Source organism: Corvus hawaiiensis, chromosome 2 (assembly GCF_020740725.1).
Source record: "Corvus hawaiiensis isolate bCorHaw1 chromosome 2, bCorHaw1.pri.cur, whole genome shotgun sequence".
NCBI lineage: Eukaryota > Metazoa > Chordata > Aves > Passeriformes > Corvidae > Corvus > Corvus hawaiiensis.
Genome location: NC_063214.1, coordinates 26422068 through 26494156, shown reverse-complemented (window position 1 = coordinate 26494156; position 72089 = coordinate 26422068). Strand labels below are relative to the sequence as shown.

The 72089-nt window shown below is 44.4% G+C and overlaps 1 long non-coding RNA gene across 2 annotated transcripts; it reads right to left on the bottom strand.

The window, feature by feature from the left end:
* Positions 1-13939: 13939 nt before the first annotated feature.
* On the bottom strand, positions 13940-69688 carry LOC125322142. Of its 2 annotated transcripts, none has more exons than XR_007201865.1 (6): positions 69502-69688; positions 69139-69242; positions 67296-67392; positions 54770-55012; positions 54307-54397; positions 13940-15003 (listed from the first exon to the last, which is right to left on the bottom strand). It is a non-coding gene; the product is annotated as an uncharacterized LOC125322142 (long non-coding RNA). The 2 variants fall into 2 exon arrangements; XR_007201866.1 differs by lacking the exon at positions 13940-15003 and adding an exon at positions 52621-53249.
* Between the last annotated feature and the right edge of the window lie 2401 nt (positions 69689-72089).

Sequence of the window (72089 nt, the reverse complement as noted above, 5' to 3'; positions counted from 1 at the left end):
GAAAGGGAGAAAGAACTTCTAGGTAAAAGCCCTTGAAGAAAGACAAATTCTTAATGACAGGGGATCACTTTACAAAACACTGCTTTCCTCTGAAGGCCCAGTGCATCAGGTGCACTGGGAAAATGTTCCTGCTGAGGTAGTGGAGACTCCTGAAACACACAGGACCCAGAGGGAGAGAAAGGAGAGACTAGTTCTGTGTAAAGAAACATGACTCCCTTAATAACACTCTTTTACATCCTCCTACTTTCCTCCACCCATTCACACAGCCTTCTGTTTCTTCATGGAAAATGTATTTCAGCGTCATTTCTCGACCGCTCAAATTCTATATCCTTTGTGGTACCCTAACGCACTTCCAATTCCACTTGCCTGACTTTGCTCACTTTGGCAGGAATATCATTTTACCCATGCTTACTTTCACACAACAAACACCATTTTCTTACCATATTTCCTCCCCACCCTCTGTGGCACTCTCTGTAGAGATGCAGCAGCCTAGAACTGCCCGAGGCCCTGCACCTCCCAGACATCAGGACTCCATTGTGTTGTGCTGCTGCCCAGTTCCCAGTGGAAGAGTTTTCAAGCCCAGACCTTATCTGTATCACCTTCTTTGTTTTAAGACATGGTTTTGAGAGTCCTTCAAGTATGAGCTTCCAGTGCCAGTAAGGATGATGTCCACCCTGCCACACAGATTTTTCTAGTGAGAAAAATACTGATGTCAGGTCCTGGAAGTGGTGGTGTGCTGGAAACAGCGCTCTAGGGATGAACACTGGTGTGCGCAGACCCCCTGTAGCACTGAGAGCAAAACAGGTGCCAAGCTATGCAAGGAAATAGAAAACTTCCCCATTTTATAGCTACCCACATTATTCCTGAGATACCAGAGGCAGTATAAAAGAGAAATTTATATATCAAGAGCTGAAAGAAAGATATGATTTTGCCTGATTTCCTAGCCCTGACTGTTGAAATTCAACTAAAGATTTCAGTATCAAAATGCCTGTGTTTGAGCTAGAATCTCTCCTTTAAACAGCAGACCAGTCTTGATTTGAAAAACTGATTCATTTCCCCAGTTATCATTTCTCCAGGTATTTCATCCCAGTGGAAAGTTATCCTCATCATTAAAAATGCCTTACTTCCTCTCCCTGTCTTTTCTGTAATTCAGGATGCAACTACTGGGTCTTGTCAGAATTTTCTTTGCCAAAATTGCTGCAATCTTCTTCCTAAGTAGGTAAACAGGGCCTATGGTGATGCTTCTCAGTCTTCTCTAAATAGATTGAGTTTCCTAGGTAATCTGAGGCATATTTCCAAATTTTGCATCATTCCAGTGGGCTCTTCTCTGAATCCTCTCCATTTATCAACAGGCCCTTGATACATTTTTGCAACAGAGTTAAGTCAATGTTGGAAGAAAAATCACTTTTTTTTTACTTTCTAGGCTTTTGTGTGCTTGATTTCTCACCCGTAACATTATGCATAACTACATACCATATGCAGTACAAAAAAAAAAGAACAAACCACCAAAAAAAAACCCACAGAGGAGGCTCTTAAAGGTCAAAAACTAAACTAGCACATTTATACCAGATAAACCAATCAAAGCCTATTAATTTATTTTTTCCCTGTTTCCACCTCTGTGTGCCAGATGCTACAGAACTTAAAGAACCTTAGCCAATGACTTTTTAAGTTCAGAGAGAAATAGCCTGGTCCTATTATCATTTCTTCCTTTGGAAAACCATGCTGCAATACTTAAGGGAAATTTTTCCTAACACCTAAATTTTTCATGTGGTTAATTTAATCCTATTTCTTTTACAGCCTTAAACCATGCCATGTAAATCTTCTTTCTTCTACATCCTTAAGCAAAATAAATTACATCCTATTATTCCTACATCCCTAAGCCAATCTAACTAACATCCCTTTGTTACTCCTACACTCTAAAGCAAGCCTGCATGTCTCTCTAATATGTCCAATCCTTTAAAAGCTTGTACAGAATCCTAAAACCCTAGGTGGGCTAGTCATGTACGTGTTTACTTCTAGTTTCTGTACATCCACCATCAGTGAAAATTCGAAGTTGATTCTCTGCATTTCTTTCATCTCGGGGACTCATCTCACATCAAGATGTTCCAGATCCATCTGAACTGAGGTATCATTACTGCCAATCACAATAGCTCCCATCTTGCCAGTTCAGGAATTGCTACCGCTACTCATGAAGCTCACAATCTCAAGTGGTATCTATTTCTATTATACATATATGTAAATTGATTTTGTCCTGCAAATGCAATCACTGTCAAATTTCACCCAAACGAGACATGAACTACTCTTTAAAGGAACTGTGGCAAATAGGAGATGGAAAACAGAAATAACCAAAGTTCTCAATGAGGAGTGGGGAGTGTTGGCTGCAGGGGAAGCAAACACACAGCAGAACAAATGGTTTCTTCAGCAACAGAACACAAGTAGCTCATCAACTGAGTTTTTGGGTTGAGATTTTTATTTTTAATCTAGGTCACAATCGATGAGCCAGCTGTACATCAAGCAGCACCATATACAAAGATACAACACCAACCTACCTGGTACTGTAGATGGCATTTTAGACATGGCAAAGCTTTGGACACATGAAAGACCCTTGCCTAGTCTAGAGATAGGATTTTCTGATCTCAGCTTTCTCTGATAGGAGAATAAAAGAGGCTATAAATTACTGTGTTATTCTGGTGTCATCCATATTACAGACAGAATTGTAGCTATTTTCAGACAACAGGAAAACGAGAAAGTATGTCCCAGCTTTGCACTCAGTCGTTTGGGCTCTTTTAACCCACCAAAGGCAGGTTTTAACCCACTGTCTCTGGAGGTGAAAAGAGTCTGTTTGAAAGATGCCAAACTGGTCACTCAGTTTGAGCTGCCATCAATAGTGTCTTAATTACAGAATCAAGGGATATTTGGAATTGGAAGAGGTCTCCTGAGATTGTCTAGTATAATAAGATGCTTTCAAGAACATAAGTCATCTTTGGGGCATCAGCTGTGACTGATCTCCTGCCAAGCAAAGGAATAGCAGAGCTTGTATTTGATTTAAAAACCACCTTGCCATACACAGATCCTCTTTGGGAAAACTCAGCAGATATTTAGGTCCCACTTCCCTTAAATAAGGATCTTTGTGTTCTAGTGCTATAAAAATGCCTGATGGCCTACATAAAAAAACCACTTTAATAGCAGTTATCCTGAAAATGCAGATGACACTTTGAGAGGGATTAAAGAAAGCATTTTGGATTTGACCAAGACGATACCGAAGGGGAAGGCATAGATGCTTTGCTTTGGCAACACTACTACAAAAAATTAAGTTCTGGGTAAAATTCAAGTGTTTCCCCTAACCTTTTGGCCCAGTCACAACTCTAAATAATTAATTACTCTACCAGGTCTGTTTGGAGCCCAAAGTGAATTACTTGGGTTTTGGCTCAAACTTGCATCAGAAGATCTTCAGCTCAAGATAACTAGCATTTCACAATATAGAAAGGACTCCCCTTTGAGACACGAACATTTTGTTTCATTGACTGATCTTTTTCTAGATATATAGGAGACACCTTTCCTGGAGCTCAGGTCACTTTTGCATAGTTGAATAAAAGGGCCATAAATCTTCTCCTTTTCAGTGGTAGAAAGCAATGGAGAATTAATTCCTCTCAGAGCCTTCTTAAGCAACTACTTATCTCATTGCTGGACCTTTGCTCTTCCTTTTGGGGTTAGTACAGTCCTCTGACTTGCCAGGGTTGTTCACCAGTCCACACTGAAGACTCTACCTTTGAGAACAATTTGCTCCTGCAAGCCAAATCAAATCAATAAAGACTCACAATCACTTGGACATAGCATTAAACATTGCTGAGGATTTGTGCATCAGATCAGCTCCACAGATTTGGTCTTTATAGTTCTGTCAGTTCACAAAAGAATCAAGACTGAGGAAAGAGATTTGTTATTGTTATTATTATAGAGAGATGATCCAGGAAAGAGGTTTTAACTCCTGAGTTAGGTGAAAAACAGTGGGTTAAGAATGGAGACTTTATATTAGACATCACTTTAGACTTTTATAGACAGTATTAGCATCCCATTATGGTAGACTGGAAATTGCTGTGAATACTCCTTCCAGTGGTTAGTTGGTGGACAAGACCAATTTCCTATCTATGGTCTTAAAAGAGCAACAAAGTTTGTATTAGTTGGCTTCAAACCCTTCAACATGTTGACCTCTTAGCCCATTTGACCACCTGAGAAGTCAGAGAAACGTGACAAAAGTTTTTAGCTCTTGAACAGCCCAAATGCTGATCCTCATCATACTGTACTGTCCTTATGGACTTCATCATCAGTGGTTCCATTATACAAAGAGACATTTGGACTACTGTATCAAAAAGAAAAAAGTTTCTACATGTTTGTGTGACACAATCCTGTATCCTTCCATGCTCAGATAATAATCTGAATTTTATATACTTGCTGCTATTTGAATCCAATGTCTGAGTCCTGTCTGGCTGCTGAGCAGACTTCTCCCAGACGAGTTTGAAACACACTTGGCAGCTCTTTGCCCATATGGGCTCCCTCAGACATGCCTCCTGAAAAATCCCACAACTAGACAGTTGCTCAGAAATTGACACGTGTTTCCTTTAGACATGAAAGGTACTGTTAGCCTGTGACATCAGCGATTTTAACGTAGTCAGATGCCACAAACATGAGTCTAGTATAAAACAGCATTCAATTAGCTAGCAACCCTCTCCCAGTAATGAGATGGCACTTTATCACACTTGACAGCAAACTAAGCAGACTATTTCCTAATGGAAAACTGTTGCCTCTGTACTGAGTAAAAGGAGAGCAGTGAAAATAATAGGGACATAGTAGCCCATGGAACTGTATTTTCATCATGTTAAGCAAACTTCCCCGTCCAGCCATCCAGGAGCCACTCTGGCAATCACACTCACAGCACCTGAGCTGGGGACTGAGGCCTCTTCTCAGCTACACCCCCCACACTCACAATCAGACCAGATGATCCATAGCAGAGTCTCACGCATCTCGATCCTTAAAATAATTTAATCTTGGTGCAATACCTAAATAGCAAAATACCTGCTCGAGCTGGTGCATCCGAGGAGGGATCCTGAACAAAGGAAACCCTGCGCTTTTATATCTTCACAGTCTAAGGGCAGGAAAGTCCGAGTCCTCTGCTCCTGCCTGCCTGAGTGTCCCGTCCCCTTTGTTATGCAAAGGGTCGGCAGTTCATGCCTCGGGCCAACCCAGAGCGCAACCTGCGGCTCCCACTGCACCCCGACATAGCTGCCCTGAATGTATCCTTCAACAATCATTTTTTCTCCTTCTCCTGCCCCTGCCTTTCACTCTTCTCCCTCCTCCTATTCTCCTTCCGGTAGAGATGCATTTCCACAACATGCAGTCTCTTCCCTCTAATAAAATTTGTCTTCTGTCAGCAAGATTAAATGCTTGAAGGGGATGGTATCTGTGAAAAACACTCTACCCTTCACTTCATACTCCTCAGGAACTGGTGCTCTCCAGGACCAACAGGCCTTCTGAGTGAGGCCATGAGGCCACGTGCTGAAGTGTCTGCAGCAGAAGTCTGGGAGGGCTGGAGCCGCATCTTCCAGTCAACCAACCATGACTATGTCTGAATTCCCTCTCAACAACTGTAATGGTCCTAAGCCAGAGTCCTAGGGAATCAAAAAAAAAAAAGCCCCAGAAGTGAAAACAGTGCTGGTATGAAGTAAGAGAAGGAAAGGGAGCAATGCAAAGATGGGAGTAAAGGATTGAGAGAGAAGGCAAGAGATTTATTCAGCATTTCCTTGTCTGTCTCCTCCACAAACTGAATCACAGGAGCATGAAAGTAGATGTATTGAATCTCAAAGGAAATAAAAGAAGTGGAAAATTAACTACTGATGAAAAAAATAGCTGTGTCCAGGGATTCCTGCATATCAACTCTGAGCTCCTTCTTATCAGCTTAGAATAGCAAAGGCCAGGGGACTGGGGAGGAAAGGTCAAACACTGACAGAAAACACAAGCAAGGGAAAAATGAGAGCTAACATGGAAATCAAAGCAGAAGAACAGGGTGGAAAAGAGTTGATCCTGTTTCAGGCGGTTTGTATGCACTGCCCTGAGTGCCATTTCCCCATTTCAGCATCATGAATGAATGAAGTTGGTTTAAAGCTGAAGCTTAGAATAGCCACACCACTTTCTGACTTTCTTGCCCCCACCTCTATTTGGCAACAGGTAAAAACAGTGGCCTGGGATAACCTCATAGAGCAGCTGCCACAATATGCACCAGCACACAGCTGAGCCAACTGTGAGCTGCTGCATGCCAGGTCCCAGCTGACCTCAGGAGCTCTTCCTCCTGGTTGCTAACAGCTTGGACAATGTGCATGAAGTTGGCCTGCATAATTCTGTCTGGATTCTGGGCCTTGTGTTTTCCTGGATCTTATGCCATTGTTTTCCTTTACTTTTGAATTAATTTTGACCTTATTCTCTCCTGGGCCTCCCTATGCAGTGTGACTTGAGTGGCCACCTTGGATTTCCAGATGATGAAGGACAAAGGGCTGCCTCCACATCTTTCTGATCATAAACAGGTCCACTGTCACAGTATAATTGGAAATCACTAAAAAAACAATTAGAATAAGTGTATATAGTTATTACTGCACACAGGTAGTCATTTACATAGAACCTTGAGGAGTTACTTCCAGTGGAAGTAAAACTGGTTGTCCAAGCATATTCCAAAGAAATGGCTCCCCACAAAAATGCCACCAGTACATGCCCTGCCAATCCACATCAGTGACCAACAATGTGCAAAGCTGTTTCCTTTTTAGAAATTTCCACTGAACCTCAACGCGTGGCTCCCAAATAGCAAAAGTGACCCCAAAATTACCTTCATGAGGACAGCAATCCAGCTATTCAGATTGCTCCCTCAAATCAGTATAAGCATAATGTCAGCAACATTCTGTCTTTTAAAGACTGAATGTTTGCTCACAGTCAGGGCCAAAAAGGACATGCAGAAAGGTAGGACATGCCTGGGGACTCACTGGTAACATGATTCAGCAGAGTAAATTACAACCTCTTACAGAAATAGCTAATAGCTTTAAAGACAAGAACAAGACAAAAGTATGTGGGGGGTAAGCAGGACAGATGGGTTAACAAACATAATAGGATATGCATAATTCTCAGCTACTCAGGAACAGTAATCACAAATCACCACCTGCCCAGTTACTATCAGATGGCAGGTTTGCCTCTTCACAACAAATCTGTTTCCTGTGTATGCATCACAATCGTGGTGCATTCACTTACCATAGTAACTTTTCTTTTCCTACACAGACAATTCAGCTTTGTGAGAAGGAACAGGAGTTTACACCTTCCTATAAAAGACATTACTTACTATATTTGACTTAGTCAAATACGAGTAAAGCAGGCTAAATGAGGGAGCTTCCAGCATATCAGTGCACCTTCTTTTAGCTTGCAAAAACTTACTTTGTGCAAGGCTCAACTTTGCAACTATAGAGCACTGCAGACCATGTTTTAAATTGTGTTACACTCAGGTGGAGACTACTTATAGTTCCAGGAGAAAATAAATATGGAACCCTACAAACTCATTGGAACTGCCGTATCACAAAACTTAGCTCATCAAGAGATGCTGCACAGAATATTTTCGATAAAAGCAAAAATTCCACTTGTGAAGATCCAAGTGAATTTGGGTCAATTTTGACACATGCGTTTCTGGATAAGAGAAAAAAAGTGAGATGTGGAGACAGATGAGTGAAAGAAATCTCAGAATAAGTCAAATTTCTTTAACTGCTGAAATGATGGTGCTATTTTTTAAAACTGTCCAGGCTTAAAAGAAGAAGAATTTTACAAGAAATGAATTAACATCCTCCCTACAATTAAAATAAACTTTGCAGTTTTGGATTGAATGAGGCACCACTGGGCAATGGGACCCACCATTCTCTATTTCCTTCATCTTACTTTATTTTTTTGTCCAGTCATTGAATTGAAAACTCCATTATTCACACAACTCAATCTGAAATAAAGAAAAGAGCAAGCCAGCTATAGACTCCTTATATTCTGAATTAAAATGTCAGGCAATGGCAGACATGGTAGAATATTCTGTTGTCAGAGAATCACACACTATGTAATCCCCTAATTATAACCAAACCTTTAGCAGTAGTTTCATGCACTCATAATATCACTGGATTTCAGGTATTCTCATTCTGAGCTAAACTTCCCACAGAGCATTAAGGGCACATGCTGTGAGCAGTAGGTCTATGAGATGATGGTTATCTAATTCCTCTGATGAAAAAGAGGAAAACATCTGTCAGCTAGAGGGAAACTTGCAACCTTGGGAGTTTTCATCACGGGACAGTGACATTGCTGGCTTGTCTCTAAAGAAAACCTTGAGAGGGAATTCTCAGGAAATAAAAAAAGCACAATAATAGTCGGAGACTGTTTATTTGTTAAGTAAGGATAACACTATGGAGGAAATGGAACCTGGGCTTCAGAAACGCAGCCAGGTAGCCAGGAAGGAGCCCAGTCAAGTGAAGAATCTGCACAGCTAAGCAGAGCTGACCTAATTTGCTTCTCCCTTCTCAGGCATCCTGCATTCACAACAGCTGAGTGATGAGCAAAATAGTGGGCACCAACCTAGGGCCTTCATCCAACATGGAGGTGTAGGGTCCTCCCAGCTTTTCGACGGCTTATTGCGAGCTATCTTCCCTCCCTCCTTCCCTCAGTCTCATCAGGGTTTCTTTTGGCACAGATTTAGCCTGTCCAAGCAGCCAGGTGATCAGCACTGATTTTTAAACCTGTGCTGGCCAGAAGGATAAGGGAGACATCCTTCAGGCTTGCCCGCTCACCGCTCGGCCTTAGCAATTTCCGTTATCGTTGTCTGCGAGCCCAAGCCCACAGAAATGAAGAAAGTGGAAGTTATTTTCTGCTGTTGTTTTGAATGTGAAGTGGAGCGGAGCCTGGATTTCACTCTCAGGGCACTACAGGGTCACAGGCGGTGCATAGACAGCACAATTGCTTATCTCTCCCCAAGGCACTACACACAAGAAAGAAAAGAAACACACAGCACTGGCCAGGGTTCATTGCTCTTGGCAAACTGCAGCAGCATCCCAGGGGTGATCAGCTTCCCAAGCCAGCCCAGTCAAAAATACCAACCCAGAGGTAAAGCATCGTGCCACTTTGGCACATGAGCAAGACAGCCGCAGCTCGGCAGATTCGGACTAACAGTGCTTAATTGCAAGGGTAATAACCTTCTGGAACAGGGTGCCAAGGCCTCTGGGAGGCTCCATTGCAGGAATGCTGTCATTTGTTGTAGAACTGAACACCACCATACACTGGAAACTGTTCTGCTACAGAGTAAGGGTTTGGGCCATGCTCCTGAATGCTTCAGTTGTTTTGTACTAATCTTATTCTACATCCCCAAAGCTGCTAGAGAGAGAAAGAACAGACCAAGACCTGCTAACCCCTGCAGTGCCTTCTAGCCTGGTGCTCCAGTGTTGCCGGATCATCGCCTCACAGTAGGGTAAAAAGGAAAAATGAGACTTGCAAACATTCTCATTGAATTCCACCTGCTCCCTGCCAATAGGCAGGAGAGGAAAATCTGCACGATAAAGAAGTCAAAGATAGGATGCGAAGCCTGATATGTACAAGGGCTCTGTAGCACACCGCATCATCCCCTGATGCAGGAGTAAGCATGCAATTTGGCACAATCAGACACCTTGTTTGGACAGCTTCCTTGAACTCTGAGCACCATCTTTAGGTAAGGGAGGCAGGTAAATTCTTACCTTACAAAATCCCCACAGACTGCAATTCTAACCTGTGATGACCAAACTAACCTGCCCCAGAATAGGTCATCAGAGTAGCTGGTGAGAATAAAAATGACCTGGACATTTATGTCTGCATTCCCCATGAACTGCCCACAAAAGTCATCGACTTAATAAAACACTGACCCTCTGAAAGACAATCATAGATCACTGAAAGTGACTTTACTCACTGTTTCCCCATGGATTTTGCCTTAGCCCTGCACTCAGGTGAATCTCCTCTGAAGAAGCCCTATAGAGCTGCTGCTATCACCATTGTGCTCCTCAGGCAAGGGCTCAGCTGACTCCTGTGTGCTCTCAGAAAGCAAACCTCCTTCCCTTTACCTTTTCCTGCAGCCAAGCACTACATCTCACCCCCACCCCCCCATCACTGCCAGTGGGCTTGACGGGAGGGCTACATCTTCCTGCCCTCAGATGGCTGCTCTTGGGAGGGAAGGAAGCTCACCCAGATGGATTTCAGCAGTTCCATGAGTATTTTATGGTCTTTTACTGATTTACAGCCAGTTCAGCATTCTTGTAAATGGCTATAAATTGGATTGAAGTCATAAATCATAACCAGAGAAAGAGAGACACAGTCTCTGAGTCCCAGCTCAGGCTAAACCAGCCTCTATGAATATATGGAAGAAACCTGCTCCCTCAATCAATACACACAGCTCAGGCTACAGCAATGGTCCACAGGGTCCAACCCTATCCCTCTTCCACAGGGCTCTAACAGGAGTTACACACTGCACGTGTGTGAGGCACTGAGAACCCCTCCCAACGCCTGCCAAAGCCAGCTGTAGCACAGGGGCTGCCCCCACCACCTCCGGCTCTGCACACTTCCTGACCTTTGCTGTGCTTGTAAGTGCACACATACACATCCCCTGTGAGCAGGGGGCAAACCAGCACCGTTCACAACAGACTCAAAATTTCTTCACACAGATCAGCAAGGGGAGATTCCCACCTCACACACTACCTTTCCAAGGTGAGTGTCTTCTTTCTCCACTGAGACTAGCAGAAAGTTGCAGGTTGTTATTCTTCTGAAACACCTGATTTGTTCCACATGGAATACTGAGAACTGAAACGCCTTAATTCCACTCCACAAGCCTGGTACCTAAAACCTAGGGATTTGTATCTTTCTCTTTTGTTTCCCTAGGTCATTTTTAGAATCTAGGCTGTAAGCATTTCTGAAAGCATCTGACAGAGCCGTCCAGCTGCAAGCCAGACCCTTCTTATTTCTGTAGATGACTGCAACCCAGGGGCTGGCACTTTGCCCCTCCTTAACAGTCACCTTCTACCCCTAAAGGCAGGAGGCAGCAGCTCACTCCCCTACTCACCCTTGCAGCTCACCACAACCCTTCCTACAGACACCAAAATTCAAGAAACCCAAGTGTCTACCATTATCAAGCTTTTTGAAGTCCTAAGGGCTGCCAGGTGAATTTTTTTGGCCCTGACTTTCTAGGCAGAGCACCTGATAAAAATAAGCCTAAATGTCTCCCCTTTCAAGCTTAAAGGGCTCCTGCTAGCGTAGTAGGAAGAAGTTCTACCACACCTAGAATCAAAGAGGAGTTTTTCTTGCTTAAAGGAACTTGAAAAGATACAACAAAAGGTCTGCCCAGTACTACCTGCATATGTATCACAGCCTCAGCATTATTATCCTGCAAAGAGTTGTGTCATTGCCTACCTGGTGACCTAGGGTAAAAACCCTATTCATACAAGCAGTGACCCCTTCTCATGTCTATTTGATTCAGACTTGCTTATGTTTATTTATTATTTAGTAACATGGTTTGGTTTAGTCTTCTACATGCATCTGTTGAAATGAAATTTATGTGCCTTGCTCTCTCTATAGTCTGTTTTTATAAATACAAGTCACTGCTTAATTGCCAGCATGAAGGGAGAATAACCTCAGTAGAGTTCCCTAAAAAAATGTACCACTGATGATGATGTCATTTTCTAACAGCCTGAAAGAGGAGGTGAACTGCTTGCTTATTCAGCTTTTCATTAATTAATCATTTTGCTGTTACTCTGTGCTTCCCCTTGTATGTGCCTCTTTTCCCTCCTTGTCTTATTTTACTTGTTTGTGCATCACTGTGATAACACCTCAAAGCCCTAGACAGGGACCAGCTTCCTACTGCACTGAGCACAACACAAAACACAAAGATATCCATGTTTGCACATGGGCAAGGGTGACTGTTTCTGTAGTTGTCTTGAGTTTTATTCCAGTAGCTGTCAGTGGATAATCCAGGCACTACTTTTAGGGGTTCTGTCAAAAATATCTAAAAATGAGCCCCAAACTGATAGGTCAGAGTCTCTTTAGGAGGACTTGAATCTCTTTGGGAGCAAAATTTAAAATAATTTTTTAAAAGAAAGGCTGAGAAACAAAAATCATAAACCTTTGCTTTTGAGAGAAAAAACACAATTGTTTCAGTGTAGTAAATAATACCATGATTAATAGCAAAATTAATAATAGTAATTGACCTGTAGTTGCTTGCCAAGACTTTAAAAAAGTCATAGTAACTTGACCATTTGTATCAGCATTCTGATTCTTGGAAAAACATGTTCTTTTAAGCTGTATCTAGTTGGTAATGCTAATACTGAGGTAAAATATTGCCAGCAAATTGATGGTTGAGAGCATTTCAGGAAATTATGAAAGGAACTAAATTATTCTTACCCTTCCTGATTACTATTAGTTTCCATAAGACACTTTCATGTCATGATTTTTTTTTGTTTGGGTCTTGTTTTTATTCTTTTCATTCATTTTCATTCTACACTGAAGGTCTGGCCACCTAATCACATAACTGTACGCTGCACTGTGAAGGGGGCAGATAGAAAACAACCAACCCAGAACCAACGGCACCAGCAGAGTACAGACTCAGTGTTCCACTGGCCCTGTCATGCAGCAGGGATCTGTGACTTGCACATGCATACCATGGACACACAAAAGCAGCTTGGAATGAGTTCAGAGCCTCAATATCAAGGAGCATGGGAAACAACATGTATTCTGTGGTTCAGGACCTGGGTACAATCAAAACAGCTTGCTTGACTGCCTGGAGCAGCAGTGTTCAACTTATCCTAATTTCTCCCATCACAGCCCAGATTTAGCTTTTCAGATGTCTGTCTCCACATGGCTCTCAGCCTTTTCTTGATAGGACAATAACAAAATTGGGTTTGCCTAATGGCTGGAGACCCTTCTGGCATCGACACAGCCTGGCACAGAGCCATCAGCTTGAGCTGCCATCAGCACTGGTTCTCCTTTCAGGACTGGGGGGCAGGAGGCACATCACCAGCACACACACACACCCAAGCATGCACTGCCCACATGGTGATGTAATTTGCAGGAATGAGGCAACGGATCTCAAAGGTGCAATCCAGCTTCAGTGGCTCTGAAGGCTAAGCCATGCGTTGTTTGCCCAAATGATGAGAGCAGATAAATCCTAAACATTACAGAACAAGAAACTTGTATTTTTCTTATGTGGTTTTTTTCAGTGAAGTTCTAGTCCAGGAACTTCTAAGGGGCTGCTGTTTTAACGGCACTACTACTACTATTAATAATTATCGCTGGGGGTTCGATGCTGGTCAGCACTGGTATGCTGCAACCTTCCTAGAGAGAGCATCCTGCAAGGAACAACTCTTCCAGGGGTGGTGGCAGCAGGCCTCCCTGGACAGCAGGTGATTCCAGCAAGTGTAGCGATTTCTCAGCTACAGGTGATTCCAGCTCTTGTGATTCAGCTCTTTTTGAAATCACCCAAGGCAAACTCGGGGACAGAGAGACAGGAGCCTCATTTGGCTATTCCACAGAGCAGCTTTTACTGTCCAGCAGCCCCTGTGAAGAGAAGGCCAGGGACAAAGACTCCCTGGTTAGAGGCAGAAACAGGGGGCTTTTTATGGGAAAGGCAGGGGGTGGGGTAGAAACTAATTTGCCAACTGGGTACAGGCTATTACCGTACAGAAACAAGGCTTGCTGAGGGTGGTTCACTTTCTCACCATGACCCGAGGAAGGTTGCTTATCTCTGGGGAGAGTCTTTTTGCCCTCAGGCCTCTGTCCTCCAAGGGAGTGCAGAGGGCTCTTGTGCCAAGGGCTCACAGCCCTCCACAAATAATATTAATAACAACTATAATAGCAAAAGTTAGTAGACAAAGGAACAGCAAAAGCAGAGGCAGAGGTGTTTCAGGTTCTTTTGGACTTCATTTGCTGAGCCAGAGAAGATAGGATTAGCAAAATCCACAAGGTGACACCAAATCATTAGGGTCAACCAAAGTAAAGGGACTCAAAAAATTCAGATGTGATAGTAGTTTCTCCATAAATCTCCCAGCTAGGATGTCACCCTCAGGCTGAATAGACTCTTGCAATGAAATAGTTGCCCTTCACTGGGTACTGCTGATTCTTTCCTGTCAAAGAAGATTTATTCATGGGAAATAATTAAAAAACAATTCAGAACTTTCTTCCCGTTTGAATGGATTATATTGCATTAATTAGTGGAGGGTGGGTTTTAGATTTTTTTTCTTTGTCCCCAAGGACAAGAGACATTTGTGCTTACCACAAGGTCTTCCTTTGCCCCAGACCTCTTCTTGCTACTTTAAATGATATACATTGTCCACCATGCTGTAATAGTGCTAAGCGTGGCATAATTTTTGGAAACAAAATGTCTCCCTCCCTCTTATTCTCTCGCACATATGGCATCTCAAAACGCAACGACAGACTATAAATTCCCACCAAGGTTATGGAGACTTTCATCTGAGACGAAGGAAAAGTTGGCTATTTTTTGATGGCCATTCTGTGTGAACTGTGAAGAAAACAACCACTGCCATCATCAGATTCAGTCATAAAAAGAGTGATATTAGAAAAGTGTTTTCTAGTATGACAGGTTGCTCCCAGCAAAGCACAGTCTTGCACTTTTGTGTTTGCATTGTGTGGTAGCCTTCCTTTGGCCAAGGTTTGTTTAAACCAGCAGATAATCTGACTCTGTTTTTCTTGAGATGTCCAAGGAATAATGTCTTGTGTCTTTTGGATCCAGCCACAATGTTATGTGTCAAGTTGAACTCTGGTCTTGGTTCTCTGTTTCTCACTGCTCACTGACACCTGCAGAGCTGGCTGGAAGGAGACACTGCTGCCTGGAAAGAGGCACCAGATTCCTCTGACTCCAATGCCTCAAAGGCCATGTTTCCAGCTTCTGGCCTTCAACCCCTCTGTTCCCCTCTGTTGTGGTGCCTGAAAAGGAGAGAGAAGAGCTGTAGTTATTTAACAGCATTAAAAATATCGATATAAATGGTGTACAGCAGAAAGTTAGGACCAGACACTGCGAACATGTAAAAGTGCTATTGCCCTGGCACTTGCATGATCTTTATAGCAATTTGGTAAGAGAGAGGGGTTTCAGAGCAGCATTAGTGCCTTTAAACATCCTCTTCACTGCAAAACTCAGGCAGTTGTGCAGAGCACAATGCAAGAGCAGTCAGGGTTTCCCTGGGTGGGCAGGGAGTCTGAAGAACAGCACCCGTTCAGCCTTGTGGTCCTGCTGGACATGAGGCAGGGTCTGGTGGGGGACCTGAGTGGGTATCTCTGCTGGCATGCAGCTCCCTGTACTGGGAAAGGGGTAGGCAATGAGGGTCGCTACCCTGCCCAGCACTTCCCAAGGAATCGGGCTCTGGTTTTCCGATGAAAACCTTCTTCGTGTGGCAAGCGTAGGGAGGGAACGGAGCTGAGGAGATTCATGTCTGCTAGCCCTGTGCTTTGCAGTCCTTTTTCTAATTGGGGTAAATAGAATCAGAATGACAAGTGCAGAGTGATGGCTTCGATGTGCTATATGTCTAGTGAGGAATTTGTGAAATATGTGTTTTTCTGTAGAGAGAGCACGGCTGTAAAGAAGGGCCAGAGTCAGCACAACCTCAGAGCGATGGAGAATAAAGCATTCTAGTTTTGTGGCCATTGATCTGATGACACTGTCGGTAATGGATGGACAAGGTTAGTCTCAGAATGTCTGATTTTTCTAAAATCGTTGCTGGAGTCAGACTTAAGGTTGCTTCACCGTGCAATTCTGTATTTACTGTTATTAGAGATTCTCATATCTTCACACTCGCTTTGAATTTCCTATGCTTTTAGTGACTGATGGGTTTGGAAGTTTTTTTAGAGAAGCATATAATTCTGCATAGATATTTTTATGTGATCATTTTTTGTTTACCTGAATTCTATTAATCTTCCCCTGCAGTCTGAGATCCATGTTTTTATATGGAATTTCATTTTGCAGTTAATTTTTTGCAGGATAAATCTTCTGGTTTTTCTTTCTTTTTCTTTTTCTTTGGGAGAAGGCTTAAATTCAGGTAAGAAGAGAGTCCTGTTTAATTAATCAAACCTAAATAGCACAGACAGGTTGCAGACCTGTTTGGGGCTATACTACAAGAGCAGCTATTCTTGGGGAAGTGCCTCCACAGAGAGGGAATTGTGTATATTTAATGACGTGCTGCACACTTTCCTCCATTAAAGGAACTTCTGAAGAAAGAGCTGCAGCAGAAGAAAGCAGGAACACGGCAACAAAACTGATGCTTGCAAAAAGAAATGAAGCACTCATGTATTCCCATAGCACTGCCTGCCACTGAGGGGCGTCAGCCCAGACTGTTAAATCCACATGTAGCTTTGAAGTCCCTCTGGATGCCCTACTGCTATGTAATTCCCAGATAACCATATTGTTAAAACACTCCCAGTTGCAACCTGCCAGAAGATGGTGTCCTATCCTATCAGACACAGGTCTCAGCACAGCAATCCAGGCATTCATGACTGATTATTGCAGCTAATATTTAGTGAAGAAGGCAGGCATCCTGGAAAAGCTCCAGTTGAGAAAACACAGCCTCTGGTCTCCCTAGCAACACCGATTACTGTGAGAACATCACCCGACTGCTCCCTCATTTGTACTGGCCACCAGTGAAGACAGAGTCACCTTCAAGGTCTCTGCCCCAATACTCCATGTCTGCCACGGGTTTTGTCTGAGCTGCAGAAGAAATTCACCTTTCTGCATAACCCCACGGTTACTTTGGCATGCAGGAACAAGCGGATCGTTGACTTCTGATTGAGGATAGAGTCTGTGCTGGAGACAGGATTTCACAGGGCTTTGGATCGTCGTATTACTTTCAGGAACAGTGAGAACCCTTGTGGTAATTCCTGCCCTCTCCACAGAGAACACTTCCCCAGGATGATCTTCCATCAATAAGCACACGCACAGAAGTCTAAACAAAAAAATCACCCTATAAACTACTGCATCTCTTGCTTTTACAGGGCAGAGGAGGGAAAAAGACATAAAACTTGTTACTTTAGTTTCTATTTTCCAGTGCTTGGATCTCTCTCAGACGGTGTGTCTCTGGAACTGCCCAAACTAACAAGAAAGCTGTTGTGGTTAGAAGTGTTATGTAGTATCTGGCCCATTAACTCACCCAGGGAGATTCCTATAAGCCCTGTGAGAGATTCCCATGCAAGCAAGGATACCTTTTCACAGCACTGCCTGGGGTTGTGAAACAATACCCCCAAATCAGCTCTTTGCCTTAAATCCGTATGCAGGTCCTGAGGAATGACCCACAAATCTTCTTTCAAATTTTTAATTCATTCCTTTCTGCTGAGTTCACTCCCCTTTTTTTGCTGTGTTTCCATGAACAATCTCACAAATCAGTTTACTGGCAAGGATGTTTGTAGAAATGGCAAATTTTAAGTCAGTATTGCATACTATTTGCAGAAAGTGCATTTCAAATTTGCTATTACAGGTCTCTTCACTGTCTCCATTAAAAAGCATTTCCACTAGAATAGAATTCAAAACACAGGCTCGTGTTTGCACCCCAAATCCCTCAGTAGCTGAAAGGAGAAAACTGATAGTAAGCAAAACTGTTCCATGTCCTTTCTTAAGCATAGTTCTGGTTATAAGAGCAGCTGTACTAGTTCAGAGCACAGGTCCGTGTACCATGGAATACTGTCTCCTGCAGCAACCATGAGAAGAAACTCAAGGAAATGTGTGAATGGAACCACTACTCTCTCAAAGACAAATATGCCACAGTATAAACCCATTGGGGACTTTGCTGTTGCTACCAATATCACAGGGATGTGTTCAAATATTCAGGTAAGGGGGATACTACGACTGATCAGACAAACTGATTGATTGATTGGTTGATCTTATTTTAAGTCAAGCAGTATACTCATGCTTTTAACATACAGTGATTTTCATGGAGAATAATAAATATTCTTCTGTGGCTCTCAAAAATAAACTGTTTTTAACCCACACTTCAAAATATTTTTGACTGATAACTCTGAGCAAAAACAAAAATGATCACAAATTATCGGACCTTGTGGCTTGACCATGAGCAAACTTGGACCTCAGTAGCAGATAACATCTGATGGAGCCAGGCAGGTTAAAATGGAAGCTATGCTTTTTATGAAAGAGCAAAGGTGATTAGCCAGAGCAAGAAACTCCCACATGAAGGAGAGGATTAGTCACATTTGAATGTCTTGAAATCAACAGCTGACCTCATCCAAAGAGTTGCTTCTTAGCTAAACACCTATTATGCTTTAGTCAACGACAAATAATTGGGTTCAACCCAGGGGTAACTGGGTGAAAATTAATGGCTTGTGATACTTGGAAGGTCAAAACAGATGATCTAGTAGTCCCTTTAGTCTTCATCTCTGAGTCCATGAATGCACAATGGACACATGGTTCATTATAAAGAGTGGTGCACAGCCTCGGCTGATATAAATAGACATTTGCACCGATTTATACTTGATAAGCATCTGGTCAGGCTTGCTCAGCTGCACACTCTGGCATGAGAAGTTGTCGAGACTAAAACTGAAAAATGGCTGTAGCCCATCAGAGCGCATGGACCAGATGGTGAGGGGGGCTTGCAGGAACCTCACCCGTGCACACGGCCCTCTCGGGGAAGTCTTGGTCTCATCCACAAGCCATTCCACTTGCAAGCTGAGGAGAGCAGATTCCTGGGGAGGTATGGAGCAAGCTCTGATGTCCAAGGGGAGTTTCCCTTGGTTGTGTGGGGCTATGGATAGTGTTGCTTTGCCCACAGTTTCTCCCAAGGAGGCCTCCCCATGAGGAGGACGCCATTCCCCAACCCAGTGCCATTCCTGGACATCCCACTGTGTTAGATTTACTAGTATTTTTTGTCCTAGGGTTTATAAAATTGAGAGCAATTGGGTTTCTTTCATGCTGCCATCAGGTTAGAGTAGTGACAGAGAACATTTCCTTTCCTATTGTCTGAAAGCTAATCTCAAAGGGAAAATTCAGGTTACTCTCAATTCCTGCCTGTTTTCACTTGTCTCCCCATGTATCGTGCTACTAGTGTTTTCCTGTTTCTGAAATACTTTTTAAGTATGTGTAGGTTATCATGCTCGCAGTAGTTGCTGTTTAACCAATCTCTCCAGACTTTATCCTTTTAATCTTTCTTTCTAAATCAATCCCTCCACTCCCTTGATCATTTCAGTTGCTCTCCTTTGAACAGCTCCTGTTTGTCAATAACTCTTCCTAATGACTCGTGTGGAACAGCAAATATGTGAAACTTCAAGGCATAACAAAACACAGGAGCAGCACAGGTTCTGAATCCTGAAGGCTGGGGATTTGCATCATAATGGAAGAGCTGCCTACAGGGAATTCGTGAGCACTGCCCAGAGTCCTGTCCTCCTGAAAGCTTCACACAGAGCCTATGGGACAGCTGGTGCAGGAAAGCCTGGCAGCATGCTGATGGATGTGCTCAAGTACCCAAGGCTGGGAGGTCATGTTCCAGCCTCATTACATGGGCAAGAGCTCTCTGTAGGTACAACAAACTGGCCTGGTTTGGGAGTGGTCTCAGGGAGAAACACTGCAGCTGTATTCCTAAAACAAATGGACACATACACTAGGACAGGGAACAGCCAGATGATGTGAGGTCACTCACTACAGCCCTGGACTACTTCCATATGATGCATATACACCCTCCCTACAGATGGGAAATAATGTTAAGAAGTGACACCATGGATAAAGGGAATTTTCTAAATGAAGAATTTTCTAAAATACAGAAATGCAGCCCAAATTGTAGTAATATAAGAGAATGTAAAGTGCAGCAAGGGAGATGTAAAATTGAGATTAAAGAGGGTATAATGGGCTTTGCTGAACAAATCATACCATGGCAAACCCATGCTCAGACTCTGTGGGCTTTTGACTTCCCCTTGGGAGCAAAATTGTGCAGTTCTCCCAAACAAGAGCTGATTACGAAGGAGAGCTCAGAGCAGGAAGAAGTTCCTCCCACAGCACAGGAGTCATGCTGCAGAGGCAGCCTTCATAACAACTTGCAGGACATAAGTATGGTGAGTCACCAGCTGGCATTCAGAGTACAAAGTTTCCTCAGCCATTCAGGTAAAATAGCTTCCTCAGACTGGCAGTGCTGCAGCTCCGTAAGTGTGGGGACATGAAGAGACCTCTCACAAAAGCTCCTTTATCTCTTCTCTGACTCCAGGTTTTGCTCAGGGTATTGGTTTTGGCCTACAAAAGAGCTGAAAATTACACAGTAGGGATAGTGGGTCTGTGGGTGCAGAGCCATGTCTGACCCAAGAGGAGGACAAATGTTGCCTTCTTTCCAAAAGTATCAGTTTTTGTTTAGACTGCATCACATTTCAGTGTTGTGGAAGAAGTTTGTTAGAAACTTGCATAGAAACGAGATGAGCAAGGATAAGAACCATGAGTCAATGTGCCCCACAGGAAGTGCCAAGTCAGCAGCACAATCCAGGGAATGGAATGACAGAGGGGTCCCGGTTTGGTGAGACCCAGGCAGACTCAGGATGCTCAGCTACCTTTGCAAGTCCCGCTCTTTCATGAGCCTGGGGGACAGCTGTAACTTGCAGGCTTTTATTCAGTCCCTGCACATTGTGGAGAGTTGTGCGTGCCATTCATTGCATGAGCCAACCTGAGGGCCTAAGGCTGCAGAGCAGTATGCTAAACTGCTGCTGGGCATGTGTGCAGCAGCTGCGAGGGTCAGCACACAGACCTTCGTGTGTGTAACACCAAATGGATGTTTTGCAGGCCTGATTTTCCTCCCTCATGACAGACCCAGCTTGGCCAGGCGTTGTTCTGCATGAGAGCTGGGTGAAATGATTGCACTGTGGAACTGAAAGCATCTCATTACAACAGGAGAGTTGTCTTTGAGGGAGGAAATGAAGAAAATCCCCTCCTCACCATACAAAAAGGTACTCTGGGGATGTCAACCTCTTCTCTCACACTGGTGGAAATCCCTCTGTAGGTGTGTGCTCTACAGCACTAGCAGAGCTCTGCCCATCAGTTCTTTCAAATAAGGTGGTTTAAACTTGCTGCCTTGCAAAGACAGGCAGGTGCATAATGGCCATCAATATTATCTTTAGGACTGCCTGGCTAACCAGAAGGATGAACCGTCCATAGCTAGAGTGGGACAAGGCTTGTGGAAAACAATGCATTTTTCTTCTCTGGGGTTTTTCACCTGGGTGAGAGGAGGGAATAATTTTTAGATGTTTCTCCCAGGCTGAAAAGGGTCAGCGGCATGAGAGATGTCACAGCAGATAAAATTGCAAAATTCCAAGTGGATGGTAAGCATCTTCGAATGCCCAAGGAAGGGGAGTTCAGAGCAGATGAGCTCTTAAGCAAAGCAGTCAGTGGCTTATTCAAATAGCTTTTTGTACAAACGCCTGCGGGACTGAGGGGCTGGGATGGAGTGTGATTATTGTAACTGTGTTTTACAAAGAAGCTAAAGATGATCCAATTACAAAACAGAGCACCTTACCTCAGAACAAGGAGAAAACACTGAAAAAAATCGTTAAAGATAGAGTTAGAAAGCTTCCAGATGAGTCTAACGCAATAGAGATAAACCTGTCTGCCAGTTTCTCTAAGTGTGGCTTGTACTCCTCTAGCCTATTAGGATTCAGGGGAAGAGTTAATGAAATACTGGACTGAGGAGAAGGGGTGGTGGGGGGATATAATTTATTTAAACTTTTCAAAAGCCTTTTGATAAAGTCTTTCACAAGAGGCTATTAAAGAAATTTGTTGCCCGTAGGGTGGGAGGCAAAGTCCTGACATGGATTAAAACCTAGATAAGAGGTAAGAAACAAAGGAGGGGAATAAGCACCCAATTGTCTCCGTGAAAGGAGGTTAATAGCGAGATGCTCCAGGGATCAGCATCAGGACCAGGGATGTTCAATATGTTTATTAACGATCTAAGAGAAAGCAGACAACAACAGAAATACAAAATTTTGCTGATGGCACAGTTTACTTCTTGCAGTAAGTAATTGGCTGTGTTTGACTCTTTTCCTGTGTTCATGGCTTGTCTATGAATAGATCACCGGTTTTACTAATAGGTCTATAAATATAATTGGAGGTACAGCTCAGTCTTGTGAACAGTACTGAGACTGATTGCGGGAGGAGGCTTACAGGTGCTGGAACATCAGCCTGGGACAGATGCAGAGTCACAAAGCAAGAGGTTTTGCACATTCAGCCCTTCATCAGCTCTGTAAGTGCTGCTTACAGTAATTCTGCTGCTTCTGATGTCACTGTCTGCTAGGGCTCAAGAAGAACTGTGGTATGAGCCATGTCAGGATCCCCACCATCATCACTATTTCATACTTACACTCCTGGATGGCAGAAATCTGCTATGGGTTCATTTGAGCTATGGGCCCTTTGCCAGCACCCCCCAGCCATTGCCCTGTGGGCATTCATGCATGCACCTCTATGTGTATTACTTCTGCATTCCAAGTCCTGATTTGGCAAATTCTTCCCCGTGCAGCCAAGCTTTCTGCTGCAAGTTTTAGGAATTAAATGCACAGTTCACCACATCCCCATACTGCTGCCAGAGATGCTCTCTGGTGCTCTCTCAGGGTGCTGTGTCCTGCACCCTGCTCCATCCAGACCCACTTGCTGTGCTGCCTCCATGTGCTGGCCATATTCTGGCTCCTACTCACTTTCCATCACTCTGACTGAAACACTCAGCTCCTAGCAAGGTAGTTATTGTAGGCAAGTTAAAAGTCCTCCTTCACAGTCACTGCTGCCACATAAGTTTGTTCAATTCACTGTATTAAAGTCATTAGTGCCAGGCAGCCCTGGAGAAATGCTTTATGTCATCATTTTGCTCTACGACAACCATTTTTTTACAAAGTTGAGGTTGCTACTTCAAAGTACCTCAGCACTCGCTGGAAGATGCCTGTATTTACATCTTTTGTGAGACAATAAACAAGAAACATCTTAGAGACATGATTAGAAAAAAATCCATTTTTAGGTACTTTCTTAAATTGAGGCTTTATTGAATTGATGTCTAATAATCACACACTACCAGTCCAGACTTACCAACAGAACAACAGAAACCTTTTTTTTTTTCCTTGTGGTCATCAAATTTCAGTTTATGTTGGTCTCCTATAAAGAGAATATAAACTTTCTTAGCTGACCAGACCATGCAATTCCCATGCTGCTGGTTTGTCCCAGCTTTGTGTCAGTATGACAGATGACAAACAGCCACACCAGCACACTGGCTGTGAGGCTGTGAGGGTGACAGAGGAGGAAGAGGAGTGCTGGTCAGTCTATACAATTCCCTGGCACATGAAGTGTTACTGCCAAGGAAGGTACTCCCAGGTGATACCTGATTCGGTAGATCCTCTCTTGCACTCGGTGAGAAACTGCTGATTACTCAGAGGTTTATGTGCACCCTTTCTCCCGCCCCCTGCCAGGTTCTGAGGAATGAACCAAGGAACAGGGGTACTCTGGGGCATAAGCACCTTCAAGGACCAGTAGCAGCAGGGTTGATGCGGTTGTCCTCATGCTAATGAAGCCTGGTGTTTGAAGGCAGAGACTCCTCCTGCGATCTGCTGGCATTGTCACTTGACACTTCTCACCAGCTGGTGAGTAGGAAAAAAGAATGTTCTGGTGTCAGTGTAAAGTAAGCGGCTGCAGTGTGTAGTCAAGTTGCTGGAGGTTTCATAATGCTGTCTTCAGTCTTTTATATATATATGCAGCCATGTACGAGCAGAATGGCCTCCATTTCAAAGCTACTCCATTCTGTCAGAAACAAGCTGGAGCAGCCAGGCGACCGCTTGACTGATGTCACAGAGGGAAGGTGCTAAGAAGGCAAATGCAATACGAACTCAAGCTCAGCATGCTGCAAACAAATTGAGCTGCTGAGCTAAAGTTGTGAAGGAAAGAGATTTTCCGATTATTTGTACAGTGGTCTTAGACATCAGGGAAACAGGCAAGCTGGAAATGGAAATTCCCATTGATAAGAACAAATTTCCTATTATTGTCATTGCTGAAACCTGCAGAGATTAGTCACATTACTTGGAATTTTAAACAGTTTAAGTTAAAAACATTTGAGGAAAAACAGAGTGAGTAAAGTCATAGGAGTGATGGTCTGTGTTAAAGAAACCACTGCATTTTTTTAGTTACTCAATTCTCCAGAGCAGAGACTGATCCTTGTGTTTACTAGTAAAACTTTCTAAAGGGTGACTACTGGGGTCTTTCAGACTCCACTAAATTAATGATTTAATAATGATTCAGCTCATCTCTGTAGCATATGGAAATTAAAAATACAGTTATTGTGGAAGGATTCCAGTTTCAAAATTTGCTAGAGGTTTTATGCAGTCAACAGGAAACACCATCAATGGTTCTGAAATGTAGAGATGATTATTTTCTACTGTGAAAACATTACATTCAGGTTGAGGTAAAAGTCTACTGTTCCTCTAATTATGAAGGGGGAAGACGAAAGTGCTGGTCTAAGCAGTTTGTTGCCTCTGAAAGGTAGGTCTCAAGTCAATGAGGGGTGAAGATTGAGACAGACAGATGTGGAAATCAGTATAAAAAAAAATCATATTTGAATGTATTCAAAAGCACATTACACTGATATGCACTGATAGGAAGCAGCCTGGGAACCATAAATAAAGAGAGTGAAACACTGAGGACAATTATAAATAACTTAGAAGAATGATAAGCTCCTGGACTGCAAATTGGCATGAGAAGCTATTCAATGATCCATGTTTAACAGGGTGATTAGTGTATGACTGGTTAATAACAGTGCAGAGAAATGTCACTGGGAAAAGCAGATGTAGGCACCTGCATAAGCCTTTGGATAATACCAACAGCATGAACAGGTACAAAAATGCTAGGAAAAAAACATTGCTTTTGCATTGTGAGTGTCCCTGCACCTGGACACACATACACACCCACAAGAGGGCTCACACATGCCTGTCCAACTGATCACCTGGATGAGAGAATTAATAAAAGGTTTCACTCACTGCATGCTCCTTCAAACCTGTTGCAGCAGGAACTGTCAATCCCTGGAAGCAGCTACAGGGACCAGTGATCATGATTTGATTACACTGAATATGAGCACAGGGAGTATCCGGGCAAGAGACAATATATATATTTATATACCTGGCCCTTTGAAAAGGCAAACTTCTCAAGTGTCAAAAGTAAAATGTATTAGGAAAGAGCATATAAAGCACATGTATATATTTGTATAAACACCCGTTTGTATGTGTGAGAATTGGGAGCTCCTCCAGCAAAATTTCTGAGATGTCTCAGAGGCCACCATAGCACAGTCACTCCAGAAGATGACCAAGGAGAAAATCTCAGTAAGACTGAGCAATAAGAGAGATAGTGTGGAATTCAGAATGTTTATGTACCATGTTGAGAGGAAAAAAAAGGGAAAAATTGAAACAACCAGCATTAATTAGGAGATTGAAGTTCAAAACCAAGCATATAGACAAGCAGGCCCAAGATAAGGGAATCTGATGGCCAGCATAGTAGTCGGGAGAAATCAGACACCAGATCTGAGCTTTGTGACAAGAGCTCCAGCCCCAGCAGGTGAGGAGAAAGAGCCTCAGAACTTGTGGCCACTGCAGCAGCCTTGCAGATATCCTCAGGAGGAGAAGAGGAATTATAACAACAGAGCCTTGCCACAGAAGAGCACAGCAGCCTGCAGGAGTGTGGGAGTGGGGCTCAAGTAAAGAGCAAGCATTTTCCCACCTGTCAGCCAGGGAATACTAGCAGGATGGAGGGAGTGTGAGGTGGGAGAACCTCTGCTTTCTATTAGGGCTGCGTGGTGAGGACAGTGGGGAGAGGAATGGGGTGGTCAGGGGGTCCTCTGTTCTACTGAGGGAATGGGGAAAGTTTCTTCTCCCGTTGCTGAGCCAATGTGTCTGGGTGGCAGTGCCAGCCTGATGCTGGGTGTCACACTAACAGGTCCTTCGGGCTGTGGCGTTTCTAAAGTGTCTTTTCAGATCCCAGCATCACAGCTGATTCATGCCCAGGTAGCGAGTGGGGCCAGAGAGGCTGTCAAGATCACTCCCACATTCAATTACTCACCGCAGCCTGTGCACACACCTTGTCACTTGACCTCATCCCCTGCCCCTTCCCAGAGGTAGAGGTGCTTCCAGCAGCAGAGGGCTGCTGTCCTGTCTTCTCCCCTCCCTACAAAACAGCAGCTGATGAAGCCAGACTCCACAGGCAGGTTAAAGAGGGGATAAAACTGCTGCTTCCACATCCATCACCTCCCACAACTTTCATATAAAGAGCACAAGGGACTATGGTTGATGCCATGTCAGGACACTATGAGAAGCAGCAGAGAAAGAGAGAGGGGAAAAAATGGGTGCTGAACTGGGACCCACAGTACTAGCCTGGGGCTTTGCACTTGGCAGATCTTCATCACAGAAGACAACTTTGTGGCACTATTACCAGTCAGCACTTCTCCCTCACTCCCTCACTTTCCCTTTCATCTAGGTTGCTGCAGTTGCATTTAATGACACAACAGATGTATTCATTTGCATCTTTATACAGATCTCTAAGCTCTACAAATGGGTGGGTGGGCGTGACCCCATTTCCCCAAATTATTCAGCACCTTTCAGTTATGCATTTCTCTTTTCTAATGTCTTTTTGAAGTACATAGAAGCAGCAATGGAGAATTACTTTGCTGTTTTCTCTCCAGCATCTGGGACCCGATTGCTCCTCTGCCCATGTGAATCTCCTTTACAAGTCAACAGGAGCCACGGAGATGTCTGTGTACAGACACACTGCCTCCTCCACCACGTACACACACTTCCTGAAGAGGGGAAAAGCCACATTTACCTGACACACCCCCATGCTACATGGAAAATTCCTAGGGGGGAGAAATAAGGGAAAAACAAATGACACCCTGTCTGTTTATCAAGGGTGATGACATTTCTCTTGCTGTCATCAAGAGATGTGTGGTCGCATTTATGGTTGTGTGGGTGAGTTAAAATACCTCCTCTACACCGACTGAAGGCGGTTTCTGTGGAGCAGCTCAAGGCACACTCCCTGCTGATGACTCAGGGTGATGCTACTGCCAGGATGGAAGATCTGTCAGCACAGTGGGGTGCTGGTGTGTGCTCCTGAGAAATTCCTCTGCCCAGCGCCCAGGTTCCTGCCCCGCAGTCAATGGGTACCCTGCTAGAGCAAGAGGTTTTAAATGGGTGGGGTACAGCTTCGCACACAATGCCAGTTCCCATGGGAAAACACCTCGTGTTGCATTTCCTGTGAGTCTGGATCTCTGCCTGATAGCTGCACAGACTGAGGACAGAAGACAAGGAGAGGAGTAGAAAGAAGGGGAGAGTAAGGGCTGTTTCTCACTGGGCATACATACTTAGGCAACATAACAGGGGGCTGTCCCAAATGTTGCACTGCGAGGTCAGATGCATTGGAGAGAAAAGCTCCTGTCCTGACTCTTTTTCTACCTGCCCCTCCCTCTGATCAGGTGGCTCTGGCGCTATGTGTTGGTGAGAAGCTGTTGGTGTGACACCATGGGAGAGCACTGAGTGAGGATGCTGGTTGCCGTAGGCAGAGATCATCGCCAGTGCAATGTATGGGTTGCACTTTGTGTATAAAGCCATGGCTACAGATATATAATGTAATCCCGTCACTGTGAGTGTGCGGAGCACTGCTGTCAATCAAAGGTGCTTTGCATCGGTACATTTTCATATAAATATGTATGTTCCTTTGCTAACAGTATTATTATTTATTGTGTTACTGTCATGCCTCAAGGCTTCAGCAGGGACCAGGTTCCTGTTGTGCTGGGTGTCTCACACACATGGTGAGAGGCAGGCTGTGTTCTGTACAGCTTCCAGACTAAATACACCATAACAGGCACAGTCTGGGGTCCATAAGTAAAAAAAAGCATTTTGAAGTGCTGGATCCAGCTCGCCAGTGGCAGAGCTGGGAGCAGACCTGAGCTTGTGCTGACTTCCTATCCAACACTCTTTCCACTTCAGTGCTGAAAACTTGGCAGCTTTGGCTTCTTTTGGAGAAGTAAATGAATGAGACATTTCACAAGGCAGAAATTCCCTCTGAACCATCTTTCTGAATACCCCCATATACAGGAAGGCCAGGATGCACACAGAGGACAAAAGGTGCCTTGGGGAGGGAGTGGCATGTCCATCAGAAGTCTGACAGTGATTCTCTCTCACTGGCACCCCTGTGCAGAAACCAGCAGAGACCCCTTTGATGCCAGAGACATGGCATCCCACAGCCCAGTCCATGGCCACTGTCAGGAGTATACCCTAAGGCTCACACTGTATAATGTGAGATTTCTTCTCCTCCCAAAGCCCTAGCTGCACCTGAGCACAGGATATTCTTCTCTGACCCCTATGAAGTCTCGTAGGTTTTGGTAGCAGTGGAAGGGGGCACAGGCTGCCCAGTGCTGGAGGGTTCAGGGTCTGTCCTGTACTGGTCCCAATTAATCCTGTCTCTCCCCATAATGGGTGGGACACCAAGGCCATGGGCATTCAGAGGGGTCCCAGCCCTGCTGTGCCAACAGTGCTAAGGGAGAGCAGCACTGCTGGGGCAGGGGGCTCTGGCGGGGACCCAAGAGAGAATTGAAAAGCCAAGAAACAGGAGGAGATGTGAGGATGCACAAAAGGAGACACGGGAAAGGATAGAGCAGCAGATACAGGAGGAGGTGTGTTGAACAGCACAGGGCTTGGAACAACTTTTGAAGGGAGGGGCTCCTTGCCCCCTTAACCATGGGAGGGCAATGTGCCTGTGGGGTACCCACACTGGAGCAGAGACACTTCTGAATGGACAGCAGCCTGTGGCTGAACCAGGGTGGAGAAGGGTATTAGTGAGAGGAAAGAGCAGGAGAAGAAAAAAGCAAAAACCAGGAGCAGCAGCAAGAAAATTACCTCCCTACACTGCCCATCTCCTCACCAAAGGTACTGGCAGGGACTGGGTGTAAAACACAGTGCAAATGGAGGGCAGGGGGCTGGTGGGAGAGAGGTGCTGGGCTGAAGCTGAGTCTGGGGAACAGGAAAGAAAGAAGTTTCCCTCGGTGTTTAATTATCTAAGTCTTCTTTGTTTTCTATCAGCCAGATAAGTAAGTAAAAGTTCATGCTAATTAGAAATTAATAAAATTCAGTAAAATTCCCTGAACTGAGACTGTTTTGCCTGCAAAAGACACATATGAAAAAATGGGATGTTTTTAGCTGACAAGGCTGTAAGGAAAAGCTTCAGAAGTCAATTCAGGATTATTGACAAAGTCCTCAAAGCAGGAGTGCAAAAGGCTCCTAGTGTTTATCTCCTTATGAATCAGTACATGGCCACTGCATGTGCAAGAACAAACACCAGCAGATGACAATGGAAGCTGTGCACTCTTGGTGGCACAGGAGTCCAAGACTCAGCATCTAGGCCACAGCTGCTGAACAGATCTGGTGTCACCAAAGGAGCACTGAGTATTTTAAGACAGCCAGGTTTCCAGTCTTCACGAACCAACCAAAAAGAAGTGAAATACTGCTACACACTCTCCTTTTCTCATCTTCTCTGCAGAACCACATCTCTGGCCCATCAAGGCAGCCAATGACCAGGCACGCTGGCAGATGAAATTCTGGCAGACGCAAAAGCAGTAGGTCCCATCCACTGCCCACTGGTTCCCCTGTGCAGACGTGGACCAACCTGCACACAATACTGTACTAGTTTGAAAACAAACCAGAGTGGGAGGCGGCAAGTCAGAATAACAATTTAATAGGGAAATTAAAGAAAAGGAAAAAAATAAATGAAAACACTGGTTCAAACTGACAGAGTCAGGATACAACCTGACATCCTGTCAGTCAGGGTGGCGGTAGCAGTCCGATAAAATGGTGGCTGCAGTCCTCCTGAAGTGGTGGATGTGGTTCTGTTGAACCGGTGATCCTGTAGAAGGGTCTGCTCTTCCTCAGAAGGTCCAGTGGTGGCTATGGAGCTCCTGTCCTCTTGGAATCCAGTGGAAAGGTTGTCTGTGGTGTTCAGAATCTCAGATTATATCCAGGATGGAATGCTTGGCTCCTCCCTCTGGGTGGAGCATCTCACAATGGGGTGATGAGTCATGCAGCCAGGCATTGATTAGGCTCATTAACAGAAAGATAGTCCGGGAGCAGGAGGCAAGGAAACACTGCCCCACCTGGTTTCAACTGCTCATGAGGATGGCAATAGAATACACTGCAACCCAGGACCATCACCACGCCTGTAACGATTCTGTATCACAGTCACCACAGACACTGGTACAGAAACCCACTAGATTTCTGCTTCAAGCATAGGGCAAGCATCTGTCCCGATCAATACAGCTGGGACATCCAATGCAATTCAGGAAAGCCAGGGCACCTCTTCTGTCTCTCAGATGGCAAAATTCCACTTTATTTTGGCTGAAAATAGGTCCTTTCTTCTGCATATGCTGATAGGAGCTATGTTTTTTCTATCCTAATTACCTTTCACTCTAACATGAGCCTAAAAATGATCTGCTGAGGTGTATCTCAAAAAATCCCACGGAACTGTCCTTGTAAATTCAAGCATCAGCACCTGGGAAGAGAGGGAATCTCAAGGCTCCCCATTGAAACGGCTAGTGAAATTTAATAACACCAGTGGCAGTCAGATTTATGTAACTTTTATGAAATCAATAGTACTGGACTCTGCAAAATGACTTGAAGAGCAAGACCCCATACAAATGTAATTAAGCACAGATGGCAGCGTGCTTTCCATGCTCGTGAATAGCACTGCAAAGCTGTGTTCACTTTAACATTAACAGCAGTTGCCTTGAACTTGCTGTAGCTGATGTGAAAATGCCTCTGTCACAATTCAAGGCTGGTTTTAGTCCAACGGTCACTCATTTAAATAAAACTGGTGTCTGAGGTTCAATACTCTACAGCAAACAGGCAGGAGAGGAGATGGAGCTTGTGACATGAAGTTTCGCATACACATCCAAACCTCATTCAGCTGACTTCTGCCTCATGTTTTCCTCAAAGAAATCAAAAGATTTCTTCGCGGTGCAGGACCACTACCTCTTCACCCCAAAGCAATTGGGCCAACTAAGAGCTTAAGTGGGTTCATGGCACAGGGCACTGAGTGCTGTGCTGAGCACACACCCCTTTGAATAACCCCAGGTCATAGCCTCCTGCAGCTTCATGCAATGGCCTTTTGCTTCTTATGCCCCATGCCACCAGCACTCCCATCCCCTCCACCTGGCATCCTGGCTGACAGGGTCACACATGCAGCAAGGGACAAGAAAACAATCTGGGATTAAGACCTATGTGAAGTGAGCAGAAGGTGGCAAGATTCCAGTCAGTACACGAAACATAAATGTAGGTGGTTGAGAAATGGATGGGGGGAAAATGGCGATCACACATTTTTTTTCAGTTTTCCTTAACTGAATGTTTTATTTTCCTGTTGGATAAAAGGCACATGGAGGTAGAGAAGTAGATGTCACAAAACTGTCATCAGGCTGTTTTCCACACTTATTTTCTGAAATTTGAAATGACACTGAATGTTGAAGATTTGAAAAAATAAAAAAAAATCTTCACAGAGTTATCTGTACACCTCTGTCATAATCCTAAAAGGACAGATATTTTTAACAGCCTCAGGATAAAAAACATGTTAGGGGAGTTCAGAAAAGCTCAAGTGCTGCTACCACACAAAAATACTTTTAATCATTAAAGGCATGCCTCTTTAACCTTCTCGGCTGCCTCTGACACATACCCCAGCTTTGACTAACATCTCGCTCTCCCAGCACGGCGGTCTGTCTGTGCACACAGACCCTGGGATGTCACCTCACGGGCAGCGTGTGCACGGCTAAAGCTGGAACTTGTCGCTCCCTTGCAGAACCAGCCTCGAAAGGCTCTATTCAAGCACAGTTATCTAATGCAGTGGTTTTCAGCTTCCTCAGCTCTGCTAATGCCTTATGTACTATGTCAAAGGGAAACACAAAAGGTAAAGAAAAGTCATTCTAAGATCTCCAAAAGTAAGTTGATGATAAAGGGATCTGTACCACTATTAGGCCTTTTTTAGAGGTACACAAATAGGATTGAAAGCAATGGTAAGGTGCTTCAGTCTGTACAGAGGCATCTGTATTATTCTGCCCTTCTCTAGCTGCTGGCTACTTCACTATAACCAAAGATAGGAGCACCTTACTAAATTAGTCAGGAGTTGTGGAAAATTTGAAGACTATAACTTTTTTTTTTTCCCTAGTCCTAGTCTTCATTCCACTTTATTATATTTGTATCCTCTCTTTTCTTTGGAGCCTTCTCATCTATTTATTGAATTTATTTTCAGTGCTGAACCTATAATTTCCTACTAGTAAAAAGTCTTCTGGAATGGTTTCTTGGTGTGAAAGTATCATTTTGCTTTTACTGTGTTCATGAAAACTGGTAAATCTAAATTGCAGAATATTATGACATCAAACACCAGAAAATCAAACTAATTTTGTATAGGTGAGTTTCTGTCAACCTCCTCACACTATAGCTCACAAAACCCCCAAATGTTCTTACTTTCAAGCTGTTTAGTTTTCGTTTAGTTGGATTTTTTCTCTTTGTTGCCATATTTTCTTTTCCACTCATCAGACCATCCATAGGGTTGGGGGGTTTTTTGTGTTTAAAAGCCTGGTCTTTTTATCATGGTGGTTGTAGTGAAACAATAAACAAACATAATTCTATTACAATTTCATCAATCATCCTACAAGACTGTACAATTCCATTAGCAGGTTAGTTGGATGCTCAGTTTCCTGAAAGTGTGCCTGGATCTCCCACTTCAGTGTAGTGTGTGTGACTGATCCATTTCACACTCTGAATGCCTTGTCTGTTTGGATGATGGGCTTATGGGGGAAGGGAACATCTGCTCTCCACATTTGCATGGAGCTTCATACACTGAAGATCTCTTCTTAGCTGGTCACTACCAGTGGCTATAATCTTCATCATTACTAATAGAAAATAACTTCTTTTAAGATTCAACTTTTGGGATTTTTTTCTTTCAAATTATTAAAGGCAATTGTTCTCTATGAAGATTAGTTTATTTTACAAACATATACATAATATACAGTCTCCAAAGTTTAAATGAAGAGCATAGATTGAGGGGCATGAGAATTAAAAACATTTCTTTAAAAAACATTTCTTTAAAAAAAAGGTATCCAACCTAAGTTATTCTTTTACAGTTCCTCCTCTTACTATTCAATTACTTCTCTTATAGTTTTTCTGTATGGGGGGATTTATCTGCAAATTTGAGACTACTGCCCTAAATTAGTGGGGATTAGGAACCTTCACAATGGTGAAGTTAGGGCCTAATATACCTTTTACGTGGAACTGCAGTCGAAACATAAATGCACTCATCTCGTTCCTTTTCCTTCCCCTCTAAGAGCTCAGTAGAGTCAGGAGTACTTCTCTTTAAAGCTTCTTTCCAGCAAGGTTGTAACAGAACTGCGGTCCCAGAAGATGAAGGATTTTTTTTCTTAGATCTTCCAAGCAACATTCTAGGTTAATAGTGCTGCCTTCACTCTTTCCTCATCATGTACCTGTTTAAAAGGAACAAACATCTTCCAGTATGCCAGCCTGACAGAGCTCAGATGGGGGAAGATCAATATCTTACAGCCTTGGTAAGTGATTGCCTTTATGGCTTCAGTTGCTTTTAGGATTTGCTCCCTCTCATGTATATACGAGAGAGAAGCAATAACAGTGTTGCCTTAGCTGGCTGCTTTTGTGTTTAAAGCAATGATTTCTTGTGCTCATGCGCTGCCATGTTTTCTTGCTGGGATCCTTTGCTAGATTTTACCACAGCACTCCAGTTATCCCAGTTCACAGGGCTGTGAAATAGCCCAAGAAGTACCATGACACGCATTTGACTCATGAATATGCACTCATTCTCACTGACTCTGTGACAATCACATTACATTCTCTGCAGTACTACTGTCAAAGCTGGAGTGTGCCAGGTAGCTCGTGTGCTGTCCCCCTCCAGAGTGGCTGGCTGCCACCAGGATGCATGCAGGGGTCTCTGCCGACCCTCCCGCAGCACCTCAGCTTGGTACACCTGAGGGGTCAGCCTTGCTCTTCGAGCAGGGAGAAGGCAGGGGAAGGCTGGCAGTAACAGGTGGATCTTAATCACTGGAGCAGCTTCAAAGGACCATGTCACTCCCTGTGGCATTCCTAGAGAGGGTTCCTACTGCAGCTTCATTTCTGATCTCTCACTGCCTATTAATACAGTTTCTGGCCCCGGTGCTCCCACCACTCCAAAGGCAAGCTGCCTTCAGTCACTGCTCTGCATCGTGTTCAAGTATGTGCTTAGCCCTTAACACATGCTTTCATCCCGCTGAAGCCAAAGGGCACTGAGCACTGGCTTATAAACCCTCCGGAAGGTGAACAGGGACCTAGCGCCCTGGCGATGCCAAGTAAAAAGCAAATGCAAAGGAAGACTTTCTCTGTCAGTAAACAAAACAAAGCAAGCTGATTTTTAAACCTTTTAGCACGTCTGGGTGTCTTTTCTGCCGCTGATGAAGGATAAACAATGCAATTATTAATTATTGATGATCGCTAATAAGAATGATGATTATCATCACCATCATCCAGCCTTGCCATTCCTGCCACCTCTCTAATCAGTGTGATCTCACTGTTATTATACATAATTGCAATCTTCCAAGTCAGGGTAGGCAAAGAAGCAACCTTGCAGTGTAAATACTAAATACTTGGTATAACAAGAGTGAGAGCTCCCTGGCTTGGAGCACAGCTAAGCGAACACACACGGGCTTCCATTCTTTTTAATTTACCATCTGTTCTGTATGACACAGCCTGTGTCTCTTTAGGGTTTAGTACCCATTTATTATCCAAAAGCCACCTCTGCCTGCTATTAAAATCACGTTGGAGTGATTTAGAGAGGGAATCCGTCCATTTGCCCAAGTGGAAAGATGTGTCATCAGCATAAACCTGAATGCTTCTGCCTTTCTGGACTCCAGGGCTGGGAAATGCCTCACCAGCACACGCGCATTCTGTCATCTCCAACCCCTTCCCTCCCCCAGCAGAGTCCATTACCGTGGGCTTGGCACCACATGTCCCCTTCCCTCCTCTTCCCTTGTGTTACACGCACATGCACCACATGCACCACATGCACACACACACACTTTTCCATTGTGCCCTTTTCCTCTCTGTCTGTGTCCCAAAAGGGAGAAGTGAGCACCATCCCACTGATACAGCACTTCCTTTTTCATTTTAACTCCAGCCTCCCCAGTCATTACCCTCTGTCTGTCACAGTCTAAGCCAGCACATTCATTATTCTTCCCTCTCCATTCCCTTTAATCATTCACTCTAATATATACCTGATCACGCGAGCATGCTCCTTACCCCTTTATTTTCTAACATGCACCTTTTTCCCACGTCCTCACACTCAGCCTTACCTCCTTTCCTCATTTCCAGCTCTCATGGTTCTCACCATTATTTAATAAAACACAGCACAGATGAAGATAATTGCCATCACTTCCACAGTCCCTTGGGACATCTCAGAAATCTCCCACAGGTACCCAGGCAAGCATCTCACCCTAATAGTGAATGACTGCTAAACTAAGCAAGAGATTTCCAACACTCTCTGCAAATTGAACCCAACAATGTCCCCTCTATCTCCATAGCTGCCTTCCATGGCTTTAGCCACTTCCAATTAACTGGGCAGCTCAGAGCTGTCCTCAGGGATCCGGGACAGACGGGATCCAGGCTGAACACAAGTTCAGGACAGCAAAACAATTAAATGCAAAGTGGCTTGGCTCCAGAATCCTCGGTCAGAGCTTCTGGGGGACAGGGACCCTGTAGGAGTCTATAGCCATGTCTTGGGGTGACTTGATGTTGTATTCCCTATCGCTGCCCTATGCCCAGAAATTAGCATATATGCCTTTCTATGCCTTTAAACTGAGCCTGAGCAGAGAGAGAGAAGAGTGTACTTTTTCAAAGCAGTTTGTTTCCATGTTCCGAGGACACAGAGACAAAACCTCTCTGCTTCTGCAGAGCGAGGGTGGGGAAGCAGCCTGCTTGCTTTCCAGCCAGCTGTCAGCCCGTTTTTCAGCTCCTTTTCCTCTGGAGAGTTGAACTTTTGTTTTCCTGGGACTTCATTTTTTCCCTTTTTCTCTGTTGGACTGTTTCAACATCAGAATACATTGGGAGGACTTTCCACCGAGGCCTTGGCCCTGGAGGGGGGCCCACCACGCCGTCCCAGCTCCAAGGAGGGAGAGAGAGAGACTACAGAAGGACTCTGAAATTTTCCTAGGTTTTTCTCTCCACAGTGAGAGGTTTTATTATTTAGCATTATTATTCTTTTCCTGTGTGTTTGTTAAATAAATAGTTTTTATCTCTCACTTTCCTTTGAGGAAAATTCAACTTTTCCCAAACCTGGTGGGGGAGGGGTGATTTGTAACCTGCCTTCTCTCAGAGGATATATGTCCAAATTTGGCCAAACCGGTACAAGCCAGGAGCTCTGTCCCTACTGAGCCATCAGGTGGGATACAGGTGGCAAAAGTCCCTGCACAGCAGAGAGGGGACAAGGTGGTAGTAGTGCTACTGCACACATCCGTTTGTGCAGATACCAAAGGGAGACTTTTTGTGCACTAGAAGAGTAGGGTCTCAGCTGGTTTGCTGAGACAACAGCCATTTTGTTCTCAGGCTCGCTACAGCAGAGGCTTGTGTGCTACGCGTTCCCATGGAGGGTGGAAGATTAATAGAGCCATTGTCCCAACTTAAAACATTTTAATGAAAACTCTGGCATCACTGATGTGTGTCCTTGCTTGCTGTTATTTTTTCTTACCTAATTTACCTGATAGACTACAGTAGGAGGGGAGAGGAAAGGGGAGAGAAGACAAGGGGATAATGGGTATGTTCTCACCAGAAATTCTGAATTGATTCAAAATTAATTCCTCCTCTCTATTTTGAATCAATACTTCAAAATTGAAATCTCAGTTTTTGTTTTACCCTCACATGCCATTTTTTTCCCCACACCAGACTAAAATATATGTATGGACTTTAATTTTTTTTTTCCTTTTTTGAAAAATGAACAATAGCCTGAAAATGAAATTACATGTTATGACTTTCTGGTTTTTCTTTAAGAAATGGTGATTTGAAATGCTAGTTACAATCTAGTATTTTTCTGGATGGAGTGAGCACCTGATTTCTAGAGGTTTGACACGCCATTTATCCCCATGATGTGGCAAGAGGACAGGAGGCATGCCAGACACTATGCTTACATTGGCTTGCCTCAGACAGCAATAGAACTGCATAAGCTGAGAAAGCAGGAAACAGTGTCATGAGATGAGTAAGGGCGCCGTCTGATTTTGGTATTATGAGTTCTGGAGCTATTGGAAGAAGAGTGCAGTGGGAAAAGCATATCCCCCTTACCTGTCTTACCTCTCCCCATTGGCCCATGCCAGTTCTGTCAGGTTTATCCAGACAGAGCACACCTCAGCCTGAAAGAAAAGCAGGATGCCAGGGTGTGCTCTTCTATTTGTCCCCACAGGGCCCCTGGGCTGCAGGCAAAAGGGGCTGGAAAAGTCTGACTGACTGCTTCAGAGGAGGACCAGCTGATGCGCTGTCACTCTGGGCGGTGAAACACCTCTGCATTCACCATGCTCTGGCCAGTCTGACAGCATCTCTCACCATCATCATCTGGGCACAGCAACCAGTCCAGCCCCATATCTCCATCCAAGCAGGAGCTGGCAGATCAGCACTGAACGGGGGAGTAGTGAGGGGCTGGTGTGGGAAGCCTGAGCTGGAGGAGATGGGTGGGCTGCAGGGCAGGAGGGGCCACTGGCAAGATGATGAGGGAAGCCTCAGGCTGAGAGGGCCAGAAGTTAACGCAAGTTGGTAATGTGGTGCATTAGTAGAGATGTGTGCATAGGGAAAGCCATAGAGAGCTAAGTTTAGCTCTAGTCAACACCATCAGTCTTTCACTTTCATGAGCACTAAAATTGACTGAAATTCAAAAGATGTATTTTAAAAAATGGTAAAGGAAAAGAAAATGTCCGGTTCCTGTAAGATGATCAATAACAGCCAGTGCTAGAGATGACTTTTTCAGCCACAGAGAAACAACTGTTATTGTTGAATTGCTTGGGAACTTTGCCAGTGGACAAAGATAAACCAATAATATCAAAGAGAGGAGGGGTGAGATTGCTGAAACCTTAGCTACAGTAAGAGGGTTGATGGAAACACTTTCAAGGGGCATGTGGCAGGCCTCACAGAAAGCAATCAGCTGCAACCAGGCACCAGGAAAAGCAAGGGCTGGGAGGCCACACACCTATGCCACCTCCACACCACTGCTGCTGCAGCTGCCGCAGAAGGTGGTGTTGGATGCTGCATCAACCTGCTTCAGGAGCTGTAACCATGGCATGTGAGTAAACAGGGGATATGGGCTCTTGAAGGACTCTCAACACAACACTTTTTTGCCCTGCACTACTACTTGACTTCTCCTGCTCCCTTAGAGGTGTGAAGCCCAGAAGTGTTGGGCAGGAGCAGAAGGCAACCATGGAGCAGTCCTGTGACCTCAGGAGCAAGCTCACTCTCTGGTACCAGAACTGCCTCAGACATGCAACACTTAACACTGCGAAGAAGCCTCTACCAAGGCTTTATTTCTGCAGCTGTGTCCCCCGTCCCCTGTGGCTCTGCAGCCATCCCTTGCAAGCCTAGGACTCACCCAGAGCCTACAGACATGGTGGACCTCCCCACCACACAACATCACGCCAGGAGCACCTCTCTCTGCCTGCCCTTACAAGGGCTCTTCCAGGACAGTGGAAGCAGTTGCTAGGTTGCTGACTGTAATAGTTTTGGCTGTGAAGGTCTCCAGGGAAAACCAGAGCAGTCACAGGGTCATAGTTCCCTGAGTTTTTGCCGTTTCATCCTCGACAAATAGTAAATCTCATTCCCCAAAATAAAATCCTTTGTATGTTGCGAAGCACTGAGCAGAGGGCTGTTTCTGACAAGACCCTGTTATTCCTATGACACCAGCCACATGACACCAAGGTACAAATTTGGGCCATGGTGTCTACTGACAATAGATGGAAAGGCCCTGGGCAGACCCCAATTTGTACTTGTGAGAGATAGCCTGTTCTGACTAATCTTGACCTTTTAAAAATTTCCAAATACTTACTTCCATTACCACAGAAAAATCACTGTACATTCTGGGTTTTGTGTGTTTTGTTCAAAATTTCCCAGAATTCAAGGGCTGACAGAACAAACCCAAGCACAGCCAGTTCTTTGTGTGATACTACAGGGTGGGGTGCAGCTGAGTCAGGGTATGCCAGAGAAACTTGCTGATGGGTGCAGTACCAGCCAAAGCAAGAGCCAAATCCAAAACGCAGGGGTCCTGATTTTCAGGGCTGTCTTATGACTGCAAAATGATGTTTCCTAGCAGTTCATGCTCCTGGCAGCTGTTGAGTAATCATCCCTCCTTCACTGTCATATGCTTTTGGTACATCACTGTGACATAGAATCATAGAAGGGTTTGGGTTGGAGAGGACTTTAAAGATCATCTAGTTACACCCCATTGCCATGGTCAGGGACACCTTCCACTATAACAGGTTTCTCCAGACAATCTGGCCTTGAACACTTCCAGGGATGGGGCATCCACAGCTTCTCTGGGCAACATGTGTCTCACCACCCTCACAGTAAAGAATTGCTTTCTAATATCTAATTGAAATCTACTGTCTTCCAGTGTAAAGCCATTCCCCCTTGTCCTAGCACAGGATCACTGGCTGCTTGACAAAGGCAGTTAGTGTTTTGTCCCATGTTGTGGAATGGGAAACTGAGGCACAGAGGAAAGCAAGGCGACTTACTTGAGGTTATTCAGGAGACCAGTGGGAAATCTGGATCTAAAACCATGAATTTCCAAGAGCTCAAGGTCTTTCAAGTCTTGGGGTCAGCAAACATTCAGTTCTGAATACAGACACCTGTTGCTAGGTTTATGAATGGGGAGGGAGGGATGTCCTCTGCAGTATTTTGGACCCTGCAGCCCACAGTGATTTGGGCCTTTTGGAGGTTGCAGCTTCATCACTGTCAAGAAGAAGAATTCAGATCCCACAGGGATGGATAGAGCCTCAGGTTACCACATCTGCAATGGGCATTAGAGCACATCGATTCTGCAGGAGTCCCATCAAAGCCTTGCACCTCTGACCTGCCTGATGCGCTTTTTAGCCAAGAAGTCATTTACGTGGCCTGCTCTGCCCTCAGCCTCTCTGCTAACAGAGATGCTTATTTGATCCCAACACTTGTGTCTACAAGGACACCTCAGTGTTGGTCTCCCTGGTTTGGAATGCACAGACCACAGAGAAGTCACCACAAACCCCTGCTGGCTGCTCAGTCCCACCAGTTGCCACACAGGTGGGACCCCACCTCTCCAGGAGAGCCCAAGCCCTGTGTTCCCCTCCCTCTCCGTGTTTGTGCTGCTCTTTAAATGGCTTTGTTTTGCTTAAGCATCCCTTTTCAAGTAATGTTTAGCTTCCAGTTGGAATGAGCTCCAGGAAGCATGGCCGGGTCCCTGCCTGGAACAACGGCCTGTAATTTACGGTGAGTTATGTTTCAATTACCTCGGTGTTATAGCGTCTTGGTGAGGGCAGGCATTATGTCATGTCAGGGATACGGGAGAGGGAGAAAATACAGACGCTCCCATTACAGCCAGTGATGGAACAGTTTTAATAATACTGCAGGAAAAAAATAAAGAGAAGGGGAGTGCAAATGACTTTCCAGCCATACCATTACTGCACATTAGTAACCCAGCGCAGCCAGGGAGAGAGAGGGGGAGAGCGAAGTGGGGAAAGGAGAGGCACAGCTAAGCAACGGGAAAGAGGAAAAGGGAGAGGAGACAGAGGGGGCAGAGAAAGGGAAAAAATAGTGTGAGGCAGGAGAAGACAGGGAAGGAGGGAGGGAAGGAGGGAGAGAGGGACAGAGAAGGGCAGCAGAGGAGCAGGGAAAGAGGCTCAGTGAGAGATGCAAGAGGAGAGGTGGCAGGAGAGGAAGGACGTGGTCCTTGTAGAGTTACAGAGGGAGGCTCACTGCCTCAGCCCCAGAGCAATCTTATGCCACAGCCAGCTCCTATGCACCCCACACCTCCACTGGCCCTGGTTCACTGGCTGTGGGGAATGGCAAGCAGGTGAGAAGCTGCAGGAAAGGGGAAGAGAAGCCATCGCTATTAGGCTTTGGTGAACGATATTGCTTTGTCGCTAGAACAAAGCACTCGACTTTCCAATAATAACAAGCTACTTTTTTTTCTTTTAATCAAATTTCCTTTGTTGTTGTGGCTTTTCCTAATTTTGCTTCAGCAGGGTAAGCCTCTCTTCCAGCTTGCTGCCTCAATCGACGCTCAGCCTCACTCTCAGTCACTCCTGCCCATGTGCGCCAGCACTCTCTCTCCTTCTTTATTTTCTTGACACAAATGGCAGTCATTGCTCAGAGAATGTGCTGGGTGAGCCTGCTTTGTAATTCAGACCTTTTATTCAGGTTACTATTATGTACTAAAGAGGAAAATATGTATTGGCTAAACGGCCTCCTTACTGATGGTCCCCAGGATGGGAGGGAAGGGCTTGGGCACAGGACCTCAGGTGAACCTGCTGTCTCCCTGCCTTGCTCATTATTTGCCTGGGAATTCAGCTCATTTTCATTGCCACCTGCCTTCCCACTGCAGGGAGTAAACCCTGTGGTTGGAGATGAATTTATGCCTTTCTGTCAGTGTTCATGCTTGACAATGGGCTCAAAGACCAAGAACTTTGGGCATATCAAATAGCCGACAGGAAGATCAGGGTTGAAAATTGGGAGTGCAATTTGAAGGGAGTGTGAATAAGTGAGATTTTGCCTCTGTCTGGGTAATTTATACCAGTATAACTACTAGAGATCAGTACCCACCTGTGTAGGCTTATTCCACCAATGCAATGCCATAAAGCCTCAGCAAACCCAAGGCAGGGATTCCCCACCATCACAAACGGCTTCATGCTGGTGTACCAGTAAAAATAAAAGCTGCCTCCCTGTCACTCAGATTTAGGTTTTCCAGAATGCTGTTAGTAGAGATAAGGGATAATACTGCAGTGTTTCAAGTTGTGCACCTGCATCCTTTCAGTACCATATCTGCACAGTAGCAGTGAACACAGTTGTGTAAATGTGAGCTGAACCAGGCACTGGCACATGGAGGCACATCTCTCGTGGTTGCAGTAAGGGATGCATCCTGCCTCAGGGCAGTTATGAGCAAACAGGACACCAAATGATCCTTAAACCAAAAATTAAACCAAATGGTTTAATTTTAAAAGAACATGCATAGGCAATCCCTGTTCCAGTGCAAAGCCTGCAGAAATATTTTCCCCATCAACATGCCCTGATTATCAGTGTGGATTTTTGCACTGTATCAGCAGCTTACCACTGTGTGACTGGCATATTTGCCATTCAGGTACAAAGATCCCAAATGCTTCCCAGCCCTCCTGTGCAGTGTGTGGAGGTGTCTGACTGTTGGCAGCTGGGGGCTGCAGTTTCCAGAGTGGTTCTTTTTGTGGTGCTCACACCTCACTTGCTGCATCAAAGCGATGGGGCAGGTCTGCCTCCCTCCTGAAGGCATCTGGATAACGCTGTGGTTGGGCATATGTAGTGCAGGCAGGAGGATCTCAGAGGTCAGGGGACTGCTGCCAGGATTTTCAAGTGGAGGCTGCCTGAAAACATTCTCCATCCACTGGATTAGCCCGGTTTTATAGGATGACACAGACAACAGAGGAAATTATTGAGGTGACCTGAGTTCCACATTAAGGAGTTAACCTCTTCTGCTTGTCTGCAGACAGAGTGGATGATTTTCTGGTCAAACTGAATTTTTTGCCAGGACTTTTCAGGGAAGATTTCTATTTTGTTCCTGGACCTCCATTAAAAGGAGATCATGATCTGCCTTTTATTGTCTGAGGTAAAGTCTGGAGTTTTTGTTCAGTTAGAGTCTCTTTGCCTCAGGGATTTTTTCAGAGGAACTTATATGGCAAATGTATCTAGTCTGCATTATAAACAGGACATATTTCTCTTTCCAAGTAGACATTATCTTGTTTATTTTTTTATTTATTATTATTTTATTTATTTGGTGCCATGGGAATACCTCTGCACAGGCAGGTAGTATTCAGTTGCATGTAGAAAAGGGAAACTTCATCCAAGCAGTTCTACCACAGCCCCTCATTTGTCTTGTGGCAGAGTTTAACAGTGAGAATCTCTTTTTTCCCTCCATTTCTGAGCTCACAGATGTTAAACACAGGCAATGCAGATCTGATGGTCTTGTGGTTCCAGTTTCTCTTCCTTGTTTCCAGCTGCTAAATCACATTTAAAGATGTTAACAATACACAAAATACCCTCAGCATATGACTTCCTTCTGCAAGTGATCACTGGGGCTGTCACAGGGGTATTATTACATTGCCAATGAGAAGAAACACATCCCCCGTGGTTCTGAATGGAAGGGAGGCATCTGTAAGGCAGCTTCTAGAGTAGGAGGTGGCCCACGCTTTAGGAAACATGGAGTGCCCTCACACCAGAAAACTGTATTTTAGGAAGCACAGACTGAGCAATTTACCTGTGCTATGTCTGTTGATTTCCCTCTGCTGTGGTTAGTCATTAAAGTCATATTGCAGCCCGGATCCCATCAATGGATTTTTATTAGACACAGTACAGTGACTAGTGACTTCACCTGCACACATTTCCATCTGATGTTTTTTTAACCTAACCCAAGGAGAATCTGTGGGACGTGTGTGGATATGCCTTGGGGAGGATTGTGAGTAAACATGTGGGTAGCAGTGTGTTTGCAAACACCATTAACCAATGGAAAAGCTGGTCCTGAGGCACCAGGGAAACTACAACAGAGATTTGTTGGACAGCAAGGGATATAGCTCCATTCGTCTTCACACAGGGGAGAACCGGCCACAGATGTCATGGGAGGACTCTGTCAAAGACTTAGCAGAAGAATTTGGAAGTCCCCTTTACTCCTGCTGTTAATATTCCCTCACAGCTACAGTTCATCATCCACTTCACTGCCTTCACTGCCTTCCAGGACTGCAGGATCAAAAGCTTGCACAGTAACTGGGTCAGAGAGTCTCCTAAAAGGAGACTTTGCTGTTTCTCTCCCCATCCCAGCCACTGTGTTAACTGAGATGCAGCAAACAAGTGAAAAATGTGGTGTCAGGAAAAATAACCAGGCTTACCTCTGACTTTGGGGAAAATTTGGGAAATGAGGAGTGGCACCAAATTGACTGCTTCAAGAAGTTTTGAACAGTGGATTCTAAAAGTCCTTCTGCAGCACAGCCCTGCCCTGATCACTTTGGTTTGGATAATAGGATGTATTAGGATCCAGTTACAAGCCAAAGTCCACTAGGGAGTGGAAGTGTGAAGCTTAATACAGTATCACAGAAATGGAAAGTGTCTTTAATGGTACAGAAGGGACTTGTGCTGGAAAGCATTTAACAGAGCCTTGGTAAGTAAACTGTAGTAATTGAGCTAGTGAAGGCATTTAGCTTGAACACTTTGTTTATGTATAACAAAATCAAATAAGCACCAGGAAGAACTATTCTTTAAAGGGATAATTTGAAATGCTTCTATTCCTTCCCCAGACAAAGAGCACTTACTCATTTCAGTGTGCACATTTCATTGTGCCAAGTAGCTACAGTGACTCCTGGTTTGTGAATACAGGAGGATTTAAACCACAATGCATTATAGTCAAGCTTCCACACCTACAGTTATTTCAAATCCACCAGGGAATACAGCCCAGATCTTCAAACTGAGAACTCAGATGATTACGGCATCCCCTGGGACTAATTCTCCCTCTGCTCTTCTCAACTCCAACTCTCCGCTTTCCCTGAGGACCACTGTTTATCTGGAAAAGAAACTAGGGTGCTGAAAGGCATTGGAGGGAAGATAAATAATGAGCATGAGCAAACTGTCAAAGAAAGCTTCACTGTGGTCAGCTTGTATGTCAGAGAAAAAGAGAGGAAGAGAAGAATAAATCCTAAAGACAATACAAGCTTTAAGGATCTGACCTCTATACCCAGTAGAATTATAGTATTGAATACAAGAGATTGTCAAAGGTCTTAATAACAGCTGGGTCAAAAAACACCCACTGAGACTGTTTGTTTTCCTTTAACTGAACCCTGGGATTTTCACTAACTAAAATTTAAGAAGGAAATGAAGTCAAAAAAAAAGCATTTTTATGCCTTGGAAGCTGCTGCAGGGCCATGTGGGGGTTGAGCTTTACCACATTCTCCTCTGTGAGAGGGTTTTGTTTAGAAGTGAGTCTTAATATGAAGCTCTGAAGGACTGCACTTGCCACTGTAGAACCATACTAAGTTGGCAAGGTTGAAAAAAAATATTTCAAGTGTGGTGTTTAAAGTGGAAAGTAGAGATCCGGTTTAAAATTTTAAACAGAGAAGTCTCTCTTTTTTTCCTTTCTTGGCATGAAATTTTGTCTGAGGTCAGCTTTACGTGAAAAACTGTGGTGAACAGGACCTCACTAGGCAGGAGTTTGGTTTAACATTTTTGGTCTTCTTTGACATTCCTGAGAAATCCAGTTCAAGAATTTTCATCTGAACAAGATGGAATTAGAGATTAAATTACCAACTGCAAAAAACCAAACAAAACCCAACCTTTTAATCAAGTTCAGGGCATAGATTTGTACGTCCATGTTTAAAAGATGCTGATAATTGAATAGACTAGGCATGGAAAAGGATGAAAACAAGGAAGAAAGATGGAAAACAGAGAAGGCAAAGTGTTAAATATGATGGAAAGTTGGTGGAAGGTCACTTCAGAGAGCAGACTTCAGAGAAAGACTCAGTTGCAACCTGTGTTGGAAGCAGGGAAGACGACAGGGAAGACAAAGGAGTGGCTTTATCAGACCTTCAGATGCTATAGGAACACATCTTATGGCTGGGAAAGGCACGTCTTCAGACCCATAGAGCAGCCCAGGCTTTTGCAACAAAGAGTGTTCCAGAACACCTGGACTATGGAGGAGTAACATCAATGAGTGGCGAGCAGAGTGTCGCAGCTGAAAGGGGAAGGCTGAGTTGAGGATCAGACACCAGCCTTGAGTTCCTTTATTTAAACAAACAAATAAGAACCCAGCTTAAGCTACAATGTACTGGATTATTCTTATACAGGCACATGCAACAAAGCAGCCTAATGGGAGAGGAAGGAACACAAGGTCATTACTGCATACAGCTCTCCCACTCCCCCAGTCAGCAAGGCAAGGAGCTACCAGGAAAAATTGGGGTCCAGCTGTTCTTTCTCTCTTCCTAGTAAATGTTCTCACCTCCACTGTCCCAACCCACCACCTACCTTCCAAGAAAAACAAAGCTTCAGTGATTTGCTTGTAGCATTTAATTCTTACTTGAAGAGCTTATGTTACCAGGTTTAAGGAAAATAAAGGATGCTAAACAACTTGAACGGCCAACAACTGACAAATAGCAAATAATGAAAGCACTCAATTCAAACATAAATGAGGCCAGGGATTGCCTATTATTCTGTCTTTACACACTACCCAGAAAGCAGGCAGAGGGGGTGCATTCTTGGTCAATTCCTAGGCGCTGTCATAATAAACGTGATTAAAAAGCTATAATTTACCTGCACAAATAATTCAATGAACAAATACAAACAACAAACAAATTTGGGCAGCTGCGATCAGATCCTAAGCAGAATAGAGCACATTTACTAAATAAATTGGTATCAACTAGTCCTAGTAATTGCATTCCATCTCCCAGAATGGCTCCTGGATTACTTACGGAGCCCAAAAGCCTGCCAAGCATTTTACAGGCTGTGTCCATTCTGTGCCTAGGAGAGTGGATTCACTGCCTACACCCAAATCACTGAGCATTTGCATTTGCATTGACATTTTTATGGGGCTTTCTAGCTTTGCAAGTGTTTTCTAAGGAGTGAAGTTTACAATAGCTCTGGTCCTCTTGTAATACTGCTGATTAAGTAACAGGATCAGACTAGATTTTGCATTCTTTTAGCAACAAAAATGACTTATTTGGGGCATTAAAATAACAGCCCCTAGAGAAACATGTGCACAGGTTACAGATAAGCCCTCAGCACTGCGTTAGCTCTCCTTATTCGCTCTCCCCATGTCTCTGCCGTCCTGAGTTATGAGCTGGAGTCACGGCTCAGCACAGACCCCAGAAACCTGTTCTGACTTTATCCAGGCCTGAGAGAAGCAAGCACCTCTCCTCCACAGAGAGCTCTGGTCAATTTTGTGACTCACAAGCAGAGCTCTCACTCTTTGGAAGAAATGCTGAACTAAGCTTTCCTGGGCCATGTATCCTCCCTCCTCCCTGCCTTAGCCAGGCAGCAGTGCCAAGTGTGGTGGGTAAGTGCAGGTTCCACGACAAGATAAGATAAATGGAGAAACATATGCTGCAAGAGATGTTTATTGAGTGAGATGCTAAATGAATAACCCAATCAATGCTGTAATATTTAATTCAATACAAACTTCAGATTGAGAGTGTTCCCCATTTATTCCGCGCTGTCACTGAAATTGTTCATTAGAGCACTGCGCTATCATTAAGGAGAAGAGGTTTCCAGGGGGAAGGGGCTGGCTCTGGGCTGTGCAGAGGGTGCAGCCTTCTCAAGGTGGTGAGTGACAGAGTTTTACTACCTTCCTTCTGTGCTGGGGACTTTGGGGAAGGCAGGAGACACTGTGCTTTTCTGAAATGTTCCCACCCTCTGTAATGCCTTGTGCCGGTGTAACACTTTCTCCACATGTCCAGAAGCCCTTTGCAGCTGTGTCTCTGCCCTCAACCATTTGGACATGCCAAACATGAGTTTAAACCACCCTAGTGTTTCTGTCTTCTGGGCTCCCAGTTCTCTGCTGGGACACTGCCACTGCTCACATTGTCAGCACAGGGCTGTAGTCAGGGATGGAGGGGGAAGAGAGGACCTGTGACTGTGTCCTGGGAACTCAGGAAGTGCCATCTATGTGGCAAAAGGAGCAAGGGGAAGCAGAAAAACTCATCATGGGTCAAGTCCTGGACTGTCAACCTGCCCTTGCCATGTGTCAATGCTCACTTCTCCTCGGCACTGTGAGGTCAGTTGCAGTGTGCCAGCACACCCTGCTTGCACTTGGACCAGCTTTTGGGCAGCCCTGCCTGCTGGCAAGCCATCCTGCCTCTCCACCAGGATAAAGTGCTCACCCTCTAACACATGTGCATTGAGATGGCATGGCAGAGGTTGCCAGCTGGCTGGACAGCCCTTGCTTGTGACAGGCGGCACATTGTCTCTGAATCATCCTGGCCATCCTTATTCAGTACACCTGGCACCCTGTCCCCCACATTTAGAACTGCCACTCTCCTCGATCTCAAACCATCTGGTACAGCTCTAACTTTTCCTGTGTTTGATTGGATTTCCTGAGTACAATACTTGACTGAGAGGTGCCCACAAGTCCTTCCCTATGCCGTGTTGCCTCTGACGGCTGTTGTTCCCTCTGGCCTCTGTCACCGGCCAGGTTGTACCAAGATCCAGGATGATGTCTGAAGCATGGCATGGCATCACTGAAGCCCCATTCTCTGAACTAGTCTGTCCTCTTTTCCTAAGGGTTTATATGAAAGGAACCCAAGGTAGTTCAATATTGATTTCCACATGGGTGTTAGAGTAATGCACTCGTTCCAGCAGGTCGAATACCTTCAGTGGGTGTTCTTCAAAGCCAGCTTCACTCTCTAAAGTGATCCCAATTAGCTTATTTATTCCCTTCTCAAAGTCCTTCCTTCTTTCTTCTGCCTCTCTCTTTGCTCGCTCAGGCAAGTTCTTAATTATCTCCCCACAAGTGTTGCTCAGGTGAAGCAGCTGAAAGCTGTGCTTAACTTGTCCTCTGATTAGCTGCAGAAGAACTAATGAAATATGGACAGGTGTAGTGAGCCTAGATGCACGTGTGTTTGCATGCTCATTTAATTCTTTTAGTTCCCTCCTCAAAAGGGAAACCCAATCCTGCTGGCGCTTGTGAACTCCTCCACTGCTTTTGGGGAGCTGGCATGGGCACAGTGTAGGATTCTGTCATGCCTCAAGTGCTCTGAAAGTTTCTGTTTCAAGGTAGTTTACAAGGATATCTTTGGAAAGGAGACCACAAAAGCTCCATATTATTTAGGGATCATCTTGAAGTCAAAGCATATGTAAATGCAGAGATAAGGAATGTATGAAAATAAACAACAACTAACCCCTCTCCCCTTTTCGATTTAATATATCCATACATTCATCCATTCTAACTCTACCTCCTCTTCTCACTTTTCTTATTTCTATGGCTGCAAGAATTCATGTTTCATCTACCTTTCAAAGGCTGGTGAGTAACCAGAACTTTGTCGGCATCTTCATTTCAAACAGTAAAAAAACAAACAGCCCTCCCTCAGCCCCCCCTCTCCCAGTCTGTTCCTGCCAGAAACATAGCAACCAGCACGTACAGCTTTCTGCAGGCAGCCTAGTTTGCATTTAATTAGTTCTGTGATATCCTAAACTTCTTTCAACCTCCGCCCCCAGAACATCACTGTAGAAATCCTCACTCTGGGAATGGCATGATGGAGCTGTCAAAAGCCCAGCATCTGTGCCAGAAAGTGTTTAGAGTGCTTGGATTCCTGAATCAGGACATGGTTTGCCTGGAATATAATCTGTGACCAGGAAAACAAAGAAATGTAAGGGTCTACAGAGGAACAAAAATAGGAAATGTAAACTCCATTTTATAAACTGGGAAATATGAGGCAGAGATGTGAAGCTACTTGCTCTCAGAACATCTGTCCGGCCTATCAATAACGATGACAGGATAGGTGCCTGCCCTCCCCTGATGGGAGAAGACAGGGGTTTTCTGAGGTGAGGAGGAACGTGGTGGAACAAGTAGTTCTAATTCCTAGAATCTTCTTTTCCCAGCCATGCATCCCCAAACCAGTTGTGAGTAGGTCTTTGTGAGTCCCATTGCAACAGGGCTTGCATTCTCACGGACTGTCCATCCAAGGGCCTTGAACAGACAAGGCAGAGTCACTGAACACTGGAGGGAAGGGGCTTGTATGGACCAGGATGGTAATTCCTCCAGGCACCTCACACTGGGTCAGGTAAGAGTGTTCAGGATCAATAAACCCCCCTGCTGCACCTTGCAGAAAACACCACCTCCACCTCCATGCAATTCCTGTTAGCTCTGCCGACTCCATCCCAGACGTGGGCCCTGCCTCCAAGTCCTCTGCTTGGACACTGCACCAGCAGTTACCGAAAATGGCAATGCAATCAGCGTGTGCCTGAATCTAGTTGCCTGCTGGTGATCCTTGTCCTTTCCTCTTCAGTCCTGAAGTTCCACCCACAGATGAATCATTCCCACTCCTCCCTCCTCCAAGGCACCAGGGGTTTCCCAATACAGTGCCAACCGTAGTGACATCCTGAGGTGGTCAATGAGATAGTCACTGTTTCTCCCCTGAGCAAAACCTCCCTTTTCTGTTCCTTTATCCCTAACCCAGAAGTGGCAGCCACAGGAAAGCTCCTCACAGTTTCCTGCATTTCTGCTAGCCAAAGCAAACCCAAAAACTGGAAAGCAAGCAGAGCTAAAGCAGGCATTGATATTTTTAATCAGTCTGTCAGCCCACTAACCCTCTTTGATGCTTCAACCAGGCTTGCAGTTGGCAAGAGTGCTGCTGACAGTGGTACCAGCACATTGAGGCAGGTCCTTTATCTCTATGTGACCAGAGCAATGCAGCTTCTTGCTCTGGCCATTAGCAACCTCTCAGCAGAGGAGGCAGCTGCATTCCCTTCCAGGACTCTGTGAATTAAAGCACAGGGAGCATTCACCTCATTCAACAGTTCCTCCCTCCCACCCCCTGCCACTCTGCTGCTGTTAAACTCACTGCAGCTTCAGCTTCTTTATCATCTCATTTGCTTTCTGATCTGACACCAGCCTGCCATGCAGCTGATCAAAGGTAGAAACCAGAGTGCAGCCGGGCTGAGCAGCCCCCAAATTCACACAAACATGTCACTTCCCATCTCTGCGTGTTAGACAACTTCACTTCTTTCTGTAACTGCCTCTTTTAATCTCTCTCTCCACGCATAACACACCCCTTTGCTTTCTCTTCATCCACTACATTAATTTCCTGTGCCCACATGCTGTCACCATTTCCCTTTTCTTTTTTGATCTTTCCCATCACTTTTCCCCCTTGCTTCCAAAGTCCCTCTGTCTCCCTAACAGTTCTCATTTCTTCACCCTCTCTCTTCCTACTCTTCCCATCGTTTTCACATTTTTTCACTTGATTATTTCGGTTTCTGCCTCTTCCTCTTCCTCACTCTTTTTGGAGGATCTACGTTGTTTCACAGGAGAGAAGTCACTTTTTGCAGTGTGGAAGTAAGGTCCCAGAAGGGATATTCATCCCTTCAAAGCTGCAGATAGACTATTATTAGTATCAACATTATCTTTATATATGCTCCTTGAATCAGTAAATGACCTCTCCCATGAAGTCTTTCATGGATCAGAAGCCTCTCAGCACTTGAGATCCTGTGTGGGGAAGAAAGAAAATCAGTAGTCTGTTTCTGCAAGAAATCAAGGAAGAAAGGGAAGAAAAGAAGAAAGAGAGGAGGCATGAAAGACAGGAGTCAAAGAGAAAAGAGAAAAGAAAAAATGGAAAAAGAGAAAAGAAAGGTCTTTGGGGGAGGGTGTGGATGATAGGCAGTAAACACAAGGATTTAGAATAGAAAACTTTTTGTACAACCCTGCTGAATTCCATTTTAACATAATCCCCAACTCTTGCACCTCATGCTAAACTAGCAATCTTTGGAATGTCTCTGGTAATTCTCCCAGTCACCTGCACAGGACTACAAACTGTCTTAATTTTGGATTTTGGATTACTTTTCAATATTTCAGTCTGCAATCAACTAACACTCCAAATGAGGAAGAAGACCAGTTCAGATCTGTTTAGGTTAAGAAATGAGTGATGATTCTGATCCCTTATGGCAAGCCCAGGCTCTTGTCTGTGATGGTAGAAAGACCATTTACAACAGAGGAAGGCATAGGAATCGCACTTGAGACAGGTGAGATAATTTTGCCTCCACTCCTCTACCGATCAGGCTTCAGCCAAAGCTTCAAAAGTTGGAAGTGAAGTTCCAAAGCTCAAACTGCAAAATTTGTATTGAGATATGAACATCTCTGAGGTCTTCAAGCAGGCATTTTGGTCTACACCCAGCTTGATTAAAGTATTCCTGGATTCAATTAACTGAAATATAATGGGATTATTTCATACCATGAAATCTGATTTTTTCTTTTTTTTTGGTTACAGTAAAGTGAGCAAGTGGTGATTACAGGGCTTAATACAGCAGACCTTGCTGTTTCACTGAAATAAAAAAGTGACATGAAATTAGGTCAGTTTAGCCAGAATTTCTTGTGGGAAGCAAGGAGTAGGGGAAAATATCTCTGGTTTTCCTTCATGAGATTATTTTTCATTAGATAATTCTTGAAAACATATTCTCTGGCACATTATACCAGAAGAAGAAACAGTTTAAATCAAAGACACTTCATTTTCATCAAAATAAAACACATATTGAATCAAGTGTTAAATACACACACAAAATAATTTCCCCAGAATATTCTTCAATAGAAAACATTTTTCAAAAATTAAGGTTTTAATTTCAGTTCCATGTCAAGCCCATATTTCAAAAAACTGAATCCTGAGAGTGGATAGTCACAGGTTTTATTTCACTGAATAGTGCCTCTGGGAACAATGGTCAGCATAAGGCCAGGCACAGGGCTGGCAGCAGCCCCTCACCTGCAAGATGCAGCTGTATCCAAGCCGGGAGTGACTTCCAGCACATTGATGGGCCATGGACCATTTTGAAATTCCACCATGCATTTCACTTCCCCACCCTGCTGAAACGAAGGGGCCAGCAAGGAAACTTCCACTTCACTCCGTAACTTCAGACCAGTCCTTGGTGAAGCGCCCATCCAAGGGCCTTGCTCACCACGGCAGTCCCAGCACTGAGCAACCAACCAAGTCCCCAGACATCAAGTTCTCTTGCTTAAATCCGTTAAGCAGATTTTATTTACAATATCTTTCTACGTCAGCAGCTCAGATTGTTCATTTTTGTAACCATACACCACCCCTTACACATCTGCAGATGCTCCCACATGAATATGCTCTAAAACTTATCCTTGTCCGTCATATTGGAGTACTTTAGCACATGGTGCTCTTTTTGAACCTCGTGATGTTTCCAGCTGAAGGTGTCTCTTGTGCCACAGGACACTTAAAAAACACCTAAAAGAAAAGAATTCACAATCTGTGGTCCCTAAATCCCCAGTTCTCAGCTTAATAATACATTTTCAGCTGTGCAGTTACAACATTCATAACTAGTGCTGAGAAAATAATTTGCAGCCAGTAATTTGCTGAAAGAATTTAGTCCCTTTCTCTGCTCGCAGATGGTCCCTGAGCAAAATCAAAATTTCCTCGAAAGTACTCATTATTTGAAAATACTCAACACATTTTTGGCAGGGCTTTTTTTTTTTTTCCCTTTAAAAAACCACCCTTGCAGATTGATCACAAAAGCATTGCTTGTGTATTCCATAGTTAGTATTCTAGCCATGAGCTGCTGGTTTGTTGTGATTAATCATAGGTTCATACTATGGTTTCCATTCCCCCACTGGAGGGAAAACAAAACCCCCGTAATTCTTACAGTCAGGTGTAGGCCTTGAAAAAACCCCAGGGGCTTTGATTTCCCTTGTGAAAAAGAAGCAGAGAAATTGCACTAGGGAATTTTAACCCCTTCAATCTCTGGTTCTCACAGGGTTTCTTGTATCTTTCATAGGGCCTACCGTTCCCACTTAATGTGGCTCCGTAGAAAGTCTCACAATGGTACAGCAGGACCACATATTTGGAACTGTGCATCCTAATGGCACAACACAAGGAACACTCCATCCTGCTCCCCAGTCCCCTGAAGTGAATCCAGCTTATTCCAGCGAGAAAACCCATGGTGAGGTTGCAGGATGCTGTACTGGAAGCACCTGAGATACGGGACAAACTGGGGAGTGCCAAGCAATGGGCATGGACAGAGGAGTCTTCTCCAGACCTGTGAGGCCTGACAGGTCTGTTTTTTTTAAAGAATCACTGCAGAGAACAAACAGATAAGGCTTCAAAAATTGATTGATAGGCGGGGTCCATCATTTAAATTCCATTAGCTCATTGCATGCCAAGGAACTGCATCCAAGGGAGGAATTTAGCATTGCGTTGAACTGTTCATACCAACACTTAGGAAAGAGAAATGCTTGCAAGCTTGTGAAGGCTCAGTAGGCCAACCAAATTCTTATGTTCTGCTCACCTGCCACTGCCAGCTTTGGGCTGTCCTGCTCTGCTCCTCTAGTTGGACACTGGAACTCATCCAGGACTGAGTGCAGACTGATGTCCTGGAGCTGAAAAGATGGGGGCACAGCACAGTAAAAATCCCTGAGCCATCCCTCCCATCCATCAATTGTGCTCTTTCTGTGCAAATATGTGCTGCTAATGCAAGCACAGACAGAATTGTGCCACTCTTTGCAGCTGCCACAGGGAAGAATCACATTTACATTACTAAATGCATCTTTCCAGCAAAACACAGAGTGAAGTCAGAAGACAGCCTTTGATAAGGAAGAAAGAGACTTTAAAACAAATAACCCACATTCACTAACATGTATTCAAATATAGACAAGAGGAACAGTGGTAAAAAAAGCCCAACCAAACCCCCTGACATTTCTGCTTCAAGCAGCCCTTATCACAGAGCGTGCGGGTTTTATTTTGGCTGTTACCTTTCCTTTTGATGGCGTCTTCTGAACTTCTCTGCAGTGTGGGGGATCCTGTCTCTTGCAGGTGTATTCTGTGCTAGCCTGCCCCAAGAAATGACTAGCCATACAGGTGTAAAGGCTTTTCTTCTCCTGAGAGATATTCTGTGTCCAAAGTGGAGCTCTGGGAGGAGGTCTGGGTTTTGACTTGTATCAGGAAGACGGGACAGAGATACCTCTTCTGCTGCTGCATATATAGAACCAGGATAACTATAAATGTTTTGAGAAAAAAAAAAAGAAAGTTTTTTCAAGGGGATGACAATTGCATTCAAATAAGTTCAGTATATGGGAGTTTCTGAATGTTAATCACATGTATAAAAACACCACACAAAACCTTTGGGACATATAAGGCGCACTAAGATAGCCTGGCTAGATAATTGATAAACGTAGTCCTTACATTTTCAATATGGCACTAGATTTATTTAATTTTTCGAATTGTGTGACAGGATGGTAGGAAGCGAGGAGTTTCCATAAATGGAAATGGGCAGCTGCAGCTAGCCTCAAACAGAAGAGAAAGGATTTAATGACACTTATACCAAAAAAATATCAGAAGCAAAATAGCTGTTGAAGATGACATTAGCACGTTTCAGAATTAGCCCTTTGTTAGGGTAGGTGAGGAGAGTCATGTCATTCAGAGCTGCTGTTTCTGAAGCTGTATTCTGGAAAATCCTAAAGTAGAGAGTTATTTCAACTGATATTCCAATACTTGTTTCTAGCTTTTTTTTTTGATGGCAGAAAATGTATTTTAAAAAATGGAACTGAAACAAAGAACAATTCAGAGACAGGAGGTCAATTCTGTGGCAACTTCCATGGCAATGGAGACATAAAAAATAAAACACTGCAGCTTTTATAAAAGGTAGGTTTTTCATGGCTAGCACATTTTCTGTCTATTGTAAAGTTAAACAATAAGGAATTTCCTCCATCCTAAAGCAAAGGCTGAGCCATTTAAGCCTTGCCATGTTTGAAATACAAGGCAAAAATCTCAATCCAAACTTAGCAGTTCACACCACCCAGGACGTCATTCACCACAGACCTCTCTGCCCCAAGCATCAGAATGTCTCAAGTTCAGATCCAGGTGTGAATTGGGTTTGTGTGGCCAGGTTTGGGTAGCGGAGCAGGGTCTACAGGGATGGCTTCTGTGAGAAGCTGCCAGAAGCTTCCCCCTTGTCCGGCAGAGCCAATGCCAGCTGGCTCCAGGATGGACCAGAGATGCTGGTAATGCCTTTGCAACATACTTAAGGAGATAAAAAAAAACGGGTTTGTGCAGCTGTGATTTCACTCAGAGGAGACCAGAGTGAGAATATGGGAGACAATCATCCCTGCAGACACCAAGGTCAGTGCAGAAGGAGAGGAGGTGGTGCTCCAAGTGCTGGAGCTGAGATTCCCCTGCATCCTGTGGTGCAGACCATGGCGAAGCAGCCGTGCCCCTGCAGCCCATGGAGGTCAGTGGAAGCGCAGAGATCCACCTGCAGCCTGTGGAGGAGCCCCATGCTGGAGCAGGTGGATGCCTGAGAGGAGGCAGTGACCCTGTGAGATGCCCATGCTGGAGCAGGCCCCTGGCAGCGACCTGCAGAGAGGAGCCCACACTGGAGCATATTTGCTGGTAGGACTCGTGACCCTGTGGGGGACCCACACTGGAGCAGGCTGTTTCTTGAAGGACTCAACCCATGGAAAAGTGACCCATGTTGGAGCAGTTCATGAAGAACTGTTGCCTGTGGGATGAACGCACATTGAAGAAGGTCATGGAGGTATCTCCTGTGAGATCCCAAGACCCCATGCTGGAGCAGGGGAAGGACTCCTCTCCCTGGGCAGCAGCAGAAACAGCATGTGGTGAACTGTCTATAAGCCCATTCCCTGTCTTCCTGTGCCACTGAGGGGCAGGAGATGGAGCCTGGGAAGGATGGAGGGATGAAAGGAAAGGTGATTTTAATGGATTATTTTACTTCTCATTATCCTGCTCTGATTTTGTTAGCAATAAATTTAATTAATATCCTCAACTTCAGCGGTGTGTAGTTAGTGAGTGATCTCTCCTTTTCCTTATCTTAGCTCAAGGACCTTTGGTATATTTTTTTCCCCCTGTTCTTTCCAGTTGTGCAGGAGAGTAGTGGAGTAGCTTTGGTGGGTGCCTGGCATCCAGCCACGGTCAATCCACTACAAGATGCAAATTCCCTAACTTGTTAAAAAGTCTCACCAGCTAGGGAGTCAGAAGAGGACAAATGTTACAGAGTCTGTGGTTAGACACCTCTCGAATCAAGACAATAAGAAAGCAACAAAATCTTTCCTGTTGTTTAAGCTCAAGGTTTATGCCAGACAATACATGATACTCTAACCAAGGGTAGAAGGATATAGTGAGCCCAGGCTTTATTAAGGTCTGGCTGTACATGATTTACTTTTCATTAGGTTTAGTTAGCAGATAAACACTAATTCAGGCAAGACTTCTAACCTTGCTTAATACTTTAGTCTTAAAACAGAATAATATCTCCAGCATCATTAAAAACAAACATTTAGATGGGAACAAATTAACTCATATCCATTCAGCCAGCTGCAAAGACCTCCTTTCTATTACTGCTATTTCAGAGAATTTATGTTAGCCATTCTCAAACCACCTCTTAAAGATACATGACTTTTGCATTAAGCCTGTAAGACCATAAAATTCAGGCCTTTCCACCTAAGTAAGCAAGTGACTCCCTGAGGCCCCCGTGATTTCTTGGAGAACGCCCTGTAAGTGGGGAACCATCTAGTCCATCTCTCTGCCACAGGGTGAGCAGTGGTCCAACAAGCAGCTGCCGTAGCTTTGTAAGTCATCTAAAACTGCAAAAAGCCACCTATCCTAAAATACTTATTTAGAAGTCCAGGTCTTTACCCAATAGCTTCCAGAGAAGGGAATGTACCCCTGGAAATACATCAGGGATAAAATAAAAAAGGAATGCAGTCTCTGCTTTGACACCTGTTTTGTTCATGGGTGATCAAGTCCTTTCTGATCTTTTATCCACTGTCCTGAGTCTTAAAAGCAAGAACCTCCAGCTCCAGGCAATACAAAGAAAGCTGCAGAAAGCAACGGCAAAACACTCACTGCCTGTGACTTGCTTCTGTGCTAAAAGCTGGAGCAACCTCTCCTTTGCTTTTCCACTTACATTTTCTCTGATTCTTTCTGACTAAACAAGAACAAGCCATATTTATTCTTAGTAAAGTTGCTGGGTCACCATAAGCCCAAATTTAAGTTCTGGTGGAAAAGGCTTTTCTGCAGACAGCATCTGAAAACTGCCCGCTCTCAGATCCCACTTCCTATCCCAAAGCACTTTGAGGAAGTCTGGATACACATCTGAACTTTTCAGCTTGATGTACTATCTCCCTGTGACTCATAGAAATGTTTCTATGAATATTTAATTCTTTTAAGTTCCAAAAGGAAAAAAAAGGCTCAAAAGGGAAAGAAAAAGACTCAAACAAATACCATAGCTGCCAACATCTTGTGACAGAAAGTCAATAGCTTTTAAATCTGCATAAAATTACATACATTTCCATGAAATTACCTGCATTTGCATATAGTGATGCTACCAGGGAGTTGCAGCTCCTCCTCAAGACTCCCAAAATTCTGTCTTCTCCCATCATCCCAAGAAAACATAAATTCAGTCATCCTTGACCTCTGAAAGCACTGGGAAAATACAGGAGGGAATTGCTGTGGCAACCCCATAGCCTACTGGAAATTCATGTCTGACCAGGGACATGGGCCAGCAGCTTCAGGAAGTGTCCTGAGACATCTCTCCCTTTCCCTATCTCTTTCTCTCCTCCTTGGCAGTGCCAGGTGGAGACTGGGGAGAACAATTTCTAGCTGGCGGGATAAAGTCTGTCCTCGTCCTTACTGCCTGTGTTCCTCACCACGTGCAATTGAGGGGACAGCGCCCACAGCATGCCCAGCCAGGTGCTCTCTCCAGTCCTTGGGGGGATCAGGGATCCCTCTCAGCCTCTCATGAGCTGGGGCAAGGCCAGCCACTGACATCCTGTGCAACACTATGGGTTGAGAAAGGAGGAAAATAGGGTCTGGTGGTAAAAATTACTAGCCTAGGGGTTTCTGGAGTGCATGGAGGGGGAAAAGCAAGAGATGGCCCAGAGATGGAGAGTGACTGCAAACTAGAGCCTGGAGCATGTTTGAAAAGGCACAGGCAATAATGGATTTTATCCACAGGCAGAAGTGGTGTCTCTAGAGAACCACAAAGAAAGGGGAACCCAGCTACAAACCATGTGACTGAATGCCATCACAAAATATTTAGGCAGAGCATCTCCCAGCTGCTGTGATGGCTGCCATACCTTCCTGGCCTCCCAGCCCTGTGCTGCTCCTCCCAGTTGTGTCAGCACAGCCACATTTGTGGGGCAAACCCAGGAACCTCAGTTCACATTGTAGCGCCCACTCTGGGGAAGCCAGCAAGATGGGGGGCACAATATATGGGGGGAAAATGTGTGTGAACCACCTACCAGCCATTTTAGAGACATTGGAAATTGTAATCCTGGAGATGAGTCTGGGGTAAGACAAGATACATTGCTTTTCACTACCTAACAAAACCCAAGAATACATTTGATGAACAATTCCTTCCCGCAGCAGTCTGTCATTTTGATTCTAGCAGATAGATATATTCTGGAGATCATCCTGCTGCCTGGAGTGATAGCTGGGGGATCACGGAGGAACCTATCCACAGAACCAGAGTATCCTGGCAGCTTCTTCCATGGTCTTCCCTCGTGTTAGGGAAAGAGCAGGATGCAAACAGTTTTGGCTTTTTCCTGCCTTCTTACTGCAGCCCCTCAGTCCAGCAGCCAAAGGTAGTTTGATGTACTTAGGTTTTCCCTGGTGACATTTGCCCACCAAAAACTGAACCTGAACCCACTAGCCTGCTTTCTCAGAGGCTACAAAACAGGTTAGTAATGAGTTAGATCAAAATGGGGAGTGCTTTGTGTCCCACCCCCAGGCCCTGGCCTCCCTGTATGTAACTGCTTTTGAAATATATTTGGTAACACACTGAATGTATTTAAAGGGATTGTGGAACTGGCCAATTTTCATGCTAATTAAAGTGCAGGAGATGGAAGTGAGCTGTTTGAAATACATTACAGCACCGAGGAAAACATATTGTGCGCTATCTCATATTTTTCAAGAGCCCATATTCAAATCCACTTTCAATCTGTGTGCACTGTGCTGCTGCTGCTGTTGCTGCTGCTGCTGCTTGCGTTACCAATCCACAGGCAGCATTCGTCCTGCCCCTGTGCTGGCCCAGCCCTTGGCACAGGATGGACCTGGATGCGTAGCCTGTCCCTGGGGACAGGGAGAACTAGGTCAGTGGCTTGGAAAGGAGCTGGAGCACCAGTCTCTCACATGGGGGGAGGCGGGGAAGGGAGAAGATTACTAATCCCCACAGACAGCATAGCCAAAGGGGACAATATTTAAATTTCCCAGAGCCCATGCTTACAGAGGAGAGAGCCCAGGCTCACAACTGTGTTTTTCTTGCAAGGGCTGGGGAAAGCGTGAGGTTCAAGTAAATGTCTGGGGGAAGGGAAATCTCATGCAGAAAGGCATTTGCAGAGCATGTGAGCATCCTTTCATCACTTCCCAGGATAGCTGGTTGGTTGGGTCACACCCCAGTGTCCCAAGTAGACAAGAGTTAGACTAGCACCTCTGAGCCAGGGGCATAGGTGTGGCTTTGACCTGGATTTCATCTCCTTAGGCTGCATGAGCTGCTTATCAAATACAGGGCAATTTGCTTACCTGGCAGATCTGTTAAGACCAATGGTTTTGTCCTGCTTGCTCAGATAAGTTTAGAAATACATTTCCTTAGGAGATTTTAGATGTTGCCCCTTTGTTTACACAAAGCTGCTTACTCTACAGAAAGAGACCCCTTCAGAGTGCATGTTCATGTGTATGAACCAGTTTCAGTGTCTGGCTTGGGAAAAATCTCCATGTAAATCGGTGGGAACATCTTTGAGTACTTCCCAAGGCAATGATGCATGTCCAAGGGTCCTCTGGGTTCACCTCTGCATGTAACTTTGCCTCCCTGCAGAGGGTGGCTGGCAGAGGGGATGATCTTCTACTTGCACATATCCCCAGGAAGACTGTAGAGAGAAAGACCTGTTTCTATGAAGAGCCACCATAGCTATAGGACTCTTTTCCATGCATAATTGCTCGGATGTAGGCATTATTTGGCTATTTTCCTTGTTTTCACCTCCTTTCCCTCTCTCACTGACCTTTGGATACAGGGTCCACAAGCATATTTGTCCCCAGGGCTGGGAGCTACCAAGCTGTACTGTCAAGTGCTGAGCTGTGTTTCTTCACCCTCAGGAGGAAATCTGCTCCTTTAAATATTTGTCTGACTCCCTGACAGCTCTTTGACAGAACATTTTGACTGTAAACTTCCCTGTTTACAGTAGCATTTAGTGGCAGAAGACATCTCTATCAGAGCACCCTCCCCTTTGCAAGCAAAGCCCTGTTCCTGGCTGGCAACAGATTTTCCTTCCCTGTTTCAGCTCATATCTGAGTTCTTTCCCCTCTGTTATCTTCTGTGAGGACTTCATTTCCCAAACCAGAATTTGGAAAGACAGCTGCCCTGGGGCTGCTGTGAAGATTGCAAAGGTTAGGTAGCAGCAGGTGAGCTGATAAAAAAGAGAGATTCTTCCCACACGGATTCCACCAAAGGACAGAGGTGGTGGAACAACGGCAAAAAGAGCAAATCCCTGTTCTAGTGAAATAAAGGCAAGTGTCTCTCTTAAATGTTAATTGAGAAGTTTTCCTTCTTTCCTTCAGAGTCTGGCAAGTAATGTGCGTGTGGGTGGAGGAAGACAGGAATTACCTAGCAAATCTGGGAACACCCTGAAAACCCAGGGATCACGTGGTTTTAGAAGTGGCAGCAGCTCTTAAGAGGCAGCTGAGGTAAGCCAAGAAGACACGTAGGAGTAGGGGAATTAGGCAGCCCTGTCTGAAGCTGTTTCAGCTTTCTGGTGTCAGGCCCAGATGAAGTCCTTGCCTTTGGATAGAAGCCATCACCAGATAGAGCAAATTTCTGATTTAGCTCCATGAAGGCGAAGCAGTTGACTGGTCAGTGCACTAATGAATTTGAAAAGACATGCCTGAATTAAGTCAACCCTTAATGAAGAGCCTCAGAAAAAATAGCCTGGTTTCATAAACTTGTGGCAGACTAAGCCTTTTAATAGGGATAGTATCTAGATTGCCTGTGTGACACTGGAGATCACCGAGTACTTACACCCTGCTGCCTGGCAGTTTACAGCATGAGAGGTAAATAGGAGTGCTTGCAGGAATGAAGAGACTGATTGATAAATGATTCCCATTGAAGCATGGACCAGAATAACAGAGTAGGCAGGGCCTGTGCATCAGTTTCACTGTGAAGTCAACAGCACAGTGCTGCCAAGATTTCATCTGTGGTGTCTTCTCCAGGTAAAGGAGAGCTGGACCTTTGCTGATGTTGGTGGTACTCATGTTTTTTGTCCTGCTCAAACAGAATGTTGAGGAGAACCATGCATGGTAAGCTGAGCAGGTTACAAGATCTTACTCCTTCCAAGATGATGACAAAGTTAGTAGTCCCAGAGACTCAGTATCCTCAAGGTATCTATGCCCAGCTCTTCAGGCTCTTTACAATGCTCAGATTGGGACCACAAATACTTTTTCTGCCGCAAAAATCTGCGTGTCTGGCAGAATCACAGATACTCATCTTCAGAGGAGTGCACTGTCACCCGGAGGAGGGAGGGACGATCCCCTACAGGTTTTCTGAAGTGCACTGCCATTGTTCAGAGTGCAAGTGGGCTGAGGAGCTTAACAGATGGCTGCAGTGAGACACGGACTCTCTACAGATGGTGAATTCGTTCCCTCTGAGATCAGTGGTGGGCTGGATGACAGCCCAATATGGTTGCAGACTCCAAAAGCCTGTATTACCCCCACACACCCTGTTATCATGACATTTTCGTCTTTGGAAAAGGCAAAGGGATTTAGAGAGACAGAAACAGACACATACATGAGTAGGGAGAAAACAGTGAAAATGGCAGATGGCATAGAAGCAGGTATGTATCCCTCTAAGAGGCTGTCAGCATGGGAAGAGAGGGCAACGCAGTTACTGCTCACTAGCTTCCCTTGTGGACATCCCTTCCATTCCAGGGACATCCACAGGATGGGCACTGTGGTTTACAAAACATAACTTTCATAAACACCAGATCTCAGTAAGCAAAATGACTGAAGATGACATCCCTGAGAAAATCTCCCAAGAAGCCCTTGTCCTAAAGGATTTTTTCTTTGAGGCCATAGTCACATTTTTAAGCACTGTCCAATCTCTGGATGGATTTTTTTGCAACCAGCTCTTAAAAGGCTGGAAGCCTTTTACAGACTTGATCAAACCAGTAGATCACACATAACAGGAATGAGATGGAATTAGATGTCAAACGAGCTCCTGCTGTGAGCAGCCTCAGATTTGAATGGATCCCCACCTTACACCTGCCATCCCATAACAGAACACCAGATTTCACATCAAATAAGCAGTTTATCAGGTTTTATCAAGGGAAATAGTTTGGTTTCTTAGCTATTTAAAAGCCAAACCAGGAAAGTATTTCAAACCAGAAATAGCATAAATTCTTTCATAGGTGTTTTTCTTTTTGTAACCAAGTCATGTTTTGAAGACAATCCTCCTCCTGCTGATATTTCAGCAATGCAACACTACAAGACATCACTAAGTCCAGGGTTTAGGAAGCCACATCTTCATTCATTTGAGGATGATCTTGGGCTGTTTAATGATTATGGTGGATAATACCAGGAGTCTTGGATGCAGTTCCAGGTTCCACAGCAAACATGTAGGTCAGAGAATTATCTCAGCAGTCAGCATCCGTTGACTCATAGAAAGCCTGACTCACAGTTATTGGTATCTACAAGAGTTCCTTTTATTTCTGTATTTCCCTATAAGTTTATGAGATGGTACCCACAGGGACTAATGCCATATTATCTCAGGAGCAAGCTTAAATTCAGCAGGCTGGTATTCAGCAAACATCCCAAGCCAGGTGAAGGTCTGTACTAGAATGAATCTCCTGATAATTCCTCTTCCCAAAGCCCCAGGGCTTGTAGGCAGAACAGCACAGTCCTTGAAATTCACTTTCCTCCAGTTTTAACAGAGCATTTGCAAGGAAGTTTCACAAGAGCAGCTATTCCAAAAGACACTGCTGCTAGTTCTAGTGGCAGAATAAATCTTATGATTCAGCATCCAACACCTTCTCTGGAAGCTCTGAAGCAACCCTAGAAATACTCCCTTTCCAAGAGGAAAAAAAATAAAAAGAAAAAAAAAAGCCAGAAGTCATTTGAAGCATTCAAGTAGATTTGTAGACATGAAAAAACAGAGAAGCTATGTCTCGCTGAACATAAACTTGCTTCTGCAAAGATCTTACTTTAAAATTGATGGAAAGGCCCCTTGTGTTACATTGTTCCCCCATATAAAGTAGTGTTAGAACACCTTGCAGGATCAAGCACAATATGAATGGCAAACCCTAAAGCTGTATATTGAATTATGGAAATATCACACAGGTACTATTGTTCCCAGGATGCTATATGGCAGTGCAAGTTGATCCCAGTGGCTTTGCCAAGAGGTTCTGGGGTTATTCCAGAGGTATTACTTTTAGCTTGGTCTCTCGAGTCTGCTAAATACTTCTCAATACAAAAACCATGATGTTAAGGTGCTAAAACCACACGCGGAAAGAGTGGGGCAGGGAAGCCTGCAGCAGAGAGAGAAGAGTTCTCCCTAGTCATGCTCCTTTACCCCTCCCCAGCTCTTTTGTTCCAGGGTATTTCCCAACAGCTTCCAAGGTTCACCTCTGGAAACAGCCAAGGCCTGGAGCCATTGCAGCCAGGCATGCTGCAGTACAGCCACCAGCCCTTGCTCTTGTGGAGAATCCTCCTCCCAGAGGACTGCTTCATTTATTTCATTTGTCTCCTTTCCATCTCCCACCCTGTCCTCAGGGGAATACAACCCAGGCAGATAAGCTAATGAGACAATTAGCTCTCTGCTCCCTGATTGAAGGGCCCTTTATTTCCCTAACCAGCCAAGCCAATTCTCAACATCGTTGAGTGCTTGACTTTATTTCTGCAATGTGATTCATCTTCCCTCTTGCTGATGTATAAACCTACCATAAAAAAGTGTTATTGGTGTTGCCAAGTTAAGCACTCGCTTGTTAGCAAACACTTAGGCCTAAGCCTGTTTGGGGAACCTTAATTCACCCTCTTCCTCCTCCCACTCCACAATTCACCTTGCTTGTGAAGGCAAACCTTAAGGCCTTGGTGAAATACATGCCCTATCCTACAGTGGTGCACAGAAAGCCCATTCCACACTCAGCACACACATATTGGACAGTGATCTATGAGGAATGATGAGCTAAGAGATATTTTATTTTGTGAGATATTTTAGTTGTGAGTGGCTGCCTCACAACTTGACTTGCCACCCACCTGCTCTTGCATGTCTGCAAAGGAGATTATTGCAATGCAGCAGGCAAAGCCTGGGTACAGCCACAATACAAGAATCATTGTGAAATGTAACCCAGCATGCCAAAATTACATCTCAAAAACCAGCACCTTCTGGAAGGTTGCACTGCAAACTCTGGCAGAAGGGGAAGATGGAGATCAGTGAAAAATTTAGGACCTACTCCCATTTCCCTACAGGCCAAAGATCCTACCTCCCAGGTGATCATACAGCAGCCCTTATATTTGGAGTCCACCTTCCTCTACTTTCAGGCGAGTATGGAAAGTAGATATCTGAGGCAGTTGTTCAGGAAGGACTGCTTTGTCTGCACTCTGGCTGGCAGTGCCTTGCTCCTCCTCTGACCCTGTGCCATGGAGAGAGAAGCAACCTTTCAGAGCCCAAGCTCCTCTGAGGTGAGAGACAAGGTAGTTGGCTTGCTTTTGTCTCTATATGTGGGGAAATGCAACAGTGAAGTTTAGGAGGTCTGCAGGATCTCTCAGTCGCCACACAAGGTCCCTGTTTTCCTCCCCTGCCCCTGCCACCCACTCCCACTGACCCATACAGTTGTGACCATGTCACACAATGCTGTGGTGCAGCTGTCAGACTATTAGTCACTTATCAGCCTTTCCTTGGCAGCACCCTGTCCACCAGATTGGGAACAGGTTTTTTTTAGTTGCCCCCATTTCCATACCAAGTGGGAAAAAGATAAATGGCCGACTGCCTGTGCCTGAAGCGCCCCTGCTAACTGTTGGGACAATGTTCAGTGTTGGTGCCTGACCACAGCCCATGAGAGGCTTTCCAGTCCTGCAAAATGCATGCTCTATTCAACACTTCCTATTGCATTCTTGATAATTTAAGATGTAATATCTCTTACTGATTTCTTGATAGAATGTTCCCCCAATCCCAGTAAAAGCTTACAGCGTGGCTTCAAAGACACATCTGCCTAACACACCCATGTCCTCTCCCCTTTTGCATACAGTTGCTTCTAAGGAAGGTTGCAAGAGGAAGAGGAAGGATGGAAGCCAATGCTGAAGTTCTCACTAGATTCATCTTTTTCTTAGTCAAGTCTGAAAGGAAACCTGAATCCAGGATAACCTGAATACTATTAATTATTTTAGCCCCAGACTTATTTGCTGTTCCTGGTTCCTCTAGCCATTCCTGAAAACTCACAGATGTCCTATTGCATGACCGAGAAGAGGTCTCCTAAATACAAACACAGAACAAAATAACTGTCAGGTTTATGATGCATCACTCTATTCAGACATAGAAGCCTTTTTGCCCAAAAATTTCTATTCAGGCAGAATGTGAAGGCTTTTGCATTTATCCCAGAATTTACAAGTGCAGGAACAGCTATAGAGCAGGCTGAGGTCTACAGTTCATGCCCTGAGAGCCCATGGAAGAAGGCTCAGTGCAAAATAAATTCACATTGTTTCCACTTGGGATCTCGCAGACAAGTAGCTGGCAAGTTCATCTACATCACTGAACCTCTTTCCTTTAAATGTGTGTTCAAGTATATTAACTCTCTTCAGCATTGCAGGAGGCCAAGAGGTGCAGAAGGACTTCTGTTGCAAAGATTCTAAGAACTGCTAACTGGTAATCATGCAGTATTGTAAATATTTGATTTTAAAGACATAAAGGGGTGGAAAAAAGGTATTGGATTCATAAAATTGCAGTATATGTGCAGCTAGATTCAGTGGCCTCTGCCCAGTTGGGACTATAAGGATTAAAGAGCAAAAGTTTGCAGAAACATTTGAAGACCTTAGAGGAAAGCTTTGCTTTCCTCCACTGCTTGACAGATACAGCACAGCAAACAGAGAGTTAAGGCTTTTCCCCTGCTACACTGCAGCAAAAATGAGAGATTTAAATAGACTGAAAATGTAAATCCAACATTTACTCCATAGACATAGTGAAGCAGAGCAGAGGGGAGGGGAGTGAGGGAGGATAGATGATCATTGGATGTGTGAGAAGAGAGATGCATCACATAGTATATATTTTATATGTATTAATATTCATACCAGTTCTTTCTTTTCTCCCTCCAGGCTCTGTCTGCTGCTTCAGTTCATCCATCCGGCTTCAAGAGGGAGATGGATCTTTCAGCCGTTTCCTGCAACTCTAAGATAGAATCTAATCATCAAAATAGCATGTGGTTCCTTTCTTAGCAACATTGCAGGGAGATGTTGGGACATCTACAGTCAGAGTCATCCTAAGAGAGAAAGTGAAGTTTGCCAGAAGGGTCATCCCATGCTCCCTGTGAAGATCAGAGGTGTGCTTGGGTGGTGACATTTTGGGAAAGACGGAGAGTGATCCTATTCTCCCTGAGTCCAGAGGGAGCACCTGTGCTTTTAGAGATGCACGGAGTTTTAAATACTACTATCCCATATCTGAAGGTCTGGAACAACACATGGGACAGACTAACGCTGTGAGAGTCTTCAAATATGGAACAGAGGAATAGAGATAACCATACCTTTGGAAAAATATTGTGCTCTGTGATAGTGGAGTGGTGGTAGTCAAGCCCAGTAAAAAGGCAGTATTTTCTTCTATTTATTTGGAAACGAAGAAAGCCTTGGTGTTGAGGAAGGAGGAAGTCAATTGTCCAGGGCCCTTGGCTGGGTCTAAAAAGACGTCAGCCTAGAGGCAACAGCATCAAGATCAAGAAGTAATATACAGGTTACAGTGCATGAGAAGAGAATTTCAATTTGCTGAAAAGAAGATGAGGCTGAAGTTTATGCTTAAAGGCTGCTGCAGTATTTTCATTCCAACACTACTGAAGATTGTCATGAAAAAAATCCATTTTCTGAACTGTGTTTGGAAGAGAGACAGTAGCAGTCCTGGAAGACTGATGTTTCCCTCAAGACTCAGGTGCTTCAAACTAAGAAAACTTGATGGCTGTGCTTAAAAAGCACTATGTGCCCCAAACAAGTGTCACAGCAGAGAAATAAATTGCTCTTAACCAAACCAAGGAAAGGTGAGACTTAACAGCCTTTTCTCTTGTCTTGCAAAGCTCTTCTACCTATCATGCTGGTATTCATGCCTAAGGACTCCCTTGGGAATTCTTGCTTTCTATTTGGGAATCAAAAAACCTGGACTTTGATGAGGAAAAAACTGCCAAATATTTTTCACGGAGAGCAATTTAATGCAGAGGAAGACAGGTACTGTGTGAAGCCCAGCGCATACGTGTGTGGAGTCCAGCTCTGAGGAGCACTCCTTCTGGAAGCCAGCCCAATGTGGTGAGTGGAAGCAGACCCACACCATGGTCTGGAGTCTCTTCTGAGAACACCAGGGAACCAGGTTTAAAGGCATGACAAGAGCTGTACCTGTGTTTCTCCAGCTGAGTACAAAAGGTTTGGACATGTAGCATGTATTTGCACTTTTCCAAAATGCAGTGAAGGGAAAGCTATTTTATATTTGTAAGGAGGAGGATACCCTCTCTTTTCCTCAGCAAACAGTGATTCATGTAGGTAATGCAAAGGACTGGTCTTCCACCATGGAACAGCTCTTCTCGATTTTGGAATGCAGAAGCTGGGTTTTGGTGAGCTGGACTGGGTAAAAATCACTGCCACTCTTTATCTTTGGACATTACAACCAATAGATGTGTCCTTATTTTTTTGGGAAAGTGTACAGAAGATTTACCATCTTTCTTCCCACAGAAACTGACAGTGTTCACAAAATTAGCATCCAGGAGATAAAAGTTCAGACCACAACCGGCTGCCAATTCACATAGCACAATTTAAGTCAGTGCCACTTTACAGGAAAGCTTTTACAGGAAGTGCTCAGGAAGGTTTTTGATCTATGGATGTAAAGTAAGTACCTTTTACCCTTGCCATTATTTGGTACAGAAGGAAGAGATTTTTAGCCTACCATGGAAACACAGATTTGTCAGTGTTGTTTGTATTACAGTCACATCCAGGGCCTCCTACTGTGATAGACGCTGAATAAATATGTAAGCGAGAAGTCCACACCACCTAACAAAGATATCCAAAAGGAAAGAAGTGAAACAGCTTGTCCAGCACCATGAAGCAAAGCAGATACAGAAAGCAACACAGACTGCTTAGTCACATGTACTACTTTGTGGAAGCTGTGTATTTACTGAGGTTATAACTTCTTTACAAACGCATGCCTTCAGACAAAGGCACTTTAATTCTGCTGCTATTGTCAACCAAATATATATTTCCTGATTAGTTCATTACTCCCAATGAATCTCTTCAGCAGTGTCATCCTTACCTGTAACTCCTGAAATCCATCCTAATTCAAACACACCGAATCAGAGCTGGGTATGAAGTCTTTCTTGCAGCCCCAGAACATTCACACGTTCACACGTTTCATGATGGTTAGCGAAGTCTTGTTTCCTCTGGGCAGGGTTCAGCTGCAAGAAGCTTCTCTGTATTTTAGTAACAGGTGCTTCACTCAATATCTGTATCAAGAGAAAGTAGAACTTTCTTTTCTCTCCATGCTATTTTGCAAAAAACTGGACTAGTTCAAAAGTTCTTGGCAAATGAGAGGAAGGAGACAGAGCGTGCTCCTTTTGTCTTATATCTTAAGCATGCAAGATAAATGTCATGCTGATTAATATTTATTTTCCTCAGCCCAAAATGAAAAGGAATTTAATTCTCAAATTAAATTGAAGAATCTGAAAATCCAAAATATGTTTTACTGAACACATTTTATTTTAATCACTTTTAAAACCTGTATGAAAAAAACCCCAGTCCTTTGCTGTACTTGGCATGCATTTTCACTCTGACGAAAAGCTTCTAAAAGACTAGTTGAAAATGCTTTTTCCTTGAAATTTTTAAACACACCAAATGAATCCCTCAGGCAATTTTTTTTTCCAAGTTGGTATTTTCTAGTGGAAAAAGATTCCCATTTTAACCTTTCATTAATAAAATTTCTAGCCTGACTGAACACTCTTAGCTAAGTTGTGAGTGAATAGCTCGCTTCAGGAATCATTAATCCAGACCTGATGGGAACTGGTGTCTTTGCAGCCTGTGGCTGTACATTGAAAGAAGGTGTCCCTGTATCTTTTCTCTGCTGCTGAACCACGTGGTGTCAGGGGGAATGTTGGTGGGGGGCCATGGGGAGAGCAAAGGGCAGAGCAAGCATGTTCTGGGAAGAAGCGTGGTTGAGTAGGTCACACACGTGTGGGCTGGTGGACAGGGTCACTGAAGATAAGCTTAAAATTATACTGATGAAATCAAGTCTAGGGGAAAATGCTTCTGAGATACAGCTTCCAGCTGTATGGTTACATTCTTATTTGCAATTCCTCACTCCCATGGTGTTTGTGAAGGAAAAATGAGTTTAACTGATATGTTGGTGCTTGTAGTTCATTTTGAGTTCACTAGTCAAGGGCTTAACTAGTTCACTAACTTCTGAAAAACACAGCTACAATAGATTCAAATATACATGAAAATAAAATCTTTTTTTTAAATCTGTGACAAGCTTGATCTTTATAATATTTCTTAAAAATATAATCAGCTTCCTTTTAAAAAATATTTCTCCCCGTGTAACTCAGAAATAGCCAGATCAATTTTGTCAAAAGCCCCCTGACAACTCCTAAACAAATCCTTTGGACTTAGAGTAAGTGTGAGCAATTTCATCCCGAAAGAAGAATCACTCTCTCCCGAAAGAGAGTTCAGTGGAAATAGAAGCAGAGACTTGGATGCTGCACTCTTTCAAGCTCTGCATTTGGTGTGAGCTGCTGGCAGAGGCACAAAGGAATCTGCAGCTGAATTGGCCTGCTGTCAGGGGATGGAATTTTGTTTCCAGAGTTTTCAGTACCACTAAAAAGAAGAAGACAGAACACCAGAAACAAGCCTGCATGGGTCCACAGAGGGATTGACTCATCCCAGAGCCAGCAGTGATGGCTGACCCTGGAGACCTGGTTCAGCAGGGGTGCTTGTCCCACTGGCAGCAGCTCCACTGCCATTAAGTCTTGTGTGTGCATGGTGAAAGGCCCAAGCCCACCACCTGGACAGTTGCCTGTCATCAGACTCATTTTCTATGGGAAGCATCTGTAAACTCTTGGTGTGAGAGGACACAGCTGCCTCAGAGTGCAATAACAGGGTTTTCCTTTCTTACTCTGCTCTCTGTACCTGCCCTGGCACGACTCATTCACAATACATGGAAACAGAACACTGCAGCACAGTTCAGTTTGGTACTACACTGAGTGATGGGTCTCCTGCAGATGGCCTGGTGATGCACCACAAGCAGTGCTAAGCAAGCGACAGAACGCAGCAAGACCGTGTTGCTGAAACCTCATACAAAGAATTACTTGAAGCCTTCATATATCAAGGAAACAAGAGCAGTCAGGGAGAGAGGGTTATCAGAGCAGGTGTTTTCAGATTAAGTTTGAAGGGAGATGGAAATGAGAGATTGCAAAGCAGTTAGCTCTCTGCAGCCACAAGATTATGTGAACAGGTCTCTGATTAGCACATGCCTCTCACTGTCCCACTATGAAAGACTTCAAGTCCATAGAGATCTCGAAGGGACAGCTGCAGCCATCCAGTGTCTTGTGTGCAGAGCCTGCTCTGTAACATCCAATTCTTATCTTAGAAGCCCAGATAAATTTCATCCCAGTTCTCCAGACTAGTGGATCTTGATTATCACAAGCCCTGTGGCTTTCCTCATAAGCTATACTCTTACCTTTAAGCATGGCAGGATTTGTGTGAGCTGCTGTGGGGCTGCTGTCAAGAGTTAGATTGTTCAAGCCTCTCCAGTGTAAGCAAGTCTAGAAAGCTGCTCCCTTCACATGCAACAGGTTTGGAGACAGCCCCCACTCTAACAAAACTGGGCACCTCAGTTTCTCCTATGCCCAG